Source organism: Pseudonaja textilis, chromosome 14, assembly GCF_049901715.1.
Source record: "Pseudonaja textilis isolate UNSWEBS1 chromosome 14, rPseTex1.2, whole genome shotgun sequence".
Taxonomy (NCBI): Eukaryota; Metazoa; Chordata; class Lepidosauria; order Squamata; family Elapidae; genus Pseudonaja; species Pseudonaja textilis.
Genome location: NC_142003.1, coordinates 9,263,212 through 9,334,788, shown reverse-complemented (window position 1 = coordinate 9,334,788; position 71,577 = coordinate 9,263,212). Strand labels below are relative to the sequence as shown.

Here is a 71,577-nt window from a genome sequence, read left to right as displayed (position 1 = left end):
CTGGAGGTTTCCCAAAATAGATTGGGCAACCATTTGACAGGGATGGCATAAAAGGGTTGGACTCGAAGACTTCCAAGTTCCCTTCCAACCCTCCGATTCCATGTTCTTGGGTAAGACATAGCTCTCAAATAGCCCCTTTCCCCTTTGGTTCAATCTCCTCTAATAGCTGAAGTTCTATGGAGGCAGAGCGGGAAAACCTGCCACTGTCAAGACATTTGCGTTGGGAGAACGATAGTCAAAGGGGCCGCAACAAAAGTGGCATCTCAGTTTGCTCATCTTCATCTCTTTGGATTCCTTTATCCTTGGCCCCCACGGAGGCCTCCTGCCCATATCATGGGAGATCTACCTAGTTTGCATGATGTTAAATAGTTAATTCAGAACAACGGAAACATTAAGAGGCAGAATAGAAAAGACAATTAATAGTATAATATGCATTAGTTAAATGCTCCCTCTTGCAATCGTATCAGCTGGACAGAGACGGTCCCCGCGTTGTTTCTCTTTGATTTATTTTTGCATAATGAACCCATCATTTAGCGGAATGCATCCATCCTAACCGCTCCCAGCCCACATGATCGTCCATATTCGAAAACTGACAATCTTAGTGATCAACATCCAGCCAAGTAAATTCAGCCCTGAAGTTAAAACTCTGATCAGAACCATAATAATCCACAGTGTTGACCTGAGGCAGAAGCCTGGTTCGACAGGTGGGCATTTGCTACTTGTCCTGAAGGTTGACAGATTTTGGTGATTAGATTCTGGGAGGGAGGGGCGAGGCAAACCTGCAGCTCAGGGGTATGGACGCAAAACCATCGGGTTTGAAATGCTGGCAATCGACAGCCGATCTATCGAGCCAGAATTTTGAGGAAGACTCAACAAGGAAAAGTCCAGCGCTTTAGTGAAGACGGAGAGGCGTTTTCAGCACTGGTAAAGCTGGAAAGTTCTAATATTGAGATGCATGCAAATATATGCCAATATTGGGTACATCATTTGCCTAAGAGATGCGTGACTTGGTGCGCTAAACCGAGCACGGGGCGTGTTGAGAAAGGAGTGGGGGGGGGGGGAGAAAATGTTAAGGAACAAAAATAAGGGAGGCGCTGGAATAGGGAATAGGCAACGCATCCGTGGCTTCTTTTCATGCCATTTTTGGCCATGTTTCAAACATCTTGTACAAGGTGGAAATCTGCCCTGGGATGTTTCAACTTTTTTTTTTTTCTCCTCAGCTAAAGAAGCTTCTGTTCTTTTTTTTTTTTTCTCGGTTGCTCGAGATTTTTTTCTTTTTCTTTTTTAAATTTCTCTCAGTGGCGATTTTGAGCAGGCTGGATTGTTAGAGGCAGCGGAGGGAGGGACCACGGATTTGGTTCTACTCTTTCTCTTTGTAACTTTCGGGTCCCCAAATCTGGGGGGGGGGAGGGGTGGAAATCAGGAAGAGATATTTCCCGAGGCTTCTTCTTCTTCTTGGGATTGACACCTGGGAGTTGAAGTCCACAAGTCTTAAAGTTGCCATGGTTGGAGAGCCCCGCTTTGTCATTTTGAACAAATGACTGTCCAGTCTCTTCTTGAAAACCTCCAAGGATGGAGCAGCCACAACTTCTGGAGACAAGCCATTCTACTGGTTAATTGTTCTAATTGTCAGGAAATTTCTCCTTAGTTCTAAGTTGCTTCTCTCCTTGATTAGTTTTCCATCCTTTGCTTTTTGTCCTGCCCTCAGGAGCTTTGGAGAATAGCTTGACTCCCTCTTCTTTGGGGCAGCCCCTCAAACACTGGAACACTGCTATCATGTCACCCCTAATTCTTCTTTTCTTTAGAATAGCCAGACCCCAAATGACTTTGCTAGGATCATGAGGTGGTCATTTTTGCTAAGTCTTCACCAGCAAAGAGGGATTTTGCTTGCATATTCGACAAAACCATGGTGCATTTTATTGGCAGTTTACACATCAGAATCTTATCAAGGAGGTTTGTGCACCCGTTTTTCTAAAACCAAGTAAGCTGCCAAGAAAAGCTGGCATGTAGAAGGCAGTTTCTTGGCCTTCAGGAAATGGAAATTTACCATGGGATTTGCCTTATTGAATCTGCATTTTCTTTGCTGTAATGAAATTACAAATTGCTTTGTGGGAGAAGTCAAAAATTGGGGATCAGACTGCTAGCCAGGTGCATTATGAATTCTCCCCTTCCCAGTTGGTTCACCATGGAATTTGAACCTTCAGCTTGGCAGAAGGAAGCTCTCTGAAACGGAGCTAACCTTGAAGGCTTTCTTTGCAAACAGAAACCTACACCTCCCTCCAGTGTTATCCATACAATATAGCAAGTGCAGCCTTTATGCTGAAAAACAAAACAAAAAACCCAGCAAATGCCCAGTGCTAAATGCAACCACAAGACAGGTCAGAACTAGCCTGGTCCTTGATGTTTAGCCAATATTTTTCAAAGCATCGACAGCAGAACGGAGCAAATGTATTTCAAGGGCAGCCTACACAGAGATCTGAGGATATTTGGGGATCCAGCAATTCCTTCTCTCCATCTTGCGTGATGCGCTTTTATCCCACGCAGGGTTTTTTTGCTTCCCCATGCATCCTACAGGGGAAGCATCTCAAGAGACCGGTGAAACTCAGATTCAGAGAAAAGGGAGAAATTGACTCGGGGGTTGGCTTTGTTTCTGAATACAACCATGAAGTTTTGGGTGGTTTTGGTTTGGTGGGGTGGCAGGTGGTTTGGGAGGGAACCTGCCATGAGCAATGATGATGGAGCAAGTAGTTGTTGGTCTACTCCTTCAATTTACAAAACTTTGGATGGTTTTTATAATCTGGATTTGAAGGGAAATCCTGGTTTTGTTTTGTTTTTAAATTTCCTCTTGGAGACATGATGGTTTTGAAGTATTGTCCTGTAACATCAGAAGCACAAGAGGTGATTCAAAGGCACCTGATGTGGAAAAAACAGTTGGATCTAAAATGTTTTCTGTAATCATCTGTCTCTGGAGCAAATGAGGATCTAGATCAGTGGTCTCCAAACTTGGCAACAACTTTGAGACTCACGGACTTCAACTCCCAGAATTATGGGAGTTGAAGTCCACAAGTCTTAAAGATGCCAAATTTGGAAACCCCTAGTCTAGATGGAGATCAGGCAGGGATTCTATGATATTCTGATAAGGAGGAGGATTGTGAGGAGATCCATTAACAGACCAGAATCGAGACTTCCCTGTGTCAAGGGACTAGGTCGGAGCCATGGAGGCCAGCTGTGATCATGAGTCTGTTGAGGGATTAGAAAAGATCCCTGTAGGTCTTTGTAGGTTGAGGTTGAGGTCCTTTCGGGACTACATCACCTTCAAGATATGATGCTGACTTTTTTTTTATTTGTAAAAATGGAGTTCAACGATGAAAATTTTCCAATCTAACTTCTGTTTCGTAGAAGGTGTCAGCTATAGAACCAGAAGTGGGATGAGATTTCTAGCAAGATTATTTTAGCTATCAAATCCAGTTGATGGGCCTGGAGCAATAGAGCAACATGTCTGCTTTATTGCTCTCCATGGTCCTGAACCCAAGAGATTCTCACTGCTTAGCAGCAGTGGTGACTGGAAATATGCAGTGTGTCTTGTTCTGACTCAGCTTCCATTGAAGTCTCTTATTTACTTCAGTCATTACCAAGACCAGGACTTCACCCATCCCCAGTAGTTTACCTTAATTCTTCTTTCCATTCATTTACCATCAAATAAGTGGATAGAATCAAGATCACATGAAATGTTAGTACTACTTTATAAAACCTTGGTAAGAACGCGTTGGAATACTGCATCCAGTTTTGGTTGTCATGATATAAAAAAAGACATTGAGACTCTAGAAAGAGTGCAGAAAAGAGCAACCAGGATGATTAGGGGACAGGAGGCTAAAACATGAAGAATGGTTCCAGGAATTGAGTGGATTTAGTTTCATGAAAAGAAGGAGCAGAGGTGCTGTGATAGCAGTCTTCCAATATCTGAAGGGCTGCCCCAAAGAAGAGGGAGTCAAGCTATTCTGCAAAGCACCTGAAAGCAGGACAACAAGCGATGAATAGAAACTAATCAAGGAGAGAAGCAACCTAGAACTAAGGAGGAATTTCCTGGCAGTGGGAACAATTCATCAGTGGAACTACTGGCCAGTAGAAGTTGTGGGCGCTCCAACACTGGGGGATTTTAAGGAGAGACAGAGAACCATTTGTCTGACATGGTGTAGGCCAGGGTCATCTTCTTGAACCGGATGTTGGACTAGAAGATCTCTGAGGTTCCCTCCAACTCTGCTATTCTGTGAAACCCCATGTGAGGGATTGACTAGGATTCCTCCCAGGCAGAGGAAGAGTTAAGTAGATCTGGGAAGAGGCAGCCCAGCCTGGAAATGGAGGTCCTGAGAAGGGAAGAGACTCCGCCTGAATTGGCTTGCTATAATTCTGCCTTCCTTTTGCAGTTTTCAAGGGTGGGTCTCTACTTTACGCTAGCACTAAAGGGGTCTTCCAGAAGTCCTTGTGGATGTCATGCTTGTTGAGTTTCCCTGCTACGTGGACCTTGTCAACCATATGGTTGATGTTTCACCACGGATAGATTGACATTCAATATGACCAATGGAAGAAGTTGGTTGTTGGGGACAGAGCAGAAGAAGGTGACATTCAAGGGAATTTCCCCCAAAATGAAATAAAAGGTCACAAGGCTGTTAGCAGATTGGCACTTGCAGTATCAAGAGACCCTCAGCCGATTGGCTTCCATGCCGGGTGAAAGCAAAGCCCTCAAGAGAAAGCTTGATAATTTATGGAGCAGTTAATCCAACAGGGAATATGGCCGGGCCAGTCAAGCAATGCAAATTGATGCTGACAAATCCAGAAAGGCTGAGCCCAGGGGGTGCAGAAAAGTACAAGTTCGTTTCCTTCCTCTTGCGGTATGGTTTCTTTCAACCGTGTGCTGTGATCATTGTTGTTGCTAACCATTCGATGGGTTTGAATTGGCAGGTTGGGAGGGAGGCAAGGGATCTTAGTCCCACTTTAGAAAACCTTGGTAAGACCTCACCTGGAATACCACATCCGGTTTTGGTCACCACGTTATAAAAAAAGAGGTTGAGACTCCGGACAGAGTATAGAGAAGAGCAACTAAGATGATTAGGAGACAGGAGAATGGTTGCATGATTTAGGTATGGTTAGTCTAGTGAAAAGAAGGATCGGAGTGACATAATAGCAGTGTTCCAATATTTGAGACAGAAGAGAGGGTCAACCTATTCTCCAAAGCACCTGAAGGCAGGACAAGAAACAATAGATGGTAATTAATCAAGGAGAGATCCAACCTAGAACTAAGGAGAATTTTCTTAACAGTGAGAACTGGGCTCAGGAAGGGATTTGAATCAAACCATGTGGAATGCCGGCCTATATTTAAGGGATGAGATTTAGCTTAGAAATCTTGCAAATCTAAGTGGGATGAAGGACCAAGTCAGCTGTTATCCCAGGGAAGACAAGCCAGTGTCAGCTTTGGAGGCCATATTGAAACCAGATGCTTCAACGCTGCCACATTTTGAGCCTGGGAAAGTGGTGGTGGTGGGAATTTCTTGGAGTGTTTGTAGGTAGACATAACAACATTTTTTTTCTAATTCAAGGTCATGTTATTTTTCACATAAGTGAGAGGAAGTCTTAACTTGGGACGGATGTGATGTGATGATGGGTGCAGGGGATGGAATTGTAGTTTTTTACTTAATGCCAGGAAGCCTGGATTTAGAATTCTCCAGTTGTGTCAGTTACTATCCAAATAAAAAGGGACCTTTGAGAAGATGTCTGTCTCAGAGTTATTGGGCGGCGTGGTGGGTTGCTGGAACTCTGACAGCCAGGTCTAATTGGATACCCATATCCTTAATCTGGGGGTGCGATGGCTCAGTGATTAAAGATACTGAGCATGTCAGCTAGAAAGCTGACAGCCTGTGTTTGAGGCCCGAGTGCCACACGATAGGGTGAGTTCCTGTTCCTTGCCCCAGCGCTTGCCCAACTAGCAGTTTGAAAGCATGCAAGTGAGAGTAGGTAAATAGGTACCCATTCAGTGAAAAGGTATCAGTGTTCCATGTGCTTTGGCATATAGTCATACTGGCCATATGACCACAGAAGGATCTTCAGACATTGCTGGCACCCTCAGCTAAGAAATGAAGACGAGATTTTTTCTAGGCTCAGAAACAATTGCAGGGGGAAAACTTTTATCTTTACCTTTATCCTTAATCCATTGCCTCAACCACTCTAGATCCATGGTGGTGAACCTGTGGCATACAGAGCCCTCTTTGTGGACATGCATGCCGTCACCCCAGCTCAGCTGCACCATGCATGCACCTCCCGCTGGCCAGCTGGGTGGGGCGGGGTGCATGTGGGGGTTGGGGCGCATGCAGTGGGGTGGGGTGCATACATGTGGGCGTATGCATGCGCAGGATGCATGCGTGCACTGCATTTTGACTATGCGCATACATGCATAGTGCTTTGGGCACTCGGTGCCAAAAAGGTTCACCATCATTGCCTTAGAACAATTAGCTGAACTCTGCCTTGTTTATCATCATTTTAGGTAGTAAAACGTCATTATTCGGGTTAAATTGCCAGGTTGGCACTTTGGAATAAATAAGTGGGTTTTGGGTTGCGGTTTGGGCACTTGGTCTCTAAAAGTTTTGCCATCGCTGCTCTAAATAATTTCCCCTCCAACTGAACGGCCAGCCCAAGTGTACATAGGAAGGACCAAGGCTCTTCATCCCCCATGTAGAACAGGGCTGTCAAACTTGATTTCATTGAGTGTTCAGTGTTGTGTTTGACCTTGGGGGGCTGGGATGGGTGTGGTCAGGGAGGGCGTGGCCAGCTTGACATCACTCATGTTGGGGGCGCCTGGAGTGTCCCAAGCACTTTGCAAGCAAAAACAGGCTCCCAATCTCCATTTTCAGCTGAGACAGCCTCCTGCAACCCTCTGCCAGCTCTCAGCCCTCACAAACTCCATTTTTGTTGGCAGAGGCACTGTGGGCCGCTCCTTTGCTGTTTCCAGGGTGACCATGCCAGCCAGATCTAAGCACCCCCTGGGTCAGATCTGACCCCCAGGCCTTGAATTTGACACCCCATCCGGATGCCTGATTTACAACAAATCAACATTTGTTCAAGTTCAACCCAAAGTATATTTCAAACCTCTCCCTGAGAAGAAGCCGTGTTGGTTCCTTGCTAAGAACCATTCCTCTACAATTCAAGTCCCTACGATACTTCTTTTGGAGTCCTGGCTCCAGGAGGGTCCCAGGAGGTGTGGGAGCAAGGCATGTAAGGAGAAGATGCCGCAGTTTTGCTGCCCTCCTGGTGGGATGTGATTTCTTCCCAGAGACGCTGCCAGGGCCTTGCCGGTGACCTGCACTGCGATCGGTCCCACTTAGTCAGTGAAGTGAATCACTGACTCCTTAAACGGGTGCTGCGGCGACAGACTTAATCGAGTCCCCACATCGGGGCCAAGAGGCTGATGCGAAGTGACAGCAGACCCACGCAGCGCTTCGAATGCAGCTGCTTGGGGCGAACACCAGCGCACTTCTCTCCACGGCAGAGAGCGAGGAGGGGAAGGGCTCGGCCTTCCTCCTCGCTGGAACCTTTCTCTACCTAAAGTGGAAAGAAGGATGGGAACCCTTCCACCCTCTCTTCATTAAGCCTCGCACCCCGTCCAAGGGACGATGGAAGAAGCACCATCTGCGGACCTGCAGAGGTAGAATTGTTGGCCACTGTCCGGGTGACATTTTGACATCGCCAAAAAAATCATCCGGATGCCTGGGAAATTATCCAGACCCTCCAGTTTCTCTCATCCCTTGTCTTTTTAATTTGGGTTTTTTTTTAAAAGCCTCCATTTCAATCATCCATTAAGCCAGCAGGGAATGGTATTTAGGAGAGACGGCAAAGATGCTAATGGTGCAACTTTGCAATTAATCCTTGAGGGGCCTGAATACTTGCTTTGACAGTGAAGAATCCAACAGAAGTAGATGAGGGAACTATCCCCCTCTCCCCCTGTTTGCATGCAGAATCTCATGTAACAGAAACTTAGCCTCTTGCTGGATATTTATTATTCTATTTATTTATTTATTTATTAAATTTATATGCTGTCCACCCCGACATCAGGCAAGTCCATTCCAACATTTGGAAAATACGGAATGAAGGGCTAAGGGAATACCGTTGCAAGAGGAGGATTGAAAATGGCGGGGAAGAAAATGCAGGAAGGAGCAGCAAAAATCATTCCACCAGTCACAGGGTATTGGAGTGAATACTGGATTAAACTCCCTGTCACAAAAACTAATATCTTTTTTGTAAATGGCTCCCATCACTGCTATATAGTATTGTTCCAAGGTGAAAGAACTTGGATAGTTGAGAGCGATAGAGGTGTTACAGAAGAAAAGGCTACCAGCAATATGGCAATTTTGGTCACTGCCGGCCAACGGAATCCCAATTCACCAGCAAGAAACGGTGAGAATCCAAGACCAAACTAAGCCTAAAAATGCCAGAGGATTCCTGAAGGCCTGGCACTCAGACAGATCAACCATCAACAGGTACATAATGATAAACCACATTTACACACCGCTCCAAGATATGTGCTAGTCGTTTCCAGATCTAGGGGGTGGCACTCATCTCTGTTACAAAGCCGAAGAGCCAGCGCTGTCCGAAGACGTTTCCGTAGTCATGTGACCGGCAGTACTAAACGCTGAAGGCGCACAGAATGTTGTTCCCTTCCCACCAAAGGGGTCCCTATTTTTCTACTTGCATTTTTTACACGCTTTCAAACTGCTAAGTTGGCAGAAGCCGGGACAAGTAACAGGAGTTCACTCCATTATGCGGTGCTAGGGATTCGAACTGCTGAACTGCCGAGCTTTCTGATCGACAAGCTCAGCGTCTTAGCCATTGAGCCACTGCGTCAGCCCCAAAGGAAACAAAAAGGCCAAACTACCTTCTCACAGCAATCAACACACATATGAGCAGAGACTAACACCAAGATTAACACTCGACCAACAATCAAGTAGTAAACAATACTCCAAATGAGAAAATACCACAGTCAAACAAGCTGACAGTAAAAAACAGCCTATTCAACGTACTACCAAGAACACTTCCTGACTAGTATAGAAAAATAAGAACAAACTCCCCTCTCTTCTAACACTGATGATATTACCTAGTTTGGTAATGAAACGTCTGCAGGAAAACCACCAGCTCAGAGAGCACCAAAGACCTCATGATCGATCTTTCATTTTCCATCCAGCCTCAGAACTAAAAGGTAGAAGAAGCAGAGGTTTTTTTGTTGCTGTTGTTGTGTCCCCTGGTGCCTCATTTTATTATTTTTTGAAGCCTTTATCACTGGAAGATGTTTGGATTACCCGATCCAAAATTCTTAGCCCATATCTGCAAGGTTGGCTCAAGGTTCTGTAATCAGGGCCTCAAACAAAGAAGGCCAACTTTGATTTAAGGTTGAGATGTGGTGTGATAAAATCAACCATTCAGGTAATCAGACCGGAGGCACGTGAACGATATATAAGAGCTTTATTATGAAGCTTTTGCAAAAGGGAATTCTGCCCTTGGGCAGAAAACATGGTTCCCAGGAAGGCTGGGGTTTATATACAGGTTCAAATATACAGTCTCTGCCCCTTTCCGGGTTCGAAATCTATCCAGCTACGTATTCAGCTACACAACACCCCTGTTATTGTAGCATAACATCTGTTTCCTTGTCCTGTTTACCCGTAATAGATGCCCAAGTGAGTAGAAATGACTTGAATGAAAACAGCTATAAAGAAAAAACCATCGGAAAACCATCATTTTTGGAAGATTTTGAACCCAAATATTACATAGCCAAAATCAAGCATAAATTTTTGCATGCAGTAAACAAGTCCCGTGGTTCCCACATGTGGTATGTAAAATTGTACCTGTGAAAATATAAAGCAAGGGTAATGCCATTTTTAACCTCTGTGTCAACCTAAGATAATTTACTGGAATATTTTACGTATCACATTTGGGAACCAAGGGACTTTTTTTTTCTGCATGCAAAATTTACACTTGGTTTTGGCTATGTAATATTTGGGTTTGACATCTTCCAAAAATGATGGTTTCTGATGGTTTTTCTTTATAACCGTTTTCATTCAAGTCATTTCTACTCACTCGGGCATCTATTAGGTCCTAAGAAACTATTGAAGTTTCCTGCTTGTGGATCTGTCAGTTGTCCGACTAATGGGAGACCAATATCGCATAAGCAGTAATCCATTTCCCCTTCCGGCTATCCTTTTAACTTGTTCAAATTTTGATAAGCCCGTCTTTCAACGTTGCAACCTACCTTCTCTGCTTAAAGGTTGGCTATTCTGACACATTAGGAGAGTGTTTCTCAACCTTGCCTATTTTAAGATGGGTGGACTTTAATACCCAGAATTCCCCCCTCAGTCGGCCACCCTGGCAGGATGGGGAAATCTGGGCGTTGAAGTCCACCCAACTTAAAGTTGCCAAGGTTGAGAAACACTGCATTAGGAAGCCATTCTCTGCAAGGTTTGGACTTCAACACTTGGACAAAAAAAAAGAGAGAGAGAGAGAGAAAACTTGGTGTTTACAATCACTGACAGCAGAAACTGCCTGTGGCAAGGTTCTAGGGGAAGTCACAAATAACCAATTCTTTGCATTCTCGCTGCCCACAAGACTGAATGTCTGCAGGGTTCAGAAATGGACTCTCAAGTTTTCGGTGTCTTGCTTATCTCTTATATTCCACTTGATTGCTTATCACTTACGGTGACATCTAGGAAGTCCGAAAAACAACATGCTGGCTTTGGAAGCAGAACAGGAAAAAAAAAACATAGGCCAACAATAAAATGCATTCATAGCTTGATTCTGGTAACCGTAACAAAGGCTGTATCAATGGGTTAAATAATAAATGTTTTAATTAATTACCTGGTTCTGAAGGATCCCATTTTCTGAGGCTGCACAGTATAGTTTTTTGAAACATGATCTAATCAGGTGGGCTGGATTTGCACACCAAGCTGAAGCATACGCAATGTTGCAAGATGAAAACACGGCAAAAGTTTGGATGTTGTGTATCTTAGTTGGCGTGAAACAATCAACAGTTTTTTTTTTTCAGAAGGTAGCCATGCAGGTAGATCCGTGATCCTAAGTGTTCAGGGCATCCTTGTGTCAAAACAAAGAGATTTAATTTGATATTCTTCACCAGATCAAGGAATTTAACCATGTTCTCTTCTGCTAGTCTGTTTCAGAGGTTCTTCAGTTTTGCTCTCGGTAGAGCGATGGCCTTTCCAAATACCAAATACTCTTCTCCAACTTGATCCAAATCTTCTTACACCACACAGAGAATATCAACTGTTTGAATTGATGAGAAGGCTTAAAGCGCCCATGTTTTGTCTATTTCTAAAGTGATCTTAGACCAGGGGTCTCCAACCTTGGCAACTTGAAGACTTGTGGAAAGTCTTGTGAAAGACTTTTGGAAAGCTGGCTGAGGAATTCTGGAAGTTGAAGTCCACAAGTCTTCAAGTTGCCAAGGTTGGAGACCCCTGTCTTAAACATCCCTCAAACTGTGAAGTAGGGAAGCCATACCTGCTTGGACGGCTGAAGCAAATGGCCAGGCATACTCCCTCCACACAACAGAAAGCCACCTAAGATCTTCCTCCTCATCCTATCATCCCCTCTGAGGAGAGCACTATGTCTTTCGTCACTATTTCTCTACCATACTTTAAAGCACGAGTGTCCAACTTTATCAACTTTATATATAAACAAATGAATAAATGAAGCAGTATATTTAAAATATGCTAATTAGATAAAGACATACCACTACTTGATCTTAACCGCAGTCAGAATAAGCTTTGCACAGAAACTGGCTACGATCCCCTCAGAAAACATGGTAATCAACAAAATACATGAGTGCGCTTAGGTGGACACATTAACCAAACTCTTAAAAAATAATCAAGATAGTGACTATTACAAAGTATGGGATATCTGATACGATTGGCTAAAGAAAAGGTGACATTTGATAATTTGACAATATATTGAAAACAAGGGGGACGTGTAACTAATTGTAAATCTATACTCATAGAACCAAAGACATTAAAAGAACGAAGTTATTATAACAAAGTAGAACACGTCAATAGTAGAAAAACGTTAGTGTAACTATCGCTCAAAACTTGCTGTAAAATGTATATATATATATATATATATATATATATATATATATATACATGTTTGTTTGTTTGTTTTAATTACATAAACACTGAATAAAAATTATTTAAATTAACATATGCTAATATTGTAGAATTGGATAATTTCCTCTCTTACCGAAGAAAAAACGCTTATGGCTATCTCCATCCATTAATAAAAATGTAAGAATTGTGCCTATTCCATCCCTCAGATCTAGGTACTGAAAACAGCAAGATTTTGAAAAGGGCAGACCAGATTGTTCCCTTTCTCCCTCAGGTAAGTAGGTTCACTCTTGAAGATAAGTTTGATGGCCGACTCCTGATGCTAATTATTTGTCTTCAATGCACTTCTAGAATCTGACCATTCCTCAGCCTGGTACCTTCCAGATGTCAGATGACAAATCATCCATCCAGTCAAGACTGACTTTTGGGCTTGGCCATCTAGTGACAAACCATGTTTTAGAGGTAAGCGGATCTGATTATTATTATTTTTAGACCAGTGGTTGAGACGGGTGGGCACTGCAATGGAGATTGTATTCGTCTTCCTGAGATGGGGAAGATTAGATTAGCTGGCCTGTGTTTGAATGATCTTGGTAATCTGATTGGAATCTAGAGGGCTATTCTCAAAAATATCAAGATTGGAGCCACAACTGTGTGATCTTAACCAGTGGTGGGATTCAGATTTTTTTACTACCGGTTGTGTGGATGTGTCCTGGTGGGCGTGGCAGAATCTCCATTCCCTCCCACCCCACTAACCTGTTTTCCAGCTCTGTTCTCCTGTGCAGGGCAACCAAAGAAGACCCAGCTTATCAGTTGGGACTCGGGAGGCGGATAATAGATGAGGGCGGGGCCAGTCAGAGGCGGTATTTGCTGGTTCTCCAAACTACTCAAAATTTCCGCTACAGGTTCTCCAGAACCGGTCAGAAGCTGCCGAATACCACCTCTGCTCCATTCCCACCCCACTCCTGGGGGAAGGATACTGCAAAATCTCCATTCCTTCCCCACCCTACTAACCTGCTTTCCAGCTCCGTTCTCCTGTGCAGGGCAACCAAAGAAGACCCAGCCAATCAGCTGGGACTCGGGAGGCGGATAATAGATGAGGGCGGGGCCAGTCAGAGGCAGGATTTGCCAGTTCTCCGAACTACTCAAAATTTCCGCTACCTGTTCTCCAGACCTGGCCAGAACCTGCTGAATTCCACCTCTGAACTAGTCCCTTTTTATATCCCTTGTTTAAAAAAAGGGTGGGGCTCCATTCACGTGGTTTTTGGCCACCATCTTGGTTTTTCTTTCCACCCTCCTTGTGAATTTCCCTATGGTTGCATTTGGTTATGAGAAACATTCGAAAGATGATAAATATAGCTGAATTGTAGGTCACTCCTTTTATCCAAGCGATGATAAGGGCGGGTGGGGGAACCCCTCTGTTCTTTTACTAAAATTTTAGCAGGCTAAAGCCATCTTTCCATTCAAAAGATACATTATTTGGGAGGAACCTATTTTAACAGAATAAAAGGGTAACAGATTTGGAAGGGAGAGTTGGAGATCCTTTAGTCCAACTCCCTGTCAAAGATTGGAAATATTGTATTATTATTATTGCATCCTGGACAAATCTCTCCTTGAAAACTCGCAACTTCTGCATTTCCACGGATTAATTGCTCTCACCATCAGGAAATCTCTCCTTAGTTCTAGGTTGGATCTCTCTTTGGCAAGGGCCCGTTTCTACTGCATGAAATTCAGCCTTGAAATTTGAAATGTGAATGAACTTCTTTTCGAATTTCTCTTTGAACTGAAAGCAAGCAAACACTTGCTCCCAAGCCAAAGAGACAGACCCAAATGTTGCTGTCTTCTTTCTATCTCTTTCTTACTCTCCCTCTTTCTCTCTCTCCTGCCCTCCCTTCCCTAAAACCTGCTTCCCATTCCGATAGAAAAAGAAAGGTTGTCAGAACCCCGTCTGTTCATCGGGCCTGACAGCATTGCCCTTTTTCTCACAACCTGCAGGTTTAACTGGGAGTGAAGGCTTAACCCACACGGAGCTAATTCTCCACCAAACAGCTGCAGCCGCTTCCTTTTGACTTCAGCTCCCCGCTGCAGGAAATTGCTTTTCACGGAACAGCTGTTCCACGCCACGTTAAGTCAGTCCAAGCATGCAGACAGGGGCTGCTGTTCTGGATACAGTTGCGCCCGAGGTGGCCAGGCGTGGCTGAGACCACGGGGCCGGTTTGAGCCACATGTCGCACCAGGCGAGGCCCTGCCTAACTTTGTGTCTTTTTTTCAATGTGCAAAAGTTTTCTCCCAGTGCATATCGGAAAAGGATTTGAACCAGTGTGTCTATAAAAAAACAAATCTACCTAATTAAAACAATGTTTCTCAACCTTGGCCACTTTAAGACAAGTGGAGTTCAACTCCTAGCTCCCATGCTGACTGAGGAATTTGGGGGGGGGGTTGAACTCAACTCATCTTAAAGTTGTAAAGAACGAGAAACATTGTGCTAAGGAATTCTTACATGTTCTTCTCATTCCAGAATAGAATAGAATAGAATAGAACAGAACAGAACAGAACAGAACAGAATAGAATAGAATAGAATAGAATAGAATAGAATAGAATAGAATAGAATAGAATTCTTTATTGGCCAAGTGTGATTGGACACACAAGGAATTTGTCTTGGTGCAAACGCTCTCAGTGTACATAAAAAGAAAAGATACATTCGTCAAGAGTCAAGAATCATCGGGTACAACACTTAATGATAGTCATAGGGTACAATAAGTAATCAAATCATACTCGGAAACAGTCAATATAAATCGTAAGGATACAAGCGACAAGGTTAAAGTCATACAGTCACAAGTGGGAGGGGATGGGCGATAAGGAGCAATGAGAAGATTAATAGTAATGGTAGTGCAGACTTTGTAAATAGTTGGACAGTGTTGTGGGAATTATTTGTTTAGCAGAGTAATGGCATTTGGGAAAAAACTGTCCTTGTGCCTAGTTGTTCTGGTGTGCAGTGCTCTATAGTGTCGTTTTGAGGGAAGGAGTTGAAACAGTTTATGTCCAGGATGTGAGGGGTCTGTAGATACTTTCACAGCCCTCTTTTCGACTCGTGTAGTCAACTGACCAATAAAGAAAAATGATGTTCAATTGTGCACCGGTGCTAAAGATATTGCAGAGAGAAAAACCCACCCTACGAAAAAGGAGCTGTTACAGATAAGAAGGGGTCCACCTGTTCTCCAAAACACCTGAGACCAGGTGTAAGAAGTAATGGACAGAAGACCATTAAAGAGAGATCCAACCTAGAACGAAGGAGACATTTTCTGATGGTGAGAACAATTCATCACTGGAACGGCTTGCCTTCGAGAGTTGTGGGTGATATGATGAGGGGACATGATAGTTGTCTTCGAGTACTTGAGGGGCTGTCGCAGAGAAGAGGGGGTTGACTTATTCTCCCAAACACTGTAGGGCAGAACAAGAAGTAACAGATGAGGATCATTACATAGAAATCCAGTCTAGAACTACGGAGAAACTTCTTGACAGTGAGAACAATTAACCAGTGGAACAGCTTTCCTTCAGAAGTTGTGGAGGTTCCATCACTGGAGGGTTTTAAGAAGAGACTGGACAGCCATTTGTTCAAAATGGTATAGGATCTCCTGCTCAAGTAGAAGTTTGGACTAGTAGACCTTCATGATCCCTTCCAACTCTGTATGTCTTCATTTTAATTTGCTTGGACTTATTCTAATTCTCCCTGGCTTCTAACAGGTAGACTAAAAGATGGAGCTGAGAAGTTGTACCAGAGGTGGCATTCAGCAAATTCTGACTTGTTCTGGAGAACCGGGAGTGGAAATTTTGAGTAGTCCAGAGAACTGGCAAATCCCACCTCTGACTGGCCCCGCCAACCCCATCTATTCTCTGCCTCCCATTGAGTCCCAGCTGATTGGTTGGGTCTTCTTTGGTCGCCCTGCACAGGAGGACGGAGCTGGAAAGCAGGTTAGTAGGGGGGGGATTTTGCAGTATCCTTCCCCTGCCATGCCCACCAAGCCACACCCACAGAACCAGTAGTAAAAATGTTTGAATCCTACCAGTGACTCGTACATGTTTTTTTGTTATATAACAAGCTGTGCCTTACAGTTTGGGGTTCAAGTACTTTTAATTAATAGTATGAACATGTTGGAGTCACAATGTTTAATCAGGACAATGGACCTCAATTTTTATGGTTGGAAATAGCATTAAGCAACACAGGTAGATTTTAATCCACATCTTTGCCTGGTAAAATCAGGTGTTTTTTTTTTCTCCTTAATCTATTTTTGGCTAAGTCTGTCATCCAGCAACAGATTTATTTAGCTCAGTTCTTCTTCCTTTCCCTTGACTGGATCTCTGGGGTTTTGATCAGAAGAGATTGCTTTACAATAAAACAAAACAAAACATTAACTCTGTTGGGCCCGTGATGTTTAAACTGGAAATTCTTTTTGGTAGATCCAGTGATGAACGTAGCCCCCTGGAAAACCACCAGACCCCTTTCAAATTTTTTTTTGTTTTAAAAACAAAAAGAAGGGCAGAATGATCAAAACTCCAAGGAATTATCATGATGACCGTAGTTAAATTCAGATCAAATCAATTGTAAATGTATTTTCTAATCCATCCTTCTTTCAAAAGAACGTTGTCCTTTATCCAAGTTTAAAGGAAGTCATTCACTCCCTTCAAATTTGGTTCTTTCAGTTTAAATTAAACCTGGATCTTCTCACAAATCTTCTACCACAAAATCATAATCCTTCTTCCTCTTCAACAAACCCTACGACGCTCTCAACTTTTGATTTTCTACATGCAGGGGGCATTTCATCCCCTCATTGGGTTTTGAGATAACTGAATAAATATGTTTGCTTTTCTAATGTGAATGAGCAGCTTACTTCGATGGTTATTTAAATGGGAAACTTAGACAGATAGTCCCTGACTTACAACAGTTCATTTGGTGACTGTTCAAAGAGGGCTGAGAAAAGTGACTTACGACCATTTTTCTCAGTTACAACCTTTGTAGCATCTCCATGATCCTGTGATCAAAATTCAGATGCTTGGCAACCGGTTCTTACTTATGACGGTCGCCATGTCCCAAGGTTACCCTGGTCCTCTTTTGCGACCTTCTGACAAGCAACGTCAACGGGGAAGCCAGATTCACTTAACAACCAGGTTACTAACTTATCAACTGCAATGATTCACTCAACAACTTATGGGAAAAAAGGTTGTCAAATGGGGCAAAACCTTTTTAACAAATGTCTCACTTAACAAGAGAAATTTTGGACTCAGTTGTGGATGTAAATCAAGGACTACCTGTACTTTGATATCTCAATAATCTCCACACTGTTATGTCCCCGTTTCTCACTTTTTCCCATCAACCAGGTTAGTTTGGGATGATAGCTAGGGTACTTCCAGATTTGCCAAGCCTAACAAAACCAATCAAAAGATATGGCCTTCTTTTTTATCTCTCTTAACTTTTTCTCTCTTTATAGAAATAAAGACAGCAGAGAAGATGGGAAAGGTGTGGAATAAATATTGTTTGGATCTTTGTAGAGTTCAGAGAATAAGACGGGACAGGGGTGCAATAAAATCTTTATCTGGTAGCATCCCTGGATATGATAGGTTCCTAGCGTCATGTAATTCTAAATCTGCCCTCATTCTTTTCATAGGAGAAAATCAATGTCTTAAGAACATCAAAGGTTACTATGGAAGACTGATGATATGACACAGGTGAATATGACACAGGCCATTTTTTGGAGCAATCAGTGGCTGTGTTGGTGAGAAATTGTGAGAGTTGAAGCCCAACACATCACAGAGACAACAAGCTGGGAAGGTGGCTTGTGTAGATCATGACCATCACCTGGTTCTATCAGAAGACAAGGTGAGTATCTTCTATTCTAAGCTCTCCTCCTTGGAGATGAAGCTGTTTAGATCCAATGATGGGCTCCTCCAATAGTCGAGAAGATTAATTGTGTCTGTCTGGTGCACCCAACTTGGCTTTTTCTCTTCGCTTCCAAAACAACCCAACAATCAACGATATGAAGAGTGAAGGAAACAAACAAACTAAGATGGAGAAGCTGAAAATGTAGGACAAACCAGTCTAGTTACTTTAGCCAACTACAGATGGTCCTCAGTGTACAACCATTCATTCAACAGCCATTCAAACTTACAATGGCACTGGAAAAAGTGACATGAGACCATTCCTTGCACTTACGACCATCACAGCATCCCTATTACAGTTGAAGTGTCCTGCGGTCATGTGTTCCCCCATTCACAACCTTCCAAGTCAGCTTCCAAGAAGCAAAGTCAATGGGGGGAAGCCAGATTCAATTAATGACCATCTGATTCACCTAACAACCACAAGCAATTCAGTTAGCAACTATGGCAAAAAGGTCCATAAACTCTGTCACAATTCAATTAACAACTGTCTTGCTTAACAGTGGAAATTCTGTTCTCAATTGGGATCATAGATTGGGGATTACCTGTATAGATTTGGTTCAGAAAGACCCAGGAAACTATTCCAACTGTGGGGAAGAAGATCTATGAAGACACATTCAAAGATGGTCAGTTGAGAAAGTTTGCTACTACTGTCTTTCCATTGTCCATCTTGGCTAGAACTTCAAGTTGTAGCCTTTTCTCCTCTATATGGCCACCTAATGAGAAGGAAGGACTCACTGGAGAAGAGCTTAATGCTGGGAAAGATTGAGGGCAATAGAAGAAGGAGACGGCGGAAAATGAGGTGGCTGGGTGGAGTCACTGAAGCAGTAGGCGTGAGCTTAATTGGACTCCAGAAGATGGTAGAGGACAGAAAAGCCTGGAGGAACATTGTCCATGGGGTCGCAATGGGTCAGACATGACTTTGCAACTAACAACAACAACAACATGGTACCAGGCTGGTGAAAACTAACTTGTTTCATAAGTTTGAGATCATAGAATGGATTGTTTACAATATATAACTGTTTGACCATCGTAGGATACTTTGATGGACATGGAAGGCCCTCGGAAGGGAATGACCAACTAATCATGGTCCAACCTGCCCAAAATCTATCTTGCTTGCATTTGACTGTTTCGGCCTCTCCTTTCCCGAGCTGCATAATGGTTTCTTTGGGAATGTGCAGCTAGCTGACACATTTGCTACAGATGGATGGTGTGTGCGGAGACAGCTGTCAGTCCCCATTTGCAGCGTCCGATGTGACAGCAGCAGAGATGAGTTGTGAAAGGCCATTTCGTGGAGCACATGCACTCTGACATTCTGCGAGATGAGCCCTACAGACACCTCTCGGTAGACCTGGGGAGAAAATGGCAAGCTCGCCGTTTTGCCTTTCCCTCCCCACCCCCCGCTTCCTCCTCCCCTCCTCCAAGCAGCCTCCAGGCTCGAAGAAAGCATGAACACCTTGGTGTGTTTTGTTTGCGTACATCCCTACGGGAGGCGGAGGGAGGCATGGTTCTTCATGCCATCACCGAGGTATGTGATCGCGGGTGGTGGAATTGTGACAAGGAAATGGAGCCATTGACAGGTGAGGAGAGTAAATTATGGGCCTAATGTGGCCTCTCCTCTTTGGAAAGGCAGCATTTCAGATCTCAGGAGACGTCTTCACCTCATGTTCTTCATGCTATGTACATTATTTCCATCTACATAAGGGACATCGAGCAATTAAAAGGATCTTTCTTTCCATAGTTCTTCCTAAATCGGTTTGTGTCGCGCTAATATCAGTCCATTAAGCAATGCTGGGTAGGAGCTTCGTGTTGTTTCTCCAGGACCTTGTATGGATTCCAAGCTTCTTGACACTCCTTAGGGTCATATGAAACCTGTAGTTCATCACGTCTTGAAGAGAGTCATTCTTTGGACCTTTGTAGAAGTCCTTATGGTCTTCTTTACTATGTATCTAAAAGGCCATCTCACCAGAAGGGTGTTCAGGCCAAAGAGAATGATCATAGAGAAGGTGGTTATTCCACACATCCTACTTGTGGCCTTCTAGAAGGCACCTGGATGGATACGAGTGGCTTGATTAGATACTCTGCTGGTTTTCCAGCTTGTTTCAAATGAGGCTTTTATTGTGTAGTAGATCTGCTCTATGTATGGAACTTGATGGGTCATTCAAGCATTTCTGCCTTTCAGTAGAAGACCTCCCATAATGCCCAAGGCAGTAACCGAGCCATGCCTGTTGAGGGGTAATATGAGGAAGCTTTCATTTGGAAGCACGCTCAGATTCTTGAAGGTCTCGAAGAACTGGGGTGTCAATTTCTCACTGAACTTCCACCAATCTATACAAACAATGGGAAGAAATGGCTTTCGGCCATTCAGAAATCCTATTCTTTCTGGATATCAACTTTGTGCAACTTTCCAAAAGGTGGTGGGGAAGTTAGAAGGAAAACTGGTGCTCGATGATTCCCACAAATGGATCTCACGACACAACATTCTAGGATGAAGTCCTTCTGTTCAGGACACCAGGCCTGCTTCTCGTCAGTCCATTCCATGTCACTTCACATCAAATCTTCTGTTTTCCCCTGCAGCAGATCGCTATTATTCCAGTGCCACTAAGCATATGTGTTTCTTCCCGTGCAACTCGAGGCTTTTTCTCCCAGAGAGTTATTTTTCATTCTAGTTTTTGTTTTGTTTTTTTAATATTCTGCCATCCTCAGGATACCCCAAGCTTGCTGAGTCTTCTGCTTTGCTTATGGATAATCCTATTTTAATTATGAAAGTACTAGCTCTCACAACCATAAAGACCAAAGAAGCTTTGGGGAATTGAGAAATTCTGTGACTCTTATTAAAATGTTGGCCTTGCAACAGATTCCATCCCTCAGTTAACGTGGCCTTTCAAGCTGGGATTTAGGAAGCAATTTCACTAAGGAAGAAGATGTGTAAAAAGATACCTGTTGGAGAAATTATTCCGGTTGTCCAGAAAGCATTTTGGGGGGTCTGTGGAACTCTACAGAAGTTCCAAGTTGCAAAGAATCTTCAAAATGGAGAATGAAGGGAGAATGAAGCTAGAAAGTGCCAAGAGAAAAAAAAAATCAAAAACAAAACATGGAAAAAGCAAATATAAAAAGAGTGACTTCAATCTTTCTTCACTGCAGATATAAATGCATAATAAAGTCACCTCGTACTCTAAATTAAAGCAAAAACTGAACAACAAAAGTATATAAATGAAGCAATCAAAATGATATTATATTGTATAACAAAATAGCCTCTTACCCTAAGTTTAACCATATATACACAAAATATGTTGTTCATATCTCATAATCATGATAATACACCATGTTTCTATAATCATAGCTAATCCAATCACCAAGTCCTCAAGTCAAACTTTCATTTTTATCTTTCTCATGCATGGTCCAAAAGTGGCATCCGTATACAGCTGTCTGCCATTTTTAATACCCTGCTTCCCCCAAAATAAGACCCAACTGGAAAATAAGCCCTAGCATGAATTTTCAGGATACTCGTAATATAAGCCCTACCTCAAAAACAAGCCCCAGTTAAGATCATCAGCCCAACAGACACATTTAGTACCGTATTTCCCCTAAAATAAGACCTAGCCAGAAAATAAGCCCTACTGTGTCTTTTGGAGCAAAAAGTAATATAAGACCCGGTCTTACTTTTGGGAAAACACAGGTAATAGGTAGCACATAGCACATTCATATCTAAGGGTTATCCTGAAATTAGACAATCTTAACCCAAAGACTACCTGTAGTTTCCTTACCTGAAGTTTTCTGTCAGTGTTGTTGCACTATTATGTTCCAAACAGAACTTTTAAAAAAAATCAAATAGAAAAGAATATTTGTAGCCCAGGGTTGACCTGCGAGGTCCTTGGTGTCCTCTGAACTTGGTGGTTTTCTTGCAGATTTTTCATTACCAAACTAGGTAACATCATCAGTGCACTTTTTAAAAAAAACTACCCCATTTTAGGGCAGCAGGACCCACCTTTTTACAACTTATTCTTATGTGCTTTCCTCACACCTGCTGGGAGACAGAGAAAACCATTCACACTGCAGAGAGATTCCTAAGGTGGAGTGACTACCATAGAGTTGTCTTCGCCATTGCTACTCCAGACAGCCCTGCTGGACTTGAAGAAGGAGTCTCATTCCAAGATGGAAAGATTGGAAAAAATGCCACTCAAGATTTCCAGACAAAATGCTGTAATGAACATTCCTCATCATTATTCAAGGCAGGGTCTGCCAAGTTGGGAGCCAAGAACGAACACCGAGATCTACCTGATGCCTTCTTAGATGTAAAGGACTTCACTTTCCGCTGTCCCTATCTGGCACAGCTACTTCTGATTTAGATCATCTCTGTAGAAAAACACCGAGGGAAACTTCAAATACTGTTCAAGAATGGGAATTGGGACATTCTGTGATACGCTTTTGATGCCTGACAGAAAGTGAATAGAAACAGAAGACCATAATTCTCTTTCTTTCTTTTTTTTATTTTTGGAAAAAAAAAAAAACACTTGCTGAGAAGTATTAAAGATCCGCCTCAGGGCTTTGTCCATGTTCCAAGTGGTCACTCATTTTGACTTCTTCAGAAGTCTTTGAAAAAATAGGCAGAGCTTCGAGATATTTCAACAAACAAGGGGACGGTTGCTAAGAGAGACAGAGGTAAGGGGGAAAGACGTACAGATGTTCCTATAGAGCTCTAGGTGGCACTAGACTGAAAGATTTCCCCACCTTTTTAAATTTTATTTTATTTTGAATAATAATTTATATTACATTGTTCCCATCTTATGATTGCCATACTGGTCGGCAAACATACAGTTAAAAAAAAAATCCAAACGAAAACAGCAACAATGAATAATCAAATAATGTTGCCTGAGGATAAATACAAACTGAACCAGAAGAAAAAACCAGGCTCATATGGATGAGTTCATCTAACCTCCAGTGACTTAATGTAGATGTTGAGCAGAAGTTGGGAAGCCACAGAACTCCGAAGGACCCCAAATAAGGAATATTTTGACATCTGTCTGTCTGTCTCGTCAAGATTACCTAAAACCAGTCCTTAAGGAAGGAGGGAAAAACCTCCAGACCATCCCAGATTCCCAATTTTTGTGTCAATCCAGAAGCCTTCCGTGATTACTGGTGCCAAACACTGCTGAGATCTAACTGTCCACCTTGGGGCGAAAAAGATGGCAGAAATATTGATATTTCTGCCCTTCCCATGTCCACAGATAGCTAACCAGAGGCCTGGTTTAGGCTGATCCAGTTGGAAGAGCAAAGTCCAAAATGTACCTGTAGGAACTTTGCAAGGAAGGGCAAAAGCACCTGGCGTGTAAAATTGCTCAAAGTTGGAAAAAGGCCGCCGAGTGCCGAAAGCATATGCAACCTGACACCAGATAAAATCCTAGCTTTTCTTTTGGCCTAAACTGATATTTTCTAGCCTGAGCCTGACTGTGGCTAGATGGTATCAGGCTTCATTTCCTGTTACCCCTAAACTGGTACTTGCTAGGGCGACCCGGTTCGGCGCAGTGGTTAAAGGCACCATGCCAGAAACCAGGAACCTGTGAGTTTTGCCTTGGGCATGAAGCCTACCAAAATAATTCAAGTCACTCTCTCTCTCTACCATAGCAAGAAGACAAAGGAAGCCACTTCATCAAATGTTCCCCGGGAAACCACAAGAACTTATTCACGGACATCACCGGGAGTCGAGTTTGATAAAGTCATTATGGGAATCAGTCTGATCTGATAAAGGAGAACGTATGTAGCACAGGGTTGAAATGAGGAGTCCTTGGCGCTCTCTGAGCTTGCTTGGTTTCTTGCTGATGTTTCATTACCCAACTAGGTAACATCAACGGTGCTAGAAGGGAGTGGGGTTTGTGAAAGGAGGAGGAGGAGGAGGAGGAGGAGGAGGAGGAAGAGGAGGAGGAGGAGATGACTGTGGGGTCCTGAGTGCTCCTTCAGCTTGCTTAGTTTCTTGCTGACGTTTCATTACCCAACTAGGTAACATCAACGGAGCTAGAAGGGAGTGGGGTTTGTGGAGAGGAGGAGGAGGAGGAGGAGGAGGAGGAGGAGGAGGAGGAGGAGGAGGAGGAGGAGGAGGAGGAGACGACTGTGGGGTCCTTGGTGCTCTCTGAACTTGCTTGGTTTCTGGTGTGGTTTGCCGTGTCATTGTTGGTGAGGGTAGCCTTGGAGGTTCTGCTGCCCCAACCAACCCACTGCCCTTGGGGCAGTAGAACCTCCAAGGCCACCCCCACCAACACCGATAGGGCAAGCCACTAGAATAAAAACTGAGAGAAAACCCCTCTCCCTTCTAGCACTGATGATGTTGCCTAGTTTGGGTATTGAAACATCTGCAAGAAAACAATAAAAGATCAGAGAGCGCCAAGGACCCCTCAATCTAATCTAGCAGTGAAGATGCTGGCCTAGGAATAGGGGGGTTCTGAGTTCTATTCCAACCTGGGACACAGACATCTGGGTGACCTTGGACCCATCCTTCTCTTTCAGACCTAGAAAAAAAGGAAGCTCTCTGCTTGGTCATTCATGCCCTGGCCATCTTCCATTCGGACTATTGCAATGGGGCTACCCTTGAAAAGTATCTAGAAGCTTCAATTCGCACTTATGAGCATCATAGACCGTTGGCATCTATTTATGACACTTGCAGTGTCCCCAGGTCAATGTGGTCACCATTTGCAGAATCGTTTGTAATGTTTGAAGGGCTCGGTGCATTTTGCATGCAATACCTCCCTCCTAATCCCTGCCACAACCTTACAAAGTCAGTCAGTCTTAACTTGCCCCGGTTCAGATGGGCAGTGGACTACTGCATGAAGCTTAAAGAATAGAATAGAATAGAATAGAATAGAATAGAATAGAATAGAATAGAATAGAATAGAATGGAATGGAATGGAATGGAATGGAATGGAATGGAATGGAATGGAATGGAATGGAATGGGAAAAGGAAAAGGAAAAGGAAAAGGATAGAATAGAATAGAATAGAATAGAATAGAATAGAATAGAATAGAATAGAATAGAATAGAATAGAATAGAAGAATGAAATGGAATAGAATAGCATAGAATAGAATAGGAAAGAATAGAAGATGGAATGGAATGGAATGGAATGGAATGGAATGGAATGGAATGGAATGGAATGGAAGAGAAGAGAAGAGAAGAGAAGAGAAGAGAAGAGAAGAGAAGAGAAGAGAAGAGAAGAGAAGAGAAGAGCATTCTTTATTGGCCAAGGGTGATCGGACACACAAGGAATTTGTCTTGGTGCAAATGCTCTCAGTGTACATAAAAAGAAAAGATACACTCGTCAAGAATCATCAGGTACAACACTTAATGATAGTCATAGGGTACAGTAAGCAATCAAATCATACTAGGAAACAGTCAATAAAATCGTAAGGATACAAGCAACAAGGTTACAGTCATATAGTCACAAGTGGGAGGGGATGGGTGGTAAGGAGTGATGAGAAGATTGATAGTAATGCAGACTTTGTAAATAGTTGGACAGTGTTGAGGGAATTATTTGTTTAGCAGAGTGATGCCATTCGGAGGAAAAAACATTGAAGACGTTAACTTGCCAAAGATCACCTGGGGAGATCCCAGAAGATGTGAAATCTGTGTTTGGGGATTTCTTGATCCCTCTTTCTCTTTTGCTGAACCAACCCTCTACATCCCTTCATCATTTGTCTCCTTGTTCTTTTGAAGCTCTGAACTTCAGGTAGATCTTGCCCGCAATTAGCACTACCCCTAATTTCATTTGACTCCTAATTTGTTTTCTATTAATGCAGTAAAATTATTAGAGCAACTTAATTAGGCTTCCTTTGTGTCTAAGGGGGAGAATTGTCTCCTCAAAGTTGGATATTTTTCTTAAGGAAAAATAAATCAGGGCTTGTTACCAAAATACTCTTTGGAATTTCTTGATATGCCGCGTCCATTTTGAAGAACTGGGAACTGAGAACTTCCTTTTTTCCTTTTAACATTATTGTTGGCTTCTTGTTTGATTGTAAAGATTTGGGAGCAAAGACTCCTGTTCATCATCACTTGATTTTATTTATTTATTCATCACATTTAGAATAGGCCCATCTCCTGCACAGAGAGACTCTGGGCTATGTAAAAATAAAAAAATAAAAATAAAAAACCTAAAAATTGAATGTCAAATTTAAGATAGAGGCAAGGTTATTTAAAATTCGTCTGTAAAAGTTAAAATCACCATCACGCACAAAATAAAGGGGGAAGAGGGACTAGGGATCTCTTTCCCACCCACCCCTCTAATACAATACAAACCCAAAAGAAGAGAGAGAGAGAGAGAAATGAAATTAACTGCTCAGTATTTCAGTTGGCTCTCAGCCCATTTCTCTCCTTCCTTTTAAAATCATATTCTATCTAGGCACTAGAAGCTAGTGAGTCCTCATAGTTAGAAGGGTCTTAAACAAAAAAAATGAAATAATCATGTTGTCTCTGTCTCAAACACGGTTTTGGGCAAGACAGCAAATACACTTGGGGAATAATAATAATAAAAATAATAATAATTATTATTATTATTATTTTCATTTGCTAGAAAAGAAAGGAACACAGAAAAGGGGTTTGGATATGCAGTCTGTGTATGTGCAAATAAAAAAAAAATTGCAGCACATTCAAATCTCAACCCAGCTCCTCACGTCCAAAGCAGGTGCATCAAGCTATCCTTCCATCTTCCTGGCCTTGAATAAAAACTTGAAACGCATAGCCAGCAGACACAGATACAAAGAGAAGCAACGCAAAAACTTTGGGGCGAGTCAGGGATGCCTGGGAATTCTCTTTACTTCTTCCCCCTTGTCTTTCTCTGGGCACCGGCTTGCATCTCCCTCCCTCTTCCTCCTCCTCCTCCTCCTCTCCCCCCATTCCTTTGCTTCCTCTCCTTCGCTCTCACTTTCCTCCTCCTCTATCCCTCTTGCCAGACCCTTGGCTGGAAGTAGCTCAGCATGTGACCAAGGCACCTTCCTTAAAAGGGGCTGGAGCAACCCAGGCCGTGCGACAAGGATGCCTCAAAGCCACATGTGCCATCCATAATATATACCTCCCACATCATCTCAGCGGCTTCTCGGTGACACAGACAACATCAGGCAGTGCAGGCAGGAGGGCAGAGGTCCCGTTTCAGAGGTAAGAAGACTTTGCTTTTCTTTTTACCGCTGGGCTCCTTGCAAGGAAGCCAACTTTGGAGAAGGATGTTTGCAGATGTGCAAAGACTCACATTCTACCTGGTTGATTGGGCACGGAAGCAACTGGGGATGGGGGCGGGATCCCTCTCTGTTTAAAAAAGCACGGAGTGAGTTCAGGTTTGCAAAATTGCAACCTGATAGAGGTTTCGGATAATGCATGAGTTACACTGCTGAGAGAGTTAGGATTTCCTTAAACCAGGATTAGGGCTTAATGGGGAACCCAACTATCCTGTTGCAAAAGAAGGCTGGAAACTCAAAGCAAACTTGATTGTTCGTCTCCTTGCCTCCCTGCCACCTCTGTCAATTCTTGCGCTCTCCGTGGGTGCGTTTCTTCTTTCACCCCCATTCTTTTCACAAACACAATAGTTAAACTCTTTCCAGGGAGTTCCAGTTTACAACCCCCGAATAAAGTTTATACAAGGGTGTTTGGGTTTTTTTGTCTAAAGACTTTTTGACCTGAAATTTACCTTTCTTGTTTCTAAGTTCTCTTAGAACTTAGATTTATTGATCTGGGGAAGAGTCAAAATGTCACCGATTTGTTTTCTCCTGCGTTTCCAGCTCTGATTTTCTTTTCCCCAAGTGTAAAAACTGACTTTGGGTAGAATAGAGGCATCAGTGAGGCTCTTTCCTTCCATTTAAATGCTATTGGTATCATTTCAGACTTTGAAGAACGAGATTTCATAGGAGGAATTAACTTAGACAAGTCGGTAACCCTTGCAGAACTATCAGCTTTTTAAAGCTGACAGAAAAATCAATATTATTTAAATTGGTTTTCTCACGCCTTTTTAGTTCCTTAAATTTAAAAGGGCTTTCTTCCATATGCAGACACCTCCCCTCCAGATGAATAGAGATACATGTCCATCCTCCTCAAATAATATGACAGCCAGGGATGATGGGAGCTGTAGTCCAAAACAGTTTGGAAGGGTTTTCTTGGGGGGTTTTTTTTGTTGAAATTTCTCTTTTCTTATGGAGAATTGTCATCTTGAAAAAGCAGCAGACTCTACATGGGGTTTTAAGAGACAAGGAGGTGCAAGAGAAGGAAATGATAGAAAAAGACTTTTTTTAAAAAAGGAAAGAGCTAAAATAGGAAGAGAGATCTCTTTCCTTCCCACTTGAGGAAGGCTCAAAGTATTCGAAGAGAAAATTATTATTTTTATATCTCAGCTTTATCTCATACAACTGAGGGTGGTGCATATAATATAGATTCTGTCTCCAATTTTCCCTGTGAGATAGGTGAAGCTTGGACAGAGTGATCGGCCAAACCCACCCAGGACTACAACTCACAATCTCCTTGTTTGTAGTATTGCAGGTTAATAACTACACTAAGCTGTGTCTCTAGCCACTAAACCCAACAGCTAAACGGAAATGTACTCCACTTTAAAAAGATATTTGTTTTCTCCTGTTCGTGGGATCAAGGGACTTCCTAGCGTAAGATTCCACTTTTTTTCTTGGACCTTACAGAATTGTTTCTGCTGTATTTCCTAAGAATCTTTAGACAACTCGTGCCACAGAACAAATAAGGTACAGAATAGGTGTACACAAATGGAGGACACAAAGTGTTAAACAACTTATAAAATGGGAGGTCGGGAACACAAGTGGGAGTTGTTAATGACTGTACAACACAGCTTTTAGACAGCAAACCCACATATAAAGAGAATCTCCATAGATGGCCCAAATGAAATTCCATGTTCAAGAGCAGTAGGCTGTCACATGCCTTTATATCCAGTTTGTGAGAGATTCCCAAAAGCCCTGGACTTATATGTACTATTAAGAAATATTGTCCAAATTGTTGTTTTTCATTGTTGTTTCATTGTTCAAACCCAACAAGGCAATTCTTGACTGACTCTATGTTTTCTACGCAAGAGGATCTATTCCCAAACTGGTCCTTCAGATCTTCCAAGGGTGCCCCCATCATCACTGTAGCTGTATCTTTCTCTACCTTGGTTCTGGTTGTTCTTTTCTGCTTCTTCTTTCCATCTTTTCCAGCATCAAAGCCTTCTTCAGAGGCATCCTAAGACTTCCAAAGTAGAATAATTTGATCCTGGTCATATGTGCCTTGAATAAGACCTTCTGGCTGAAAGGCAATTCTTACAAACTCTCTCAGGTCCTTTCTTGTGGCTGGAGCCCAAACACACTGAACAACTCAGTTCAATTTTTTTCTTTTTCTTTTTCATGCAATCTCCTGCGTTCACTAGAATGGCTTTTTCCTTCACTTTTATCTCACAACTGTGAAGTATAATTGCAGAAGAGAGAATACTGGAAATTGTGCACCGCTTGATAGGACCAGCGTAAAATCTTTCCGTGTATCAAGGTGGCTTTAGAAAGCAAGTCCCCGGCAGCGAGACATTGTAATAAAAATTATCTGGCTATGTAGCCATGGTTTGTGAACCACTGAGCAGAAACTACACCAAGCGTTATTTGGCAATTATATCAGTGAAAGCATACATAGTGTAAAGTACAGTGTAAGAGCATTCACCACCTCTTTCTTTATGCTCTTCTGTTAGCCAAGTGGTTGCTTTCATGCCTTTGAATCAGTTTTGAAACCTGGCAACTGCTGGATTAATCCATGCAGTTTTCTTGGCAAGGTCCTTTGGAATTTGGTGGCCATTGTCTCCTTCCAAGGGCTGAGAGAGAGTGACTGGCCCAAGGCTGGCTTTGTGCCTGTGGGGGGACTAGAACCCAGACTTCCCAATTTTTAGACCGATGCCTTAACCATTGCTCCAAACTGCTTTTTTGTTGTTGTTGTTGTTAGCCAATAGCCAAGGCCGTTCCAGTTTTGCCAAGCCAGACATCAAGGAGCTTCCATATTTATTTATTTTTATTTTTTTGCTGTTTAGTGTGCTAACCAAGTTTGCAGGATAGCATCAGGAAAGAAATGTTCTAAAATCTTAGAAGAAATCTTAAAGTAACCTCTTAATCTTAGATTAATCTCTTAATTCTAGGACATGAATCTTTGACAATCCAGATGAAATAAATAAATAATAAATAAACATTAAACAAAAGTAACTAAATAGAAGGAGGCAAGAACGTATGTTCTCTGCCTTGTGTGATTTACAAAAAAAATCTAATAAAGGTGGGAAAATACAGAAGAGGATGCAAAAGGCATATTTGTTAAAGGAGAGAGAGATAGAAACTTAAGATTGTTACTTAGATGATGTTAAAATGGAAAATGAACTGCCAGGACAGATGAAAAGTTAAAAGTCTGTGGGTGAATACAGAGATTTCTCTTGTCGAAGATTGTTATGCTGCTGTGTTAGAAAAACAGGGTTTAATTCTGGTATGTGACAGTAATAAAAGATTGATTGAGAAAAAAACAGTACTCGGTGTTCCTTGCCTATCACTAGTCATAATTTAGGCTCAGCTGAAAGTCTGTTTTAAAGGAAGAATGTCCATGTTTTTTCTGAATTTCAATTCTACCACACTTAAGCCCTTCCTCCAGATCTGTTTACGAGGCTTTGAATCTTCCCAAGAATAGAAAAATTAAAACAATATAAACATGTCTGTGTGGTATGAAGACAGTGAGAAGTGCTGAATTTGGAGAACATGCAAGAAAGAAAAAAAATCAGGAATATTTCTTAGCACGCGGTGCCGTTTCTTTCTTTCACATCAGCTACAATTTCTCCTTTACTACAGAAAAAGGGGTACACATTCAAGTAATTTCTGATTATGTGCTGGTTACACTTTTAATTCTTGTGCTGTTATAGTTTGCACATTTTAAATATTTTGTATTCTTTGAAATCATGTGTACATTACCCAGAGAATTCCAGTTAATAATAGTTTAGGTCTTTACTAAATATATCCAATAGAACTAAGAAGGCTTAAATCTTGTTAAAATTATCGGGTTTTTACCACATTGTAGCAAAACCATAATACTTTCCAAAAGCAGATATTTGTATAACTATTTTTAAAAAAAAATCAAAATTGTATCCACTCTATATTTTTCTACTTTGAAAAATGTTATTGTTCTCCTTGTTGAACAATAACATCGTTTAACATTGCAAGAAAAATACACTTGTTCAAAAAGGAAAGTATGCTTAAAGTATGTTTAATTTTTGAAAAAATGTTCTGCCATTTTGGGAAGTAGCTAAGATAACTAAGAAATTCATTCAATGACAAAAAGAAATACCCTGCTGTAATACAAAGTCATTTCTTTTTCTTTTGAGCAGAAAGCATAACAAATAATTCCAAATGCATCTTTAATGGAGCCTTTTAACCCAAAAGGAAATGTTTTTGATTTTAAAAAGTCCCTGGCAACACTTCAATGAAATTGACTCAGATGACTGATCATCTTTGGCATTGTCTGGTATGGAGTTGAGAGACAACCAGGATATGCTAGAGTTCTAGATTAAACTGGGGAATTAAACTGCCCCCACCTCCCGCCAAAGAAGGCAATAGCAAAACCAGAATTTCATGGAGCATTCAGTGAAGTCACCAGGATTTGGGTTGGAAATGGTTTTACTTACCTCCTCTTGGTTCCTAACTCACATTGTTGGTACTGCGGGATTTTTTTGGTATAAAAATGGGAGAAAAAAATGAACTTGTGAAGTATGACTTGGATGATTACTGTAATTAGGATAGATTATAGAAAGAAGACAATCATGATATAACTTTAGAGAGAGAGGTTAAACTAAAATAGTATTTGTAACTGCAGTGAAGAATATCGGAAACCACTTCTTATATCTTTTTTTCTCTTCTATTTTTAACTTTTTTTTTTCTTTTTTGACTTCTCCCTTTTCCTTTCCTCCTCATTTGACAGCAGTGTCTATTACTATTTTTCTTCTAAGTGTTTTAATTTATATGTAGGTGTGTGTGTGTATGTTTGTATGTATTGAGGATGTGTGTGCATGTGTTTTATATATATATATATATATATATATATATATATATATATATATATATATAATTTGTTTTCTTAAGTTTTCGCAGGTACTTACATGTATGGCATTCAGCTTTGTTCGGGTATTTTCCCACGTCATTGTAGTTGTGCTTTTAAAGTTGTAGCAAGGTTTCGGCAGAATCTCATCTGCCATCATCCGGCTTCTGTATGTATATATACAGTATATATACAGTATATATATATTATACATACACAAGCACGCACACACACACACACACACACACACATTGTTGGTATTAAGCTAGGATTCTGTTTTTAAACACAGCATTTAACTTTAATATAACAAACTTCTTGAACTTAGAGAGGTCAGATCTATCCTCACACCTTGATGGAGTATCCTTGTAAACAGCCACATAAATCATGTTCTTTTTCCAGCATTCTGGTTATAGAATAGATACTTTTTAAGAAGTCCAGAAAAGTCCATCACAATGGCACTGGATGGATTGATGCTATTCCAGTAAATTACAGATTCTAGGAAAGCACCCTTCTGTATGAGTAGTTTGCAGCTAAAATGCCCAACAATTGTTTGTGCTGATTGCTGGCTGTACATCTAGTGGGTAAACATCTAGTGAAATATGCACAGTTCATAAAAGTGGACGATAGGACAAATCTCTCCGCCTTCCAAATACAGCCGTCCTTTTTTCTAATTAAATATTTAGCCTCTGATGTTTAGCACCCTCCAACGAGGGGAGAAAAGAACCAGAAACCTTAGCAGGCTGAGCAGGGGACAGGGGTGGGAGCTCTCAAGTTTTGCAAAAATCCAAAACTGAAAAAAAGAAAAGAAAAAGAAAAAGCATTTCAGATGGAAACATACTGTAACATCCTGATAGTTAAAAGCAATTTGAAATGGGAGCCAGTATTTTCCAAGAAATGGGAGTGGGAAGCCCCCCACACCCTCAATTTTAACTAACTGCATTTGATTTCAGAGCGTTGCAAATGAAATCAATTGGACGATGGCATTTTTGAAGACGACAAGAGATCCTGGGGTCAAAATTAGATTTGATATTATAGCGGATTTCCGCCCCCTCTTGCTTTTGGTAACATTACCGTGCAGTTTTGCTTCTTTTTTTATTCCACGCTCTTTGGGGACATTGCTCTGCTTTTCCAGGGCTCTGTTGCTTTCCTTGGGGTCCCGTACAAATAATGCGAGTGGCAAATAATGTGTAATAATGCAGGCCGTTAAATGGAACCTGTTCCTTTCATTAAAACCTCACACATTTGCAGTCTGCGATCAGCTCAAAACTCCCCCGCATTTTTTTTTTTTGCTGCAAATGACTAACGCACAATTGTCGTTTTCTGCAATCTGTAATTTACTGGAATAACACCCATCCGCTGCCATTGTAATAGCCTGGGAGGATAATTGACTTTGTGTGAGTTTTTCAAAGTGTCGCTCAGGCTGCCGTGTTGTGCTCTACAGCTGCTGGAGCATATTCCCCTGTACCTCCATCTATATTATCGGGAGGGAGGGCGGGGAGAGGCAAATAGAGGCATTCAGCCTCCTATTTTATATGGAGCCAGTTTGGTCTAGTGGTGAAGACACCAGGCCAGAAAGAAGGAGACTGTGAGTTCAAGTCCCACATTAGGCATGAAAGCCAGCTGGGTGATTTTGACTTTCTCTAAGCCCAATCCACTTCACAAGGTGGTTGGTGGTGGTGGTTCTGAAAATAGCAGGAGGAGGAAGCTATACGCTGAGTATGTTTGTCTTCAAATATTTGTAAAAAAAATAAAATGAAGGTGGGATGCACATAACTAAACCAATATTCAAGGCAAAAGATTTTTTTTTTAATTCCTACCTAGCATTTTACAAGAGCACTAGGTCCTTTTTTAAAAAAACATGCCCCCCCCAAGAATAAATGTCCAACTATTTGTAAAACAAAAACAAAAACAAACAAAAACAAATCCACCAAATATGGGCAGTTTGATCTGAGGATGGTGAATCTTGCAGGAAGGCAGTATCATCGCCAAAGCTGTCCTGAGGTTGCAAGTAGAAATCTAGAATCTTGTACAGCTGGTGGTTTTTCTATTTGTTCATGTCAAGGTAGATAGATAGATTAGAGAGAGAGAGATTAGATAGATAGATAAAGAGAGAGAGAGAAAGAGAGAGAGAAAGATAAATAGATAGATAGATAGATAGATAGATAGATAGATAGATAGATAGATAGATAGATAGATAGATAGATAGATAGATAGATAGATAGATAGATAGATAGATAGATAGACAGACATACATACATGATGGATGATAGCTAGATTAGATAGATGATAAAACTAGAGATAGATATGATAGATTAGATAGATAGATGATAAATGATAATGACATAGTTAAATAATAGATTGATAGATGATAGATATAAGATAGATAGATAGATAGATAGATAGATAGATAGATAGATAGATAGACAGATGATGGATGATAGATTAGATGATAGATTAAATAGATGACAAAAGTAGATAGAGATGATAGATAGATTAAATAGATGATAAATGATAGAGATGAAAGCTAGACAGACAGACACATTAAATAGATACAGATACACAGTATATACAGATAAAGATATAGATATATAGAAAAACCTGAAGGCCCCCAGCCTCCAAAGCTCAAGGTTGCAGCTTCTTCAAAAGGTGTGGCGGTCCACCTCACCCTGCCTGACTTTGGAGGGACGAGGCAGAGGCAGCTGGCTGGGGAACCTGCAAGCCACCTGTTTTGAAGAGACTCACCTTTCCTATTCCTGTTGGGATGGGATGGGATGGGCTGCCTCGCCCAGCGTCACCCAACAGGGGAGATGAAGGGCACCACCAAATTGAATAAGCAAAAGGGGGCGAATCATCCCATTCGTCTCTCTCTGTCCGTTCCCCGTGCCAGCTTCCCCCCCCCCACCCATCCCTCTCTTGGCATGGACTTCAGGGCTGGAAGTCAAGGGGAAGCGGGCTCTTCGAGAACCCAGCCACTTCCAAGCCCACTTCCAAGCCCACTTTAAAACAGGCTTGATATCAGGGTGTAGAAAGTTGGCACAGCTGTGTGCTTTCAGAGGCTTTTTTGATCGATAGCTTGTTCTGAGCATCTCCCCCTTCTCCGGATCCCCCCCATACATTTTTCATGGCTCACCCTCCCAGGCAAAGACTGTCTTGTCTCAGAATTATTATTATTTATTTCTTTTTATTTTATTTTTTAAAGAAAAAAAAAAAGGCATGGCCCACCAAAGCTTGCTTTGTTTCCCGGAGGCCCCCGAGGTTGTTTTAGTTAAAGGGGCCAATCTATAAATCCCAAGCTGGGAATTCCTTTGCTCCGTGAACAAAGAAGCCACATCGCTCTAGCTCAGAGTGCGCCGGGTGGGTGAGTGGGTGTGTTTGCGTGCATTTTTAAAAGCTTCCCCCAATCGGCTTAGAGCTTCAGACCATATTAATATAATATCACCTGTGTGGACCGGGGAACGCACGTCTTTCAGAAGCAGCTGAAGAACGGCCGGCTGCAACGAGATGAGACAACTTGTTAATTTCAGGAGCTCCCAAGTCTTCCCATGCCAGCTTTAAATCACTTTGAGAAGCCAACTTTCTTTTCCTTTCTTTCTTTTTCCCTTCCTTTCCTTTTCCTTCTTTGCTTCCTCCTGTAGTTTTCTTCTTTTTCCTTCCTTCCTTCCTTCCTTCCTTCCTTCCTTCCTTCCTTCCTTCCTTCCTTCCTTCCTTCCTTCCTTCTTCCTCTTTGCTTCCTTCTGTGCCCTTCTTCTTTTTCCTTCCTTCCATCCTTCCTTCTTCCTCTTTGCTTCCTTCTGTGCTTTTCTTCCTTTTCCTCCCTCCCTCCCTCCCTTCCATCCTTCCTTCTATACTTTTCTTCTTTTTCCTTCCTTTCTTCCTTTTTCTTCTTTGCTTCCTTCTGTACTTTTCTTTTTCTTTCTTTCCTTCCTTCCTTCTTCTTCTTTGCTTCCTTCTGTGCTTTTCTTCTTTTTCCTTCCTTTCTTCCATTCTTCCTTCTTCTTCTTAGCTTCCTCCTGTAGTTTTCTTTTTCCTTCATTCCTTCCATCCTTCCTTCTTCTTCTTTGCTTCCTTCTGTGCTTTTCTTCTTTTTCCTTCCTTCCATCCTTCCTTCTTCTTCTTTGCTTCCTTCTGTGCTTTTCTTCTTTTTCCTTCCTTTCTTCCTTTTTCTTCTTTGCTTCCTTCTGTGCTTTTCTTTTTCTTTCCTTCCTTCCTTCCTTCTTCTTCTTTACTTCCTTCTGTGGTTGTCTTCTTTTTCCTTCCTTCCTTCCCTTTCCCCTTTTCTTCTTTTTCTTTCCCTCTTCATTCTCCTTTCTTTCTTCTTCCTTCCTTCCCTTCTTTCCATCTTTTTCCTTTGCTCTTCGCTTCCCTCCTGTCTCCAGGATTGATGCAGAAACAGTCCATTGTATGAACTGGGGCATCTCCAACCAGTTTGCCTCTCGCTTCGTTCCTAAGATATCATTTCCTTGCTTTAACTAACACAAAGAGTCAGTCAATCTATTTTCCAAAGCACCCAAAGGCAGGACAAGAAGCAACGGATGGAAGCAAATCAAGGAGAGAAGCAACCTAGAACTAAGGAGACATTTCCTGACAGCGAGAACAATTAATCAGTGGAACAACTTGCCTCTAGAAGTTGTGGATGCTCCAACACCAGAGGTTTTCAAGAAGAGATTGGACAACCATTTGTCTGAAATAATATAGGGTTTCCTGCCTGAGGAGGGGTTGGACTAGAAGACCTCCAAGGTCCCTTCCAACTCTGTTATTTTTACTGTAGAAATACAGTAAATGCACAGAGAAATAAATAACCACCAGTAAATAATAAACAGTAATTTGCTCAATTAGCCCAATCTCCCAGGATCACATAGAACAGTATATCAGGCACCCAGCTGGATTTGTGCCGCTTGCTGGGCTCTAATGGAGTTGGCTGATTTGTGATTTGGTGTGTTGCATGATGACAGTTTCTGTGTAGTTACACGCGCAACATTATTAGCGCTGCCTGAATCCATTCTCTCTGCCGCTTGGCAACTGCAGCTCTGTCATTGTTTCATCACCTTCCTTTTAAAAAACAAAACATAGTTTAATTGGCCAATGATTAGGAAAATAAAATAAGTAAAATCAAACAGATGAGATAAAAGACTGTATGACAACAATAAAATAACACCTAAAAATGTGGCACACGCTTCTTAACTGTGCAAATCTTAAAATATGACGGACTAAGAAGCATAAATGGAAATCATCTAAAACCAAGATCGCTGGTATGTGTTAAATCTAAAGGGACAAATTGTTCTGTAACGAGTTAGGCCTTATTTTCAGCCTTATTTGGGCAACACAGAATTTGCACAAGTGAATTTCAATCATCTCCCCTTCTGCTTATTTTTCCATCCTTGATCATTCTTTTGCACCTTCATTCCCAGCATTTACTGTATCCAGTTTCGGTTATCACAATATAAAAAAGATGTTGAGACTCTGGAAAGAATGCAGAGAAGAGCAAGAAAGATGATTAAGAGACCAGAGGCTAAAACATATGAAGAATGATTGCAGGAATTGGGTATGTCTAGTTTAATGAAGAGAAAGACTGGGGTGTGTGTGTGAGACATAATAGCAGTCTTCCAATATTTGAAGGGCTGCCCCGAAGAAGAGACGGTCAAGCTATTCTCCAAAGTCCCTGCAGGCAGGACAAGAAGCAACGGATGGAAACTCACCAAGGAGAGAAGCAACCTGGAATTGAGGAGAAACTTTCTGACAGCGAGAACAATTAATCAGTGGAACAACTTGCCACCAGAAGTTGTGGATGCTCCATCACTGGAGGTTTTCAAGAAGAGAATTGGACAGCCATTTGTCTGGAATAGTAAAGAGTCTCCTGCTTAAGCAAGGGGGTGAGCTAGAAGACCTCCAGGGTCCCTTCCTATACTGTTACTTTTTTATTCTCTATTCGTCTTCCTCTCTCTATATTTTTTTTCTGCACAGCAATCCCAGTGATTTTTCCTTTCAACAATATAAACAACAGAAATCTGCCCTCTGAACAGCTTTGAAAGTGACCCAGCCAGAGGCAATTATACCCCAATCCAGGAATCTTTGGAAAGGAACATCTCTCTGGTCAATGCATCAGCGACACTGTGCTAAAGGAGAAGTACATTGGGATCAGTGGTGGGATTCAATATTTTTTTTTATTATCGGTTCTGTGGGCCTGGCATGGCTTGGTGGACGTGGCAGAGAGAGGATATTGCAAAGTCCCCATTCCCTCCCTACCCCAATAACCTGCTTTCCGTTATCCTGTGCAGGGCATCCAAAGAAGACCCATCCGATCAGCTGGGATTCAATGGGAGGCAGAGAAGAGATGGGGTTGGCGGGGCCTGTCAGAGGGGATATTTACCGGTTCTCTAAACCAGGGGTCCCCAACCACCAGGCCCCAGACCGGTACCGGTCCGTGGATCATTTTGTACTGGGCCGCAAAGAATGAATAATCGTGATTAAAATATATATAAAAATATGTTTTTGCTTCCGGGTGTCTTATTTTGAAAGACAACCACTTCCGCCCTCGCCTAACTTCCGCGCTTGACTCTTTGGCGCGTATTTATCCTGCATCAGCACTGCAAGCTAGCCCTCACAAAATGAGCCAGAAACAGAATTCACTGGAGAGTTTTTTGGGAAAGGGTAAACGAGACAACGACGAAGCCATGAAACCATCAAAACTGCACCGCCACATGGAGACAAAACACCCAGCATTGATTAAGGTTTTTGTTATTGGAACCTTCACGCCCCTACCCGGTCCCTGAAAAAGTGTTTCTGCGTGAAACTGGTCCCTGGTGCGAAAAAGGTTGGAGACCACTGCTCTAAACTACTCAAAATTTCCACTACCGGTTCTCCAGAACTGATCAGGACCTGCTGAATACCACCTCTGATTGGGATGGAGAAAGGATGAGCTGATCTGTCAGCTAGGACCAAAACTTGCAAGCTTTCCAGGATGAAAACTCGGTTTGAAACGTGCCGAGTGAATTCCCTTATCCTGCCATCAAGAGAGCCCTTCGCCCTACCACCCCAGAAGTAACAGGCCTCTACAATCTGTCCCAGGATCTCTAGCACAGACCTGCTGATGGGTTACGAATTAACCCAATCCTTGAAACGGCACCTGCTCTCAAAGGCAAGATTAAATATAGAAAGCTGTTTAAATGGACTCGGGCAGTGATGGGGCTTTGGGGTAGGGGTGGGGGCGTGGAGTTAGGAAGGGGAAAAGAGGTCAGTGAATCCTCAGGAGCCGTTAAGGAACTTAGGTACACAATTGTTGTACATTTTCGTGTATTGTTACAGCTGGTCCTTGATGTACGACCTCAACTGGCAGCAGAATTTCCACTGCTAAGCCACGCAGTTGTTAAGGGAGTCGTACCTGATTTTATAAGTATTTTGCCTTGGTTGTTAGATGAATCCCTGCAGTTATGAAGTGAATCTTATTTATTTAATTTTATTTATATTGCACATGGCGACTCGAGGTGGCTTATACAATGTAAAACCATCTTGCAGATGGTTAAGAAAATTCAGCTTGCCCTGTTTCCTTCCAAAGGGGAAGCGAATCTGGGTGAGTTTCCCCCTGAATGAAAAATGGTGTCCTTGCCTTCTTTAGGGATGAATTGCCCAGGAAGTTGGGTGTGTGAACCTCTCGACTTTTCCAAACTTCTCTCTTCCGTATGCAGCCTCTTTGGCTTCCATGCTTCCATCCACCCCAAGGAAAGGAAGAAAAAGGAGGAGGTAAACTTTTATTTTCCCAAAGCACCAGAAAGCCAGACAAGAAACCACGGGTGGAAACTCATCGTGGAGAGAAGCAACCTTGGAATTGAGGAGCCACTTCCTAACAGCGAAGACCATTAACCAGTGGAACAACTTGCCTCCAGAAGTTGAGGGTTCTCCATCGCTGGAGGTTTTTAAGAAGAGACTGGACAGTCACATGTCTGAAATGATATAGGATCGCCTGCTTGAGCAGGGGGCTGGACTAGAAGACCTCCTGGGTCCCTTCCAGCTCTATTCTGATGGATTGATTCCTTTCTTGTTGACTTCGTTGGAAACTGGCTGGGCAGATTGCAAAAAAAAAAAAAAAAACACATGGCCACAAGATGCAGCAACGGTATACAAGCCGGTTGCCAAGCACCGGAATTTTAATCATGTGACCATGGAGATGCTGCGACAGTCATAAGGGTGAGGACCAGTTGAGGGCCACTTTTCTCGGTGTCGCAGCTTTGAACAGCTTGCTAAACTTACAGTTGTTTTTAGGTGGTAAAATTGGATGCAACTCACTCAACAACCTTCTTGCTTAGCAGTGGAAGTCCCAGTCCCATCGTAAGTTGGGGACTACCTGTAGATATGAACCCACATATATAGACACGGTTACTGTAGAAAAATTGGGCTCGTTCCTAACTGCTCTTATATGTTTTCAGCAGAAGCTACCCTGTTTCTCCAACAATACGGCCTCCCCCAAGAGGAAGTCCCAGCATGTTTTATGGGCATGAAATGAAATTAAGCCCCTCCCCCCAAATTATGGCCTATATTAAAACATGCGAAATGGGGGGAATGGGGGGGGGTCTTGCCATTAGGAAGTACTTTTGTGGCACACCCGGATATGGTGCTCCCTGCGTTGACCCCGATACGAAGTGCCCCACCAATGCCGAGGTCAACATCCAAGCCGTCGCTGCCCGCCCGCCCAAAGATGCAAGGAGGGGGGGGAATTAAGTCACCCCTGAAAAGACGGCCTAGCCATTTTTTCGGGGCTCAAAAAAATAAAAATAAGACCCGGTCTTATTATATGAGAAACGCGGTAGTAATTAGGACTTGTACTTCAGGATTTGCAAGATCAGAAAACTGTGTCTCACTTATTATGCGTGGGAATTCACTAGAGTGGTGCGGTGTCCTAGAGGGGGAGCTCTCGCCTCACGATCAGGAGGCTGCGAGTTCGATCCCAGTTAGGGGCAGATGTTTCTCTCACCAGACACAATGAGAATATATCAGCTGAACAAAACTCCGCATTGGTGACAGGAAGGGCATCCGGCCAGTGAACACTCAGCCCCATTCAGCTGCCCAGACTCCACCCCGCAAGGGATTATGGTGTCATTAAAAGAGGACAACGCATGGGAATTCACTGGGGAAAGCAATTATGTTTGGAAGAATTAGCAGGAAAAGGAAACCAGGCCATCAAAGAAGAACAGTGGCTGGACACCATCAAGGCTGAGCCCAACCAGAACGTAGAACAACTCAAAGTTGTGCAAGATCAGAAGATATGCCTATAGAATTGCCAAGAGTTGGATGCAACTCAATGGATTAAATCATCATCATATCATCATCACTTTAGGACAGTGATGGCTACCCTTTCCCATGCCAAAAGTGTGCGCGCGCCAGCACCCATAAGGCAATGCATCCTGTGTGCCCCGTGCATTTCTGCGCAGAGATGCGCATCTCCCATGCGTGCCCCACCCCCACACATGCGTGGCAGCTACCCGATGATCCGCCTGTAAACCTGCTCCGGGGCGACAGCTCGCACGCTGGCGGAGATGGCTTCGCATGCCATTTCCAGCATGCATGCCAGAGGTTTGCCATCACAACTTTAGGATCATGAGCATACAAGCAACTCCTGGCTCGTTTTTGGAATCAATCTTTCCTGTACTACACCAAATTGGATCTCAGTTCTGTTCGGTTAGATCTTAAAGTCATGTTGACGGAGAAACAAAGAGAATCCTGACTTCCCATTATATTGCCTCTTCCCAGCATTCCCTGGGATTGGAAAGAAGGAAAAGGAAAGTTATGACTTCCGCCAAGGGATATTCAGAACACAGAGGTCTCCTTTGGTGTCTTTGCAACCAGCCGTTCTTTACTTCCGACTGGATCGGGATAGTGGAAATCTCCACCCAAAACCTTTTACCAAAACAGGGTAGAAGGTTGGGAACCCATGACTATCTGATCAAAACCACCCATTTTGGAAACCAATAATTTGGCGCAGGTTCCTGGCTGAACTTGAGACTTGAGGAATGTCAATTCTGATATTTCATTGAGATAATCACCCTTCTCCTTGGATGAAAACACTTGCCCCAGGGGAGAGTGGTAAAAGTTCTCCTTGAAATGATCTGGGAGCAGATATATTTCCTGTTAGGGAATGAAGGGGGTGTGTACCCACATTTGGGATAGGGGGAGAAGTTGATCTCATGCTTCCTGATCTCCCTGTCAGAAAAAAAATCCTGGGAGGTGTGTTGTTCCGAGAAAGAGCAACTGGTTCAAAGATCAGGGGTCTCCAACCTTGGCAACTTTAAGATTTGTGGACTTCAACTCCCAGAGTTCCTCGGCCAGCTGGCTGAGGAACTCTGGGAGTTGAAGTCCACAAGTCTTAAAATTGCCAAGGTTGGAGACCCCTGATCTAGAGAATTTTGGTGATAGGAAATGGGCTTAAATCTGAATCACCCCAGACAGGGGATCAGGAGAAGACCTTGGAATCCAGAAGCTCTTAGGAAAACAGCAGGTCCAGAAGAAATATGTGTCCAGAGAAGTGGGAGAGTATTACAAAGAGATTCAGAGTAACTTCTGTGCCCAACAATTTGTAGAAGAGGAGAGGAGAGGAGAGGAGAGGAGAGGAGAGGAGAGGAGAGAAGAGAAGAGAAGAGAAGAGAAGAGAAGAGAAGAGAAGAGAAGAGAAGAGAAGAGAAGAGAAGAGAAGAGGGAAATTGTAGGATTGATTGGCCCTACAAAGTAGAGCAGATTAAAAAAAACTGACTTCAAAACAAAAAAAAGACTAGAGCTATGGTTTATTAAAATAGGCTATGATAACTTAATCTTTCTAGTCTTGGTCTCTTAATAACACAGGTAGTCCTAACAGTTTAACAGAGTTGGAAGTCAATGGGGAAGCCCGATTCACTTCACAACCCCGTGACTAACTTAACAACTGCGGTGATTCACTTAATTACGGTGACAAGGAAGGTCGTAAAAGAGGGCAAAGCTCTTGTTAAACAACTGTCTTGCTTAGGCACAGACATGTTGGGCTCAGTTGAATCGTAAGTCAAAGACTGCCTGTAGTTTCCTGTTCTGTCTCACCTTTCTCCTTTCCAAAAGATGAAAGAGTACAAACTCACACGAACACAAGCAGGCAGGCTGGCTCGGACTTCACAGAGTTAATTCTTTGGAACTGATAACGTCCTTGGCATTCCAACATGCTCTGCCTGCCAAGTCCGAACTGATAACAAGTAAAAAGCTACTTACAGAAAATTACAAGGCAGACCACAAAAATCATTCACAAAGAAAACCTGAAGTAAGATCAAACTTTGTCCCACCGACAACACACCCACTTTTATCCCCTGTGGGGTGTGGCTCAATGACTCAGCTCACTCTCTGACCCTCCCACGCCTCCTACGTTGCTGCTCACGTTTCTCCCTACGATGCTGCTTAGGATCAAGCCAACATTCTTCCTCTTGACTCCCCGTTAGGGGCTGCTCCAATATGCCTTCCTCCTGATTAATCTCAGGCTGTTCCTCTCGGTTGTCTGATGAAACCTGAGGCATTATCAGGGAGGAAGGTCCTGGGGAGGAAAGCATTCCCAGTTCCCCCTCCTCATCTTCCGAGTCCTCTTCCTCTAACAGCACAGGCTCGAGAATCAGAGCCACAACAGTTTCCTCTCTCTCAGATCTTAAAGCATGTTTCTTCTGCACCAACAGCTTGTAGATTCTTTCTCCAAGGTCATCTCCATAGCTCCCTCTACTCCGTGCCAGGTGTAATTCCTTCACCCTTAAGTGATCTACTGGTTGTAAACTTTCATCCTTGCATACCCTGATGCTCCTCCTCCTCCTCCTCCTCCTCCTCCTCCTCCTCCTCCTCCTCCTCCTCCTCTTTTTCTCCCCAGGCCTACAGCTGCCACCATCCTTGTCCTGATAGTATCATCTGGCCATCTTCCCATTGATTTCCTCCTTGGGCATCTTTTGTCCCAAGCTGTTCGGCACAAAGATTGAGCTCAGCAAGCGTTTCTTCCTGATCTGGCTGAAAAGTCCTTCATTGCATCAAGCTGTTACTCCTTGGGCAGCCCTGGGTGGGCTGCACCGATGCCAGTTTGGGCAAGTGAAGGTCAACAAGGGGGGGGAAAAAAACCTTCCTTTGCTACTTTGCAGCTATAGAAAGTAGAAGAGCATCAGCAATTAATTCCTGACGTTATTGATGGCATTGAAATTAAACATTCAAGATGTGTTTCTTAAAGCTGCTACGGGTGTTGATGATGATATAATAGAATAACAGAATAACAGAGTTGGAAGGGACCTTTGAGGTCTTCTAGTCCAACCCCTTGCTCAGGTAGGAGACCGTATATACCATTTCAGACAAAGGGTTGTCCAAGTCCTTCTTAAGAACTTTCAGTGATGAAGCATCCAAAGCTTCTCAAGGGGAGAAGCAACCTAGAACTGAAGGGAAATTTCCTCACAGTGTGAACAATTAACCAGTGGAACGTCTTCCTTTCAGAAGTTGGGAGATGCTCCATCCCTGGAGGTTTTGAAGAAGAGATTGGACAACCCTTTGTCTGAAGTGGTGTAAGGTTTCCTGCCTAGGCCAGGGGTTGGACTAGAAGACCTCCAAGGTCCCTTCCAACTCCGTTATTCTATTCTATTCTATTCTATTAATTCTAATTCTAATTCTAATTCTAATTCTAATTCTAATTCTATTCTATTCTGTTTCTGTTTCTGTTTCTATTTCTATTCTATTTCTAGTTCTTATTTCTATTCTATTCTATTCTATTCTATTCTATTCTATTCTATTCTATTCTATTCTATTCTATTCCAAACGATATTGTGGGTTTTCCCATGCTGCCTCTTTCAAAGTTTGAAATCGACTTGGGGAAATGCCCTAGTTCCCAGCTGAAGTCACTCTCGCCTTCCTTCCCTTTAGCAGCCAATACAACAACGTTTTCTCAACTTGGGCAACTTTAAGATGCGTGGACTTTCAACTCCTCAAATTCTGGGTGGGGAGTTCTGGGAGTCAGAATAACAAGAGTTAGAAGGTACCTTGGAGGTCTTCTAGTCCAACCTCCTCCTCAATCAGGAGACCCTATCATTTCAGACAAATGATTGTCCAATCTCTTCTTTAAAACCTTCAGGGATGAAGTAACCCACAATAAACACCTGACATTTGTTAGCAGCCATGCTGACAAAGGCTTCATTTAATGGTCTCTCCTCTAACTTCTGAAGTTTCTGAACTTCTTGTTTTGGAGGTGAGCTGAGACCTAGAAGCACCATTGCAACTTTTGTATTGATTGGCTACCCTATTGAAGAACACCCGAAGAACACTGTGTAGAAGCTATAGCAGTTAATTCAGCCCAACAGGATCTTCCTTACCTCCTTGTCTTCTCTTGCAGGTTAGCCCCGTGTCCTGCTTTACGAAGGATGGCGCTCTCTTTGAAACCATCCTTCCTCTGAAGAGCCTCCAGCCAGAGCTGCCTTTGAAAACCAAGAATCCAAAGGAAAGAAAATTCATGTGAAGAGCAGCTATTACGGGATTCAACTGGTCAGTGCCCAGGCCACCTGGTGAGGAGACTTGCATTCCAGTAGATTTTCTTTTTTTTAACTAGATTTTTTTTTCAGCCTTAAAAAAATAAATACGAAAATTTAAAAAAAAGTTTTAAAAGAAAAGATAAAAGAAAAAGCGCAGAAGACAGAACAGAGCAAAAGAAAAAGAATAAAAGATGCTAGATATCATTTCTTTCAATAGTGGCAACCTTACTATCTCTCGTTCCTCTTTAATAGGACATAGTTCCTTTCTAAAGTAACCACATTCAACCCTTTCTAATCTCAAATCCAGAAATCACCCTTTCATTTTTTCCCCATGCTTAGCAAAAAGCTCAGAAAAGGTTTCCCATTTATTGTAAAAGGACAAGATTTGTATTCCTGTAAAGATGATGATGATGGATGATGATTTCTGTTGGGATTTCTTTTTTTTCTCTACCCTCCTCCCAGTTCCAGTTATTTTTTTAAATCTTTTTCTTTCTTTCTTTTTATGGCCTCCTGATTTTTATTCCTGCTGCCTCTCTTCTCTTCTTCCTTTCGCCATTCTTTCTCTCCTTCCCAACTCTTCTACCCTTCCTCACTCAGGGGCTGCAGAGTGACCAGTCATTTTTGCCAGTAATTCAAAGGGATCGTAGAGAGTCTGTGGTAATTCCAAATTCTGTGCGATTTAAACCAAGATTTATTTTGATGCTTTTAATCCATGGATTTATACACACAGTTCTGGGGAATCACCATATCTGTGGGGTAGACTGTAAGGAAGATGACCTTGGCAGACAGATGTAAGCTCCGTGGCCAGGACAACAAGGATAAAATATCTCTTAAGTCCAGAGCAATGAGATAACATTGAGAAGTGGCTCAGACAGATACATACCCGATTCACTGCAACATAAGGATTCAGAGGATTTCCAGAACCAACAGATGTGCAAAATTCTGGGATGACAGCCAGTTCAATAAATATACCCTGTTTCCCCAAAAATATGACCTACCCTGAAACTAAGTCCTAGCTTGATTTTTACACGTGCTCCCAATATAAGCCGTACCCCTCAAAATAAGCCCTAATTAAGGTCCCGCCCACTCCAGAGTGCACAGGTAAAAATTAAGCTATGGTGGGGATGGAGCGGTGGAGCTGCCCTACTGCTTACCTTTTGACAGTTGTAGCCCAGGCCTCGCACACTCTGACACCTGCCTCACCGGCCCATTTCTTTTGCAGCCCTCAAGGCTGGCAAGTCTTTCCTGAAGGCCTCTGTAGCTGATAACCAAGCTCTGGATCGATCCGGAGCTGTTATCTGCTGCAGAGGCCTTCTGGAAAACCTTGCTGGCTGCAGAAGAAGAAGTTCCTGAAGGCCTCTGACAGCGAAAAGGAAGCCAGGAGCGATGCGCGCAAGTGAGCTTAGTCAGTGGATTCAATAAATGTACCCTGTTTCCCCAAAAGTAAGACCTAATGCTTTTTTTGGTGGCATATATATATATATATATATATATATATATATATATATATATATATATATATATATATATATATATATATATATATATATATATATATATATAAAACAGGGTCTTATTTTTGAGGAAACATGGTAGTTTTAGCCTTCCTGTGGAGTTGATTTCCTGATCTGGTCTACCTAGGGCAGGGGTGTCAAACTTGTGGCCCACAGGCCAGATGTGTCACGTGCTGGCCCCACCCCCACCCGGTTTAGCGAAGGGGGGAAAGTCCCCATACGTCACATGACACTGCCACAATGACGTGTGTTGACACCCCTGACCTAGAGGGAAGGGATGTCATCGTATGTTAAGTCAGAGACATTGTAGGAGAACATATTTTTTACTCTTTTTTTTGCAACAATGTTCTTGCGCCATTTTAAAAATCAGAGGAGTTCCTGCAGCCTCGAGTCCTTCATTAAATTCCACCAGATGGTGTGGGGTTTTTTTTCTTTTTTTTCATGAAGCAGGAGACCTATATATTATGAAATAGAATGGGAAGCGTTGTATTAATTGCATTTGCCTGAAGATTCCTACTCTGGGCTAGAAAAACCTCCAAGCTTCTTCTCAACCTTAAGAACTACATAAATCAAGGAAATGTACAGCCTGTTGCCTCAACGAACCAGGTGGATTCCTGTAACAAAGGCCTGTTCTCAACATTTGTATCTCACATTTGTTGAAGGAAATGTGCTCAAGAGCAGGGGGGTCCCCAACCTTGGCAACTTTTAAGCCTGGCGGACTTCATCTCTGGCTGGGGAATTCTGGGAGTTAAAGTCTGCCAGGGTTAAAGTTGCCAAGTTTGGAGATCTCTCCTCAAGAGGATTTCTTTCATTTTCCCATCGAACACCAAACCATGAGGCCTTCCCTTCCCTTCTCTTGGATTCCAACTCCCATCAACACTAGCCAGTACAACTTGTGATGGGGTGCGCTGTCCAGACAGTATATAGTTAATTGGGAATTGGAATAGTTAATTGGGAATTGGGCGCTGTCCCCTTAAGGCAATGCCTCATGGTAAATATAGTTAATGCATCATGGGAAATGTAGTTCATGTCACGTGGTCACATCCGTAATCCTGATTGGTCACTGAACTGACCCTTGGTTGGGTTGGGGGAATTTCCTTTACTCTTGCTTGGACCCCAGCCCCGTGCTGGTGTCTCACCCTTTGCTCCATCGTTATGGGGTGAAGATCACTATAATTTCATGCTATGAAGTCAGCTATGCAAAGATTGGACATTTAGATGGATCTCGACATAACCGTGAGTTAGACTTCGAGGATGCCTTGTGACCCAATAAAGAAACTTTGTATGGAAGCCTTTGTAGAGTTTGCCTGACTGTCTTTATATTCAGCCAGCAATTAAAAGACAGAACATGGGGCCTATAGTCCAACAACATCTGGAGAACCACTGGATTACTCATCCTAGCTGCCAAAGCAACTGGATGGAAAATGTTATTGATAACATTTTTTAAAAAAAAACAGCTGATGTTGAGGCTTCAGTAGTAAAAGATGCTTCGGCTGAAGATGTAGTGATATCAGAGGTGATATTCAGCCAGTTCTGACCAGTTCTGGAGAACCGGTAGCGGAAGTTTTGAGTAGTTTGGAGAACTGGCAAATCCTACCTCTTACTGGCCCTGCTAACCCCATCTCTTGTCCGAGTCCCATTGAGTCCCAGCTGATTGGCTGGGTCTCCTTTGGCTGCCCTGCACAGGAGAAGGGAGCTGGAAAGCAGGTTAGTGGAACTGGCAGTAAAAAAAAAAAAAGAATCCCACCACTGAGTGACATCTAATGCCCAGTTAGGACTAGACTAAAAACCTGGGATCCTCTAGAACCGTATTTCCTAACCTTGCCAATGTTAAGATATATGAACATCACCTCCCAGAATTTCCCAGTCATTGTACAGATTGGTGAAATCTGGGAGTTGAATTCCATGTATGATTGTCCTCTGCAAAACATGAGTTTGGTTGATGGGTCTTCAAAAAGAGGAGGGAGGGAGGGAGGGAGAGAGAGAGAGAGAGTGAGAAAGGAAGGGATAAAAGAATAAAAGAAGGGAAGGGAAAGGAAAGGAAAGGAAAGGAAAGGGAAGGGAAGGAAGGAAAGGAAAGGAAAGGAAAGGAAAGGAAAGGAAAGGAAAGGAAAGGAAGGGAAGGGAAGGAAAGGAAAGGAAAGGAAAGGAAAGGAAAGGAAAGGAAAGGAAAGGAAAGGAAAGGAAAGGAAAGGAAGGAAGAGAAAGGAAAGGAAGGGAAAGGAAAGGAAGGGAAGGGAAGGGAAAGGAAAGGAAGGGTAGGGAAGGAAAGGAAAGGAAAGGAAAGGAAAGGAAAGGGAAGGGAAGGAAAGGAAAGGAAAGGAAAGGAAAGGAAAGGAAAGGAAAGGAAAGGAAAGGAAAGGAAAGAAAGGGAAAGAGAAAGGAAAGGAAGGGAAAGGAAAGGAAGGGAAGGGAAGGGAAAGGAAAGGAAAGGAAAGGAAAGGAAAGGAAGGAAAGGAAAGGAAAGGAAAGGAAAGGAAAGGGAAGGGAAGGGAAGGAAAGGAAAGGAAAGGAAAGGAAAGGAAAGGAAAGGAAAGGAAGGGAAGAGAAAGGAAAGGAAGGGAAAGGAAAGGAAGGGAAGGGAAGGAAAGGAAAGGAAGGGTAGGGAAGGGAAAGGAAAGGAAAGGAAAGGAAAGGAAAGGAAGGGAAGGAAAGGAAAGGAAAGGAAAGGAAAGGAAAGGAAAGGAAAGGAAAGGAAAGGAAAGGAAGGAAGAGAAAGGAAAGGAAGGGAAAGGAAAGGAAGGGAAGGGAAGGGAAAGGAAAGGAAGGGTAGGGAAAGGAAAGGAAAGGAAAGGAAAGGAAAGGAAAGGAAAGGAAAGGAAAGGAAAGGAAAGGAAAGGAAAGGAAAGGAAAGGAAAGATAAGATTACTTGAGTTTAGGGTCTTTATGATTAAATGGGTCCTTTTGATATTCATGAGCGCAGCATTGGGGGGTTGAGACAAGCAATAAGCTTGGAAGTGCTATGTGCATTAAGAAACTGAGTATGTAGCATCGCACACAAACTACACAAACACTGCCAGTGAGAACTTAGCGGACAGGTTGTTTGCTTATTCAGTTCTTGCCTCTTCGTTCATCTCTGCTTCCACTTCCTCGCTCCCTGGCCCTCCTTTGCCCGCTGTTCTGAGGCCGCTCCTGGCAAAGGGATCCTGCAATTCCCCTGCACAGGTGCGGAAAGCACCGACGTGGCATTGCCCACCCCCAGGACACGACCCCAAAATGCTTTGTCTCCTTTACCCACCGGAAATAACACATTGTGGCAGGTGGAGAAGAGCTACAGACTCAGAATATCCGCTGGTGGGGGCAGCGACTTGCCGAGCAAGCTACCCGACACCTGTTTTGAATCTGGGAAGTTCTGTTTGGGGCAGAACGCCCCCAAATTTTGCTTCCCAGGCTACACAGAGCAAAAGAGAGACCCTTTCAGGGGGTCAGATCTGCTCCAGGGCCTCAGTTTCGCCTCTTGCATCCTCCTTTGGTGCTGTGTGATCGAACAGGGGAGACTTTCAAAAAAGGGACTGGACAACCGTTTGTCTGAAATGGTATTGGGGTTAAACAGAGTGGTAAGGGACCTTGCAGGTCATCTAGTCCAACCCCCACCCCACCCAAGCAGGAGACCCTACACCATTTCTGACAGATGGCAGTCCAGTCTCTTCTTGAAAGCCTCCCACAATGTCCGAAGGGATCTTCTGTTCCATCACTTGATCATTCTCACTGTCAGAAAATTCCTCCTTATTTCCAGGTTGAATCTCTCCTTGTTTAGTTTCCATCCATTACTCCTTGACTGATCTTTGGGTGTCTTGGAAAAATAGCTTGACCCCTTCCTCCTCTCTGTGACAGCCCCTCAAATATTGGAATACTGCTATCCTGTCTCCCCTGGTCCTTCTCTTCATTAAACTAGCCATGTCTGGTTCCTGCAGCCGATCATCGTATGTTTCAGCCTCCAGTCCCCTAATCATCATGGTTGCTCTTCTTGGCACTCTTTCTCCTGCCCGAGCCGGGGTTGGACTAGAAGACCTCCAAGGTCCCTTCCAAGTTGGAAGGGACCTTGGAGGTCTTCTAGTCCAACCCCGGCTCGGGCAGGAGAAAGAGTGCCGAGAAGAGCAACCGTGATATTCTAGGTTCTAGGTTCCCCATGTTCTCTAGGAAAAGCACGACGTATCACACCCCTGTCTTCATTGCTTTCCATCTGCGTCTTGCCATAAAGTCCTGCTCCTTTTGAATTTACTCTGCCAAATGAAGATGGAATAACAGAGTTGGAAGGGACCTTGGAGGTCATCTAGTCCTAGGGGAAGGTTAGAGAGTCCTCAACTTATACCACAGTCACTTAATGAACCTTCAGAGTAACAGACCCTTCAGGAGCTATTGATGATCTGGTTCCAAGGTTTTGAAGGATGACACACACACACACACACACACACACACACACACACACACAATGCAGTCATGCGACTGCATTTTGGGTGCTGGGGCAACCAGTCTACATTTGTGGTCATTGGCAGCATTTAATCCACGACATTTTTGTCTTCCGTTTCCAGCAAAATCCAGCCCTTAGCAAACAAACTTAGAGCTTGCTTTACAAGCGCCTTGTTTGCATAACAAATACTTCCCCCCCAAAACAGGGTTGTAAAATCGGGTCTGTCACATGATGACTTGCTTTAACAACCCTCATGACTGACGGCCATAATCGCCAGGCTCAATTACGGTTGTAAGTTGAGGACCACCTGGGCTTTCATTTGGAGTGGAGTATAAACTTAGTTTAATTCTGCAGGTCTCAGCCAGTCATAAACCAAAAATAGTTGTCACGGGAAATTCATACTTGTGAAATTGTGTGGTGTGCAAATTGGGCATCTGGCTGACCCGAAATTGCCTGGAGACCCACAAGGGGCATTGTAGATTACAGAAAACACCCCAGAAAAGGTGATGCACCTTTTCCATGCTCTGCCAAGAAAAATGTAGGTATCCACTGTTGGAAATTAGCACCTACCCCTCTCCTAGAAAAATGAAATATCCTAGGAAATACTAAAAAGGCAGAATATTTTTCCTAAAAAGAGTAGAAACTCAGAAGCAGAAACTCACCTCAGAAGCAGAAACTCAAACACACCCCTCACCTTTGGGTGGGCCATTAAGGCCTGGGACAGAATATTTTACATGACAAAGATCTCCAGGTAGAGCTATAGGAATTGCCCAAAGCCCTTTCGTTACATCATCACCCAGCAAAGCTCAACCAAGCCTGGGACTCAGGACAACCTACAGAGTTGCCCTTGCATGGCCCCATGGGAGTCTGACAGCCAATTAGAAACAAGCTCAAATCCAAATTCCCAACCGAGAGCATAAAACCAAGGGACTCTCAGCCATCCTCCTCCTTCTTGATTTCTTCCTTCACCTTGAAGCGTGTGATCATCCTTCCTTCTTTGGAGCTTCAAGCCACATGGTCTTGTCCACCGTTAAACCATCTTTCCAAACAGCCTCCATGTTTCCAGTGTCTTTTTCCCCACTTGGAACTGAACCCAGAAGGATGTTTCTTCCAACACCGCAAAGTCACAGGGGATGAACTTGGCTCAAAGGAGATTTTACAAACGTTAGAGGAACGCCTGCTGCTATTAGTGCTGCAAACCTTTGTAGGAAATGCAAGCTGTCCATTCATGAAATGAATATCAGGAATGCATGAGGCGTTGGCAAAGATGACACCAGCCAACCCTTTTCTATAAAAGGAAAATAACATTTTAGAAAAATGTGCTGTAAATTTGATAGATAGCTCTTTCTTTCTTTCTTTCTTTCTTTCTTTCTTTCTTTCTTTCTTTCTTTCTTTCTTTCTTTCTTTCTTTCTTTCTTTCTTCCTTTCTTCCTTTCTTCCTTTCTTTCTTCTTTCCACAATACTTGCCTTTGACAAACCGAACTCAACAGCCTTACCCCAAAGAAAAACTGATTGAAATTGACATGGTGGACAGAGAGATTTTCCCCCCCAGCTAGGCGTTTGCCTCGCAGACATTTAGCAAGTGTCTGAGATAAGCTGAAGTGGTGTGCAAAACCGGGAAGGGAACCATTCACCTTCGCTGGCTGTGGAGGAAAGTTCACTTTTCATTCCTTTGTTGCCTTTAATGGGTGTTTTTTCATTCCTTTGTTGTACTTAATGGCCTTTAACCCTGCTGTTTAATTCAAAGGACGCCTAGGGCAGCTTCCCCCCCCCCCCGCCCCCCTAGAACAAGCGTTGGAGAGCTCCTGCCTTCTGGGGTTTACAATAAAAGGGGAGCTGCACGAGTGCGAAAGGAAGGAACGAAGGAGAGAAAGAGGAAGATCAGATGCTGCTTTTTAAAAACACCGGTTTTGCCCCGCTGGCTGGGTTAGGAATGGTCGCATGCAGCTAGCAATAACATTAGACTTATACCGCTTCACGGTGCTTTATAGGCCTCTCTAAGCGGTTTACAGAGTCAGCCTCTTGCCCCCACAACAATCTGGGTTTTCATTTTACCCACCTCAGAAGGACGGAAGGCTGAGTCCACTTGGAACCAGTCAGGATTGAACTGCTGGCAGTCGGCAGAGTTAGCTTGCAATACTGCATTCTAACCACTGTGCACCAAGGAAGGAAGGAAGGAAGGAAGGAAGGAAGGAAGGAAGGAAGGAAGGAAGGAAGGAAGGAAGGAAGGGCAATAGCATTTAGACTTATATACCACGTCATGGTGCTTTACAGTCCTCTCTAAGCCATTTACAGAGTCAGCCAATTGTGATCTCAGCTGTCTAGTGTGATGAAAAGAAGGACTAGGGGTGACATGATAGCAGTCTTTCAATATTTGAAGTGCTGCCTCAAAGAAGAGGGAGCCAAGCAGTTCTCCAAAGCACCTGAAGGCAGGACGAGAATCAATGGGTGGAAAATAATCAAGGAGAGAAGCAACTTAGAACTAAGGAGAAATTTCCTGACAGTCAGAAGAATTAACCAGTGAAACAAACTTGCCTCCAGAAGTTGTGGATGCTCCAACACTGGAAGTTTTTAAGACAAGATTAGATAATCAATTGTCTGAAATGGTATAGGTTTCCTGCCTAAGCAGGGGGTTGGACTAGAAGACCTCCAGGGTCCCTTCTTATTCTTATTCCTATTCCTATTCTATTCTATTGTTATTCTATTCCATTCCATTCCATATTTTACTCCATTCCATTCCATTCTATTCTATTTTATTCTATTCTGTTCTATTCTTATTCCTATTCTATTCTATTCTATTCTATTCTATTCTATTCTATTCTATTCTATTCTATTCTATTCTTATTCCTATTCTATTCTATTCTATTCTATTCTATTCTATTCTATTCTATTCTATTCTATTCTATTCTATTCTATTCTTATTCCTATTCTATTCTATTCTATTCTATTCCATTCCATTCCATTCCATTCCATTCCATATTTTATTCCATTCCATTCTATATTCCATTCTATTCCATTCCATATTTTACTCCATTCTATTCTATTCTATTCTATTCTATTCTATTCTAAATGCACTCTTTTGATTTACCTCTTTTCACAGTAAGCTGAAAAGATCCGAGCAAGCTGGGGAGAAGGGGTGAATGCCTGGAGCCCAGCAACCGGTCCCTGGAGTTTGGGTTGGTTGGAAGCCATGTCAAAGGATGAAGCAGGCTGTAAGTTGGCCCCGGTCTACAAGCACAAGGAGCGCAAACCCAAGAAGCCCCATTACATCCCCCGTCCCTGGGGGAAACCCTACAACTACAAGTGCTTCCAGTGCCCATTCACCTGCATGGAGAAATCGCACCTCTATAACCACATGAAGTACAGCCTCTGTAAGAATTCCTTGTCTCTGCTCATTGAGTCAGACTGGCCTTACAAGAAAGGGGGACTCCTCCATCCAGAGCTCCGGCTCTTGCAAGCCACGGAGACGTCTCGGATTCGTGGGAGGCAGGAGGAGCCCGAGACCTTTGACACCATGGTGATGGAGGCCACGCATTCCAAACGTGAAGCAGACCGAGACGGTGGAGAAGGCAAGACGACCGAAGACACGGCCTCCTCAGAAAGGAGGAGTCACGAAACCAGCCAGTTCCAAGAAGAAGAGGAAGAGGAGGAGGAGGAGGAGGAGGAAGAAGAAGAAGAGCTATCTAGGTTCTTGCAGGAGGTGGACACAGCTGAGAAGAAGGAGATAGCCAAGGGGACTCTATCTGGTGGGGAGGCCACCGAACCTGATGTGAATACTCTCCTTTTTCAGCTGAAGAACAAGCAGGAGAGGGCCTCTAACGACCTCGCTCCTGACTTCATCATCACAGACGTTTTCTCCTTAAAGAAACACGTGGCCAAAGGAAAGGAGGTGCCCTCTGTGGAGCTGGACCCCAAACCAAAGCATTGCAAAACGCCCTCCAAGTGTTCGGGAAGCGGCGGGGTCTTCATGGAGCAATGGAAGCTGGTGGCCAATGGGCAACGGAGAAGCGCCACCGGAGTTCTGAGCCCATGCGCCGACGGCAACGTCATCCCTTGTTACCCTCCTCCATCTTATGGGGACTTCCATGAATCTCAAGGCCTCAACTTCTCTCTGCTGGGGATCAACTACCCGCTGGCTCCCAACCTCTTCTCCTATTTCAGCCCTTCGGTGACCAGTGAGGCCACTTCCCATTCCCACTTGGCCCAATTCCCTTTCCTGGCCTCCACAGCCCAGCTGATGCACCCCCATTCGGCCCATTTCCAACCCTTGCAGAACCCCGAGAGGTCCGCTTTCCTCCCACGCTTCTACTACCCTCTGCTTTTCGAGCATTCCTTCGCTTCGGCAGAAAGCAAGATGGCCGCCAACAAGCCAGATACTCAACGACTGCCTGCCGCAGCCATACCTGCTCCACTCCAGCCCCAAACCCCCACGGACCCCTCAAAGGGAGGTGCGTTGAAAATCCCGGTGCTGAAAACCGGCCTTCCTTGGGCGAAAGGTTTCCGTGAAGAGCCTCTTCCTGAGCAGAGCCACAAAAGATTGCTACTGCAGGAGGAAGAGAAGAAATGGCTGATCCATGAGAGGGAAAGCTATTCCTTGCTGGCTGCTGGCCATCTCTGCAGGAAGTCATCTCCTGAGGCTTACCAGAGTCTGCTGGGCGTAAAAGAGGGGGCTGCTCTTCTCCCCAACAGCCTCAAGAAAACAGAGGTCCATGGAGCTGCTTCTTTGGACAATAGTGGGGTCACCCCAAGTAACCTGAAGAGGAAGCTTGCAAAAAGCGCCCTTGATTTGACAAGCTCTGATATGACAATACCAGAAAAAGAGTTATATTCACCCAGGTATGATGTACCCTGTTTCTCCATGCATTTGCTGTTGTTAAGTTGCTAAGTGGTGTCTGACTCTTCATGACCCCATGGACCATAGCAGGCCAGGCCCACCTGTCCTCCCCTGTCTCCCGGAGTTTGTCCAAATTCATGTTCATTGCGTTGATGACACTATCTAACCATCTCTCTCCCCTCTGTTATCCCTCTTTTCTTGCCTTCCATTTTTCCCAACATCAGGGTCTTCTCCAATGAGTCTTCTCTTCTCATTAGATGGCCAAGGTTTTTGAGCTTCAGTTTAGTTTACTTTACTTTACTTTATTGTCATTGCACATCATACGGTGAAATTAAATACCATCTTCAGTGTACTATACAGTAGAATTCAGTAGAGCTATTGTCCTGGGATAGAAGCTGTTTTTCGGCCTCTTTGTCCTTGTTTTTATTGTCCTGGACCATCTGCCAGATGGTAATAGTTAAAAAAAAAAGGGTGCCCAGGATGAGGTGGATCTTTGAGGATGTTTTGAACTTTCTTAAGGCAGCGGGAGCTCTAAAGCTCTTCCAAAGAGGGGAGAGGGCAACCCATGATCTTCTGGGCAATGACGTTAACCCTCTGGAGTGCTTTCCTATCTGCCCCTGTGCAATTGGCAAACCATACAGAGGTGCAGTAAGTTAAGGTATTCTCTATGGTGTAGCATTAGAAGGTCGCCAGCAGTTTTCCATTCAGTTGTTGTTTCTTGAGAAGTCTCAGGTAGTATAATCTCTGCTGGGCCCTTTTGACCAAGGGCTGCAATGTGAGCATCCCAGGTCAGGTCCTCTTTTAGGGTAACACCCAGAAACTTAAAACTGGCCATTTGCTCCACTCGGTCTCCATTGATAAGCAAGGGCTGGAGGTCTGATTGGTTCCTTCTATAATCCACTATAAGCTCCTTGGAGTTATTGGTGTTGAGGATCAAGTTATTGTCTCCACACCATAAAAGCAACCAGTCCACCTCATCTCGGTAGGCAGACTCACACACACACGCACACACACACACGCACACACACACACACACACACACATGGAGATGAGTCCCATCACTGTTGTATCATCTTCAGTTTCAGTATCTGTGCTTCCAAAGGACAGTCAGGGGGGGATTTCCTTTAGGATTGAGTGATTGGTTCTCCTTGTTGACCTTGGTGGTGGTTTGACAGCTGACATTTTCATGTGAACCCAGGAAACAAATTTGATAACAGTGTGAAATCAATGAATGTCATGAGGAACGGTGAAGCCACATATTCCTTAGTGTTTTCTTCTTGGTGTCTTCTGCTGTGCCAACTAAATCTCCAGGCTTTTAGGCAAGTCATGGACTCTTGTTGAAATGATGATGATGTGGTGTCTGCTTTGACCTGTGTAGTGTGCAAAAAGTTCAGAATATAAGAATTGGGCTTGTATAGAGTGTAATTACCACCCTGTATTGATTGCAGAGCTTTGCTCTGCCCTGCTCTGTATATTACAGTTTGAGACAAGGAAAGAGAGCTTAAATCATGGTTAGATAGTGGACTATGCACACTCCTTCACCATTTTGTTCTATTTTATTAATAGTTTCCTTCTGTCTGTTTTTTCCCCTTCTCCCAGCAGTGGTTTGCAGGTTACACCGATGCAAGCTTCAAAGTCCCTGGGCCACTGGCAGGTAGAACTTCATGAAAACCTCTCTGAAGGCCAGGAGAAAACTGGGAGCTCTGAGATGAATATAGCTTCAGACCAGCCCTTTTTAAAGCCAAGCAATGATCAAGTCATAACTGTTGGTCCAAGGGATCAAGAGATGACTACCGTGCTCATTGGGGACTTGTCGAAAACCTTAGAAGAGTATCAGGAGGTGGAGAAGAAGCTCTCACATTTGGCAAAAGAGGACACCCCTGCACAGAAGCAACTTAGGGACCAGTTAGTCAAAATCCGGCAGGAACTTTTCCATATCCACCAGGCATTAGAGAAGGCAAACAAGTTCAATGAGGGTCCTTTGGACCTCTCGGTGAAAAGGTCTTCAAAAAATCCAGAGAAAGGACACCAAGACAAGAAAGAGTCGAAGGTTGGCATCCATGGAGAGAAAGTGCACGGCAAAGACATGGGTTCCACCAATAAAGGTTTGGAGGTGGGTGAAGCTGATCTAGAAAAAGTACCCGATTGTTTCCTTGAGACTCAGAACAAAACCATTGACCTGCTAATCAAGATGAGCCATTCCAAGAACGTCCAAAATTCCCCTTCTGAGACCCACCTGGGAGCTGTAATCAAAGCCGAAGTGCTTCCCCTCAACGTCCCCTTAGAATTCAGGCATGTCATGGAACCTTACTACAATCATACTACCAAATGTGAGGCAGATTCCAGTGTCCTGCTCTCCACCGATGGAAGATCAAGTGGCAACCAAGCCCCACCGCTTTCCGGGACTGAAGAAACTCCACTAGGATGCAGGGCAATTCCATATTCCTTGTCCTGCAATTTGACCAGTGAGACCAGTGAGGTGTAAAGTCCAAAACTTCACACTTGCCCTGAGTACAAAGTCACAAGACAGTAAAATCTGGAAACCCCCCTGGTCCGTCACTTTTGATGATCCAGATGGGTTTGTAAAGCATTTCTCGTCCACGTTTTATGAACGACATGCAACTCGGCAAGGTCTGTTTCTCCGTTAGCGTTTGTCATTGCATCCCTACTCTGCAGACCTGGATAAGGTGAGCGGGGTGGGAAAAGAGAGTACGAGAGAGGTGATTTTTCTCTCCCAGAAGGACAGGTGTCTTTGCATTTTAGAAGATCCAATCCGACTCTTCTCTGGCTAGTTGAGCAAGATGCATTGTCTGATGCCAGATCTCCTTGGGATCAAGCAGAGCTATTTCTGGATGTCATTCCTTTTGCCAAGAAACCAGCCTCTGAACTCAAATAAAAACGACTGGAAGATAAATTGTGGATTAACTGTAGTCCCAGTTGCCTTTTCAGCAGAAAACAATTAAAGAACATGCATGAGAAATCACATTTTTTTCAGAATCCACTAAGTTCCTGAACAGTTGCCCAGGTCCTTCTAAAGGGATCCCATTCTTGGCCCCTGCTTGAGTTTAAATTCTTCTTTTGATTTAAATTCTTCCTCCAGAATTCACCATATAAATTGTCTTAGTAGCGAACAATGATGGGAAACCATTTTTTACTTTTTATTTTGCCTGAAGCTTTGTTGAGGCTAGCAGAGCACACTTCTGAGCAAATACGAAGATTTTTCTCCTTCCTGACAAGCTTTTTTACGTGAGAGGTCATCTTCTGGACATTGCAGATTGATTTAATCATCCCTGCCTCCAGGCACAACCATGCTGGTCTTTTCGTAATGGCGCTAGACCTTTCCAAGCAAAACCTCTGCCCTCAAATTAGAGTAGACTTCTCAAAGTTTGAGGGGACAATTAAACGGGACCTCATCACACTTTTCATCTTCTCTAAGAAAAGATGATTACAGAAAAGGAAGCAAAAGTCTCTCAGAGACCATTGGGAAACTTGGTTGACCTACTAGCTTTCTAGCTAGACAATGGTAAGACCGTTTCCTGAATCACGGGGTTTCCTGTGCTCATTGATATTTTTCTGAACACTGCAAAAATATTTGCTTCCTAGAAGCATCAATGTCCAGCCACCTCGGTGAGTAGCACTGGAGTTTCAACCCAGGTACTCAAAACTAACATTCCTTATCAAGAGAATTCAACGCTTTTGCTCAGAATGCAGTAATACACTTCTGAAGTTGAGCACACAAAAATTAGGGACAAAATAAAAGCATTTGCCACCGCACTATTCTTTTGCTTTCATAATGGTTCCTTGTCATTAGACTGAATTGTGTGAACAATACGCCCATCTCTACCCATGTCTGAAACGTAACCCTTCAGTCAATGCTGGGACAAATTTCCACTGCACTTGTTGTGTCTATCGACCACTGACAATCACTGGCGGAGAACATGTGTCCTAAAGTTATTTATTTATAATGTGGAATGGTGTTATGAGGAGAGAGGGAAAGGGTGGGAGGGAGCATTCACATGTTATTTATTGTCCACCATTGGAAATATGTACAAACATATAAACAATTCAATTAAAAACAATTGGAACGTAATGTTCGAGCCTCTTTGCTGATTTTGAATGGGAGATTTTCCTGTGAAGTACCACTTTATAATGCCTTGCTAATATCACACTTGGAATATTCCAGTTTTGGTCATCACAATATAAAAAAGATGTTGAGACTCTAGAGAGAGTGCAGAGAAGAGCAACAAAGAGGATTAGGGAATTGGAGGTTAAAAATAAAGAAGAGTTGCAGGAGTTGTGTATGTCTAATTTAATGACAAGAAGGATTAGGGGTGACATCATAGCAGCATTCCAATATTTGAGGGGCTGCCCCAAAGAAGGGGAGGGGTCAACCTATGCTCCAAAGCCCCAGAATGCAGGACAAGAAACAATGGGTGGAAACTAATCAAGGAGAGAAGCAACTTAGAACTAAGGAGATATTTCCTGATAATGAGAACAATTAACCAGTAGAATGGCTTGTCTCCAGAAGTTGTGGGTGCTCTATCACTGGAGGTTTTGAAGAAGAGATTGGACAACCATTTGTCTGAAATGGTACAGGGACTCCGGCTTGAGAAGAGGGGTGGTATAGAAGACCTCCAAAGTCATTTCCAATGTTGTAATTCTGTTCTGTGATGGTATAATACGGATTCTCTTTTGTTAGAAAATAATATCACAGGAGCACCAATGCCTGTTCTTCTCAAATTCATCTAAATCAGGGGTCCCCAAACACTTCAGCTCATTAGCCCCTTCATGATGTTTCAGGTTGTTTATTGACCTCCAAACATTTATTCTATGAAACCAGTTTGATAAATACCACTTTAATTGTACTATGAACAATATTAGCATCAAAAACAATTGTGGATAGTCATCGGTTCCAGGGGGGAGGGTCAATATTGTCTTTAGAGAATCTTGGTCTAAATCTTCCTCATGTCCATTTCCTTTAGCAAAAAGAAATGAATCTTTAGGAGACGTTAAATGAAGTTGAACATCTGCAACAGATTAGCATATGTGATGGGAATTGTTGCATCAAAACCTACAATTGTTATTGCACAGATCCATCTACATAATGCAATCTCCAGTGTATATTATGTTTTCAATTCTGCCTTGCATTTATCTCCAGTTCACCAACTCTTCCCTAAATATCCTTGCTCTCAAATTTCCCAGTCTTTCATCTTCTCTGCATTTTATAGCCCTTTATATGGTACACAAGTACCTTTAAAGCCAATTGATATAATTTAAGGGAAAACTTACCTCAGTATTTTATTTTAATGTAAGGATTGCACTCATAATAATAATGACTCGATAGCAGCTCACATCAATGGAAATCAAGCAGAAAGCTATACCCCAATCAAGGAACAACCAATTCAGACAAACAGTCTAATAGTAAACAACACCCATATTCAGGACCTACTGAGAACACTCCCATCAACACTGACAGGGCAATACTGCCTTTAAGTGAATCACTGCAGTTGTTAAATTAGTACCCAAGTTGTGAAGTGAATCCGGCTTTTCCCATTGGCTTTGCTCATCAGAAGGTCACAAAAGGTGACTACATGACCACTAGGACACTGCAACCATCATGAGTCAATTATCAAGCATCTCCATTTGGCTCACGTGACCATGAGGATGCTGCATCGGTTGTAAGCATGAAAAATGGTCACAGGTTACTTTTTTCCAATGCTGTTGTAACTTCGGTCGCTAAATAAACCATTGTAAGTCGAGGGCTACCTGTATTTTGTTCTATATTCTGGACTCCAACCCCCAGCCCACACAGCCAAGGTCAACAGGCTTTAAGCACATTGTATCTGGGTTTGCCACTCTCGGTTCTGAACTGGAACGGAAGGACACAAAAAGCTACAGCAGGAACATAGCTGGCAGGGAGGTAAAATGAGGCGAAAGGGAGAGAAATTTTTTTTGTGACGCTACGGGCTGCAGGGCGGAGAGCGAACGAGGCCAACGAGACTCCAAGTTCAAAAGGCAAAGGAGTTTAGCTTTACGTTTCAATAATTGAATAGGGGTCGAAGAACTCGCAGGCCTTATCCTGGCTCGCATCAGGTCCCGCGGGCACCCAACCCTCTCCAGCGCCAGCCCATTACACGGTGATTTGATCCACCTAAAGGCATTTGATAGCCAGCCTTCTGGAGGGTTGATAGGCATCTGGGTTGGTCTCAGGTGAGCGAAGATGGGAGCCCGCTTTGCTCCGACCTAAGGCAGCAAGGAAAGTCACCTCGCACGCCTTCATCCGCGGAGGCCACCTTGTGCTGCTAAGAAAACAGTTGTTCTCAGATTCTGCAGCAATAGCACTTGGCAATTAGACTTATATACCGCTCCACGGTGCTTTGCAGCCCTCTCTAAGAAGTTTACAGAGTCAGCCTCTTGCCCCCAACAATCTGGGTCCTCATTTTACCCACCTCGGAAGGATGGAAGGCTGAGTCAACCTGGAGCCTGGTGAGATTCGATCTGTCAAATTGCAGGCAGCCAGCAGGCAGCAGAAGTAGCCTGCAATACTGCCTTCTAGCCACTGCGCCACCGAGGCTTGAATATTTAAAACTTAGAAATATGACTTGTAACCCTTCCAACTTGGATTTGCAATCCTATGGAAACATGATTTGTTGAAGAGGACAAGCATGATGCAATTAAATTAAATTAATTAAATCATTGGTTTCAATTAGGTTGTTTGAACAAGTTGGCTGGATTTACAGCTAAGGCTTCAACCATGATTTATGTATGTATGAGCTGACGTCACGTAAACCCCGTTGCAGTTTAGCAACATGGGTTGACTTCGTACAGATGTGAGAAAAGCTTTCTAAAACCTGCAGCAAAGTTTCTCAAACTTTGACAACTTGAAGGCGTGCATCACCTTTAACTCACAGAATTGCCCAGCCAGCAAGCTAGGGGATTCTGGAACTTGAAATTCATTCATCTGAAAGGTTTGCCAAGGTCATCACCTTAGAAAATTTCTCCTTAGTTTTGCTGGCTGAGGAATTCTGGGAGTTGAAGTCCACAAGTCTTAAAGTTGCTGAAGTTGGAGACTCCTGTTCTAGGTTACCTCTCCTTGATGAGTTTCCAACCATTGCTTCTTGTCCTGCCCTCTGGTGCTTTGGAGAATAATTTGACCCTCTCAGATACCGGAATACTGCTATCATGTCACCCCAAATTCTTCTTTTCTTTAGCCAAATCCAAATCCTGCAGCCGTTCTTCATAGGTTTTAGTCTCCAGGCCTTTGATCATCTTAGCTGCTCTTCCCTGAACATTTTCCAAAGTCTCAGCATCTTTTTTATAGTATGGTGACCATAATTGGTTGCAGTATCCCAGGTGTATTTGATTGATTGATTGACTGAATTAGGGTTAGGGTTAGAGTCCTCCTCAACGATGGCCTTAGGCAGGCATACTCATTTGTTGGGTTGTTGATTATCCTATGTTGAAAGACAGCTTTCCCTCCTTGTTTCCAAATTAAACTGTTTCATGCCTGACATGATTAATAGCCACTCAGCTTTGTGCAAGCTTTCTAATTTTAAAATACAAATGACAGAGAAGTTGTTTTTGTTCCAGAAATATCTTCATTCTGAAGAAGAATATTTAGGCCAATTACCTGTTTCTCTTTGATTGTTTGGCTGGACAGCCCCACCTAGCGCTCATTTGATAAAACTGTAACAAAGCATTCATCTGGATTTTGCATAGCTATGTTTTGCCCAAAACATGGTTGGTTGGTTTGTATTTTGGGCTAGGTACAATCCAGATAGTCTGTAAACCATTATGAATGACCTGAAGCCTTGTTGAAGCAGGTCCTCTAAGGCATCCAGTTACAAATTAGAAATAACTCTCGAAAATAAATAAATAAATTTCTAAAAGGCATCTTCCACATGAGCTTTGGACTACAATACCAAGAATTCCCATCAAGCATTGCCAAAATTGCAGAAAATTATCAAAGATGCAGTCCAAAGGCAATTGGAAAGCGCAGATCAAGAGACACTGACTTTAAAAGATGGCATGGTGCCAATATAAAGTTGGTTGAACCATTAATATTAATAGATTAATATTAATAAACATTAATAGCCTCATTTCTCATACCTGCTAATCCAACAACCAGGATTCGCAAGATGCAAAAGTGGGCTTATGCATTGCAACCAAACCGTATTATGGCTTAAAATGATGTGTGAAGTTCTAGCTCAGAATTGTATCTTCACCGCTGGGTACGGAGCTGAATGCTTCCGTCCGAAACTAGTTTTGTTGTGAGAATTCAATAACTCAACCCAACAGGTAAGCTGAGCAGCCTCAGCTGGAGAGCCAGGAAGCAGGTGGAGAGCTGGGTTTCTATTTTGTTTCCTCCTTGTTTTATGAAAACAATGGCACTCGGCAACCAACTCTGACCTTTTGTAGAGCTGTTGTGGTTTTAATCACAAAGATAAACATATCAAGGCGGCCTCAGGCATTCCTTCACCTTCCCAGAGATGAAGACTTGTCACAACCTGTTTAGAAGCCACCAAAAGTCACTAATGGCCCCTCTACAGCCCATGGCCTTCTGAATATCCAAAAAGTCCCAATTTGGCTTTCTGCCAGTCCCTGGGTTATGACCTACCAGGCAGCAGGGATCGAATTATCACTTATTAATTCACTTTCTCATTGTTAAAGCCTCATCCGTCCACCTGGACTACAGTCCTGGTTCTTCTTGACCACATGGCCCTTGCTGCCAAGCTATGTTAGGGGAGAAGGTGGCCTAAGGCAGCTACTGAAGTTTATAATAATGGAAAGAATTTGAATCCAGGTTTTTTGGACCCCACCCAAACTATTAGGTATGTGTCTAGTCTAATGAAGAGAAGGACGAGAGGTGATACGATAACAATCTTCCAGTAGTTGAGAAGTTGTGGCAAAGAAGAAGAAGGGGTCAACTTATTCTCCAAAACATCTCAAAGCAGCAGAAGCAGCAATAGGTGGAAGAACATTAAAAGGAGGACTAACCTAGAACTAAGGAGACATTTCCTGACAGTGAGAACAATCAGTGGAATGACTTGCCTCTGGAAGTTGTGGAGGCTCCGTCACTGGAGGTGACGGCCACTTGTCTGAAATGGTATAGGATGTTCTGCTGCTTGATCAGCAGACTGGACTAGAAGGCCTCCAAGGTCCTTCCAGCTCTTTTATTCTATGTTCAGATAGTTGGTTCTTCCTCTAATAAAAGTTTCTGCAGATTTATATATCTGAAACTCAGGGGCATAAATACTTTTCTAAGAAGGCAGGATCTTCACAGATTGTGCTCAGCTATCCTTTCTTTGAAATCTCTGTCTGTCTGTCTGTCTGTCTGTCTGTCTATCTATCTATCTATCTATCTATCTATCTATCTATCTACCTATCTATCTATCTATCTATCTATCTATATCTATCATCATCTATCTATAACGTCATATCATGTCTGCCTGTCTATCTATCTATCTGTCTGTCTGCCTGCCTGCCTGCCTATTTATCTACCTACCTACCTACCTACCTATCATCTATCTATCATCTCTACCTACCTACCTACCTACCTATCTAATCTCTCTCTCTCTCTCTATCATCTATCTACCTATAACATGTCATATCATGACTGTCTATCATCTATCTATCTACCTACCTACCTACCTATCCATCCATCCATCTAATCTATCTATATCTATCTATATCTAATCTATATCTATCTCTCTATCTATCATCTCTATATATCTATTTTTCTATCTAATCTATATCCATCTCTCTCTCTCTCTCTCTCTCTCTCTCTCTCTCACACACACACACACACACACACACATCTATCTCTAAATAGATAGATAATCTACTTACATCTATTATCTCTATCTGTTCTTATATCACACTAAGGCAAAACACTTGATTTATGAGCCCCAAAAGCTGAGTTCCCCCAAGACACTTAAAAGACAGACCAGAAAGTGTGGACTCCAGTTTCAAAGACCTGGCACAGAATATTAGATCGACATTAGGCTGCTAATGTCATTTCATTTACAATTTTCACTTTACGCTGCCTAAATGTAATAAAGGATCCTTCTGCCATGTGTTTAACATGAGTATCTTTGTGTTTACAGGGCGAAACTATCCGATTGACATAAGTATTGGTCAGCAAAGGAAATTCCTGTCACTAACAACAAAGCCCTAGGTGACTAATTTCACTTGTGTATCACAAGAAACAGATCCGTCTAACCTGCTGTTGTGTTCAGGTAAAGAGCAGAACATTATTTATTCAACTTGGACCACAGGTACATGAAACTGGGAATGCTTGCTTGGTTAAAATGGGGCCATTTGCTTTGTGAAACTCTTGCTGGAAGAGGTGGGCAGCTGGGTGATCACATACACAACCGTATGATTTGGTGTGAAGCCCGTTTGTGTAAAATCATTCTCTGCTTCCTCAATCAGGCGTTATATGGTGAAGGGAGGACAAAGAAAGGCTGTTCGCCAGTGTGAGAATCACGTAGATTTTAGGGCCGTTCTCCAGGTAATCCTTGTTTTATGACTCTAATAAGGGAATGTTGTTGTTAAGTGGTGCAATCCAGGGATGGGATTCATTTTTTTTTTGCAACTGATTCTGTGGGCCTGGCTTGGTGGGCGTAGCAGGGGAAGGATACTGTAAAATCTCCAGTCATAGGTGGGATTTGCCGGTTCTCTGAACTTCTCAAAATTTCCGCTACCAGTTCTCCAGAACTGATCAGAACCTACTGAATACCCCTTCGGGTGCAGTCATTAAGTGAAGCATCGCACGATCATGACTTGTGACCCTCCCTAATGGCTTTGCATGTCAAGAAATCTGCTGAGGAGATTCCAAAGGGTGATCATGTGATTGCTGGATGCTGCAACCTTAATAAAAGCCCGGCTGTTGCCAAACACCTGAATTGTGACTGTGTGACTACAGAGAGGCTGCAACAGTCAAAAGTTCCAAGACCATTTGTGGGTTATTTTTTTCCCCAGCACCATGGTAATGTCAGGGCTCCGGCATATTTTATGAGTTGACAGGTAACTTTGAACAGTCACTCTACAGAGTGTTGTAAGTCAAGGATTACTTGTATGCTAATCTAGGTTTCAGATTCTATCTAACAAGGAAGGGCCAAGGACGGGAAGGTGGCAGGGAGGGGGATGATGGTTTAGTTTTAAGTAATGATAGAGGGGAATATTTGTAGCTCAAAGTTGAACTGTGGATTCCTTGGTTTTCTGTGAACTTGACTGTTTTCTTGTAGACATTTCTGACCTAACTAGGTAACGTCATCAGTGCTAGAAGTGAGTGGGGTTTGCTCTCTTTTTATATACAAGTGGTTTGCAAGAAGGAGCATATAAACAGGAAGCAAACTTCTAGCACTGATGATGTTACCTAGTTGGGTAATGAAAGATCTGCCAGAAAACAATCAGGCTCAGAGAGCACTAACATTCCTCCTCCTCCTCCTCTTCTCTTTCTCCTCTACTCTGTAAACCCCACTCCCTTCTAGCACTGATGATGTTACCTAGTTGGGTAATGAAAGATCTGCAAGAAAACAATCAAGATCTCCACAGTTTTAAATACATTCCATATGAGTGGAAAATTTCATTTTCCTTGGAATCTTCTACATCTAAAACTGTGGCCTTTACCCACCTCCAATGTAGCTGTCAGAACTGTTTCCCCCTCCTGAAATAGTTCCCAGACTATATGATGGTTTATAACCACTGTGTTGATGTTTCTTCCCCCCACCCCCCCACCAGGGATGGATTATACCTTGGAAGACACGCAACGCAAGGAGAAACTTCTGAAGACGGTTTATACCCTACAAGTCAAATCAGACTCGACGTTTCAGAAAGCAAGTCCTCTCCTGACCAACCATCCAGGCATGGGCATGGTGACTGACCACCAAGTTCACCAACTGGTGGAGAAAGCCAGGGTCATCTGCCATGACCTCGACAATATCAAAAACCACCTTTATTATCGGCAAGACGATCTCGTTCGGAGGATCTCCAATCCCAATAGGAACCATTACGGGGCAGTGGGTGGAATTCACTGCTCTCCAGATGGAGTGGTCTACCTCACTACCGAGAATGCACCCAGAGTGGACGTTCTTAATCGCTCTGGCCAGGTGTTTCGGTCCATCCCCTGTGTGGAATGGAAAAAGGAGGTCTTTTTACCCGAGGACGTGGCCATCACCAGAGCTGGGATGGTGGCTGTCACAGACATGCTGAACGGAACCGTCCACGTCTTCAATGACCGCTCCATGTTCTCCAAGGGGGAATGGCTCAGAATTGGGAGGTTCTGCTCTCCCAGAGGCATCGCCGTGGAAGCATCAGGGAGGATACTGGTGGCCGACTACACTGAAGGGAAAGTCCACGTCTTTGGCCTGGACCGAGCTTTCAAGATGCAGAACGCTCATTCCATCGCCAACTTCAGCGGGCCACGCTACGTGTGCAGCCTCCCCGACGGTGGGTTTGCAGTGAGCGAAGAATGCGGTGGGGTCAAACTCTACGACAGTAGCCACAAGCTGGTCTCTTCCATCAGCAGCAAATACGGCCACCGGTTTGGCAACCCTGCAGGCCTCTGTGCCGATAAGGAAGGCAACATGATAGTCGCTGATGAACAGCATCAGAAAGTGCACCTGTTTCCTAGGAACGGTTCTCCAATCTGTCTGGTTTCGAAAGGTCTTCTGAGACCGACTGGCGTCGCCTGTGCCCCAGACGGGTCACTTTTTGTCACCGACAGTGGAGACAACGATATCAAAGTCTTCAAATATCGCGTGAGGCCCCATTACAATCCTGACATTATACCTGGTGACAATCCAAGTTATTCACCTCGAGGGAAGGCAGGATAGGAATGCCCACTGTTCTCGACTTACAACCTCAAGTCCAAAATTTTCGTTGTAAAAAAAAGGGAGCTGTTCAAGTGAGCTTTGCCCTATTTTGCTACCTTCCTTGCCACCGTCATTAAGTGAATCACTGCAGCTGTTCAGTTCATAACATGGTCGTCAAGTGAATCTGGCTTCCCCGACGCACTTTACTTCTCCGAATGTTTCAAAAGGGGATCATGTGACCCTGGGACCAGAGGATTCCGGGATTCAGCTGGTTCGGAGTGGTTCTGGAGGACCGGTAGCGAAAATTTTGACTGGTTCGGAGAACCGGCAAATACTACCTCTGGCTGACCCCGCTCTTACCTCTCCTATATTCTGTTGTTTATTAGCTCAGCTGATTTGCGCATAGAGCAGATTGCTGTGCCTCAGCTGAGCTAAAAAAAGCACAGCTCACTAGCGTTGATACAGAGGGTGGTGTTTGAACCCTGCACACATGCACACGAAGCTAGCTCTCCGAACCAGTAGGAAAATTTTTTAGAAACCCTTCACTGCCCAAGACACTGCAACCATCATAAATAGGAACCAGTTCTCAGGCATCCAAATTTTGATCACATGACCATGGTTATTCTGCAAATGTCATAAGTGTGAAAAATGGTCACTTTTTTTCAGTGCTGTCATAACTTTGAACAAACAAATGGTTGTAAGTCGAGAAATACCTGCATTACTTTTACAAATGCACCCATTTCTTTGGCACATTATCTCATCAAATCTGCATTCACCTGTTCAACCCTACGTTGACCTACTCGAGGGCAGAAATATAATTTTCAGCGATTTCTTTCTCATGGAGAAGACCCGTCCCGAAGAATGAAAACAGCCTCAGCAAATGACACCCAAAAGGAAAGAACATGAAATTGGTGCTGAATGGACAGTTTGTCCAATACTTGACTTTTTCTTCCTTAATGGACTTTTTTTGTAGTAAGAAAAATGTCAGAAGAGAACGTGGGAAAAGGAGGTTGGATGATAAGTGGACCTTTTTTAAAAAAAAGCATGGCACTGAATAGAGTATTTTGATCTGGAAAGGGAAAGAATGCCCAATTTTTAGCTTTTAGGATGGTCTGGAGAATGTGAATGGAAGATGATGTTGACTGGTGATGTGGCTCTAATGTGGTGATTAGGAGGTATGGAATGGAAGAGAAAGGAGGGATTAACAGATAACAGGTTATCAGAGTTGGATTTTAAAGGTAGAGATGAGAGAAGGTTAAAGAGTGAATCTAATTGAGGACTGTGGCCCACAAGGGCATCTGCACAGACTGGGGAGAAAGCAAGCAAGATTTATGCAAGGGGTCATAAATCTTGGCAACTTTAAGACCTGTGGATTTCAACTCCCAGAATTCCCCAGCCAGCATGTTGGGACTTGTTTTCTGGGAGGACTCTGAGTGGTAGTATGTAGAGGATTTTTAGAAGTGGGTGGGAAGAACTGGCAGATTACAGAACAGACAGTTGACCAGAAAAGAATCCCAATTTCCATGTATTATTGAAACCTGGCTGGGCTTTTCAGCCATGAACTCCAGATCAGGGTAGCAATCCTAGGACAATGATGCTCAACCTTGACAGTTTTCAGATGAGTGGACTCAACCCCAAAAATTCCTCAGCCAGCATGAACCTGATTTGCATTGTACCTATATTTTGTTATGTTAAACAAATATTGTAGAGTTGTACTGTGTAAGCCACTTGTTTGAATAAGCTAGTATTGAAGCTTAAATAAATATAGTAAGCTTGAAAGTGGCTGGATTGTTTGTAAGTTTGTAAGAGTATTCTTCTGTGTTTTTATCTGTTGATTTGTTGTTTTAATTGTTTTTCATTTTATTTATGCCAGTTTTTTTTTGCTGTTTTCAACTTGTAAACTGCCTAGAGTCTCACAAGTGAGATGGGCAGCTATATAAATTTAAACCTAAACAAACAAAAGTTGATATTATTAAGTATGGGAAATAAGAGGCTGAACCAGGGCTTAGTGCAACAAGGTTTATTTACAAGGACTGAACGTGCTTGCTCAGCCTGGAACTGGCTCGCAGCGAACAGCGAAAGGGCTGGACCCAGCAGCCTGCTTTTATAGCAGGCTGCTGGGGAAACCCAGCCAATGAGAAGGGGCAGCCGCCCCTGCAGCGAGGACGGACCTGGGTGGGAACTTCAAGGTCCAGGGACATAACACCCCTTCCCCCCAGATGCGAACACGCATAGTCCTTGAGGTATACGGGAGGTTTGTGCTGACGTCCAGAGCGGCGCAACTCTGGTGTGCTGTTTGGTGGATCAGAGTCCGTCGGTGACTGTTGGCTCGATGATGAGTCCTGAGTACCACCCTCGGTCGGAGCAGGTCC

General features: G+C 43.1%; 2 protein-coding genes and 1 long non-coding RNA gene across 5 annotated transcripts; all 3 read left to right on the top strand.

The window, feature by feature from the left end:
* Positions 1 to 12,493: 12,493 nt before the first annotated feature.
* LOC148124685 (uncharacterized) lies at positions 12,494 to 18,012 on the top strand. The gene is made up of 3 exons (XR_015739565.1): positions 12,494 to 12,608; positions 15,888 to 16,115; positions 17,807 to 18,012. It is a non-coding gene; the product is annotated as an uncharacterized LOC148124685 (long non-coding RNA).
* An 8,886-nt stretch (positions 18,013 to 26,898) lies between these two features.
* On the top strand, positions 26,899 to 60,832 carry PRR35 (proline rich 35). 3 transcript variants are annotated; one of them, XM_087912446.1, is made up of 3 exons: positions 26,899 to 27,209; positions 54,654 to 56,389; positions 57,987 to 60,832. In XM_087912446.1, the coding sequence occupies exons 2-3, from the start codon at positions 54,744 to 54,746 to the stop codon at positions 58,870 to 58,872; spliced, it is 2,532 nt and encodes an 843-aa protein (XP_087768572.1). In that variant the 5' UTR covers positions 26,899 to 27,209; positions 54,654 to 54,743; the 3' UTR covers positions 58,873 to 60,832. The 3 variants fall into 3 exon arrangements, with proteins under 3 accessions (XP_087768572.1, XP_087768574.1, XP_087768573.1); XM_087912448.1 differs by having other exon boundaries at positions 26,900 to 27,209; positions 57,990 to 60,831; XM_087912447.1 differs by lacking the exon at positions 26,899 to 27,209 and adding an exon at positions 45,498 to 45,641.
* A 5,998-nt stretch (positions 60,833 to 66,830) lies between these two features.
* NHLRC4 (NHL repeat containing 4) lies at positions 66,831 to 70,988 on the top strand. Its single transcript, XM_026703977.2, has 2 exons — positions 66,831 to 66,900; positions 68,133 to 70,988. Exon 2 carries the CDS (start codon positions 68,135 to 68,137, stop codon positions 69,224 to 69,226), a length of 1,092 nt encoding a protein of 363 aa, XP_026559762.1. The 5' UTR covers positions 66,831 to 66,900; positions 68,133 to 68,134; the 3' UTR covers positions 69,227 to 70,988.
* Positions 70,989 to 71,577: the final 589 nt, after the last annotated feature.

What these genes read in the sequence shown, in the direction of transcription:
- PRR35 (XM_087912446.1), top strand. Translation starts at nt 54,744, where the DNA reads ATGTCAAAGGATGAAGCAGGCTGTAAGTTGGCCCCGGTCTACAAGCAC. An exon ending in AAAGAGTTATATTCACCCAG is followed by an intron (nt 56,390 to 57,986) that starts GTATGATGTACC and finishes CCCTTCTCCCAG; the next exon opens with CAGTGGTTTGCAGGTTACAC.
- NHLRC4 (XM_026703977.2), top strand. Translation starts at nt 68,135, where the DNA reads ATGGATTATACCTTGGAAGACACGCAACGCAAGGAGAAACTTCTGAAG.